General features: G+C 45.4%; 1 protein-coding gene and 1 long non-coding RNA gene across 3 annotated transcripts; one reads left to right on the top strand and one right to left on the bottom strand.

Moving 5' to 3' along the window:
• Nucleotides 1–11,153: 11,153 nt before the first annotated feature.
• LOC149353685 (uncharacterized) lies at nucleotides 11,154–13,499 on the top strand. The gene is made up of 2 exons (XR_016289595.1): nucleotides 11,154–11,458; nucleotides 13,410–13,499. It is a non-coding gene; the product is annotated as an uncharacterized LOC149353685 (long non-coding RNA).
• A 23,730-nt stretch (nucleotides 13,500–37,229) lies between these two features.
• LOC149353684 (uncharacterized) lies at nucleotides 37,230–69,924 on the bottom strand. 2 transcript variants are annotated; one of them, XM_089582726.1, is made up of 12 exons: nucleotides 69,820–69,924; nucleotides 69,098–69,191; nucleotides 67,727–67,826; nucleotides 55,371–55,445; nucleotides 55,111–55,190; nucleotides 54,420–54,529; nucleotides 53,129–53,198; nucleotides 47,655–47,740; nucleotides 46,226–46,310; nucleotides 43,694–43,742; nucleotides 43,518–43,618; nucleotides 37,230–37,864 (listed from the first exon to the last, which is right to left on the bottom strand). In XM_089582726.1, the coding sequence occupies exons 2-12, from the start codon at nucleotides 69,116–69,118 to the stop codon at nucleotides 37,757–37,759; spliced, it is 885 nt and encodes a 294-aa protein (XP_089438852.1). In that variant the 5' UTR covers nucleotides 69,119–69,191; nucleotides 69,820–69,924; the 3' UTR covers nucleotides 37,230–37,756. The 2 variants fall into 2 exon arrangements, with proteins under 2 accessions (XP_089438852.1, XP_089438853.1); XM_089582727.1 differs by lacking the exon at nucleotides 69,820–69,924 and adding an exon at nucleotides 69,514–69,736.
• Between the last annotated feature and the right edge of the window lie 2,165 nt (nucleotides 69,925–72,089).

The following is a 72,089-nucleotide window of genomic DNA, read 5'->3' as shown; positions in this document are numbered from 1 at the left end:
GAACATGGCAATTCCTCGGCCACCCTTATTGTCATGCCCCGGCGTACCGGCTATTCCTTGGCTTAAATGGCGACGTGTTTTCCAGGCTTACGTTGATGCCGCCGCAAACCCGCTACGCCGGACCACAAGAAAGCGCTTCTGCTCAACGCGCTGGGGGTAGAAGGCATCAGTATCTACTGCAACCTCATCGAGGAAGAGACGCAGGCTGGAACCGATCGGCGTGGGGACAGGTGGCTCCGAGGCCCTTCAAGTGCTAGACAAGCACATTCATGAAGAAAACGAATATTGCAGCCGCGTGGTACATTTCAAACGCAGAGTGCAGAGTCCTGCTGAGCCAACTACCGAATACATTCGAGATGTTCAACGGCTCTCCAAATCGTGCAAGTACTGCGACATCATGGTGCAAGATCAAATCTTTTGCAGCTTGCAGTCGCATCAACTTCGCCGCCGGTTCATCCAACTCAGTGAGAATTTTACTATCCAGAAGGCAATGGAGATTGCTCAGGAAGAGGTACGGACCGATAAAATAGCGCAGCAGCTAGGCGTTCCACAAGTAGACGCCGTTTAACCTCACAGCCACAGGATGACGGACGCAACAGCCCTCTCGTCCTCGGTGAGAATTTCAATATGGCGGTCTTTCCCGTCCTGTTCCAGTCCAAGATGGCGGCCAACGGACCGGTGTCGGGTAGCGTGGCGGACGCCAAGAGCGAGGAGCGACCTCCCCGTCAGGAAAGGAGGCAACCGCGGACGCCTCCGCGGCGTCGCTTCGATCGGACGGCTGTTTTCGCTGTGGCTCGCCGGATCACTGGGCTAATTTTCAAGGTTGTACTGCTGCCACAAATACTGCCAGACATGTGGGAAAAAGGGACATTTCTTCCAACTGTGCCGTTCATCAGAAGATAAGGCGGGAACCATCAACGAACTGGAAACTCAAGAAGGTACCATTACAAATACATTGACTGTCTTCAAGGTCAAAGACAGTGTCAATGCCTTGTCACTTATGCGCCTTTCCATTCAAGTTAATAATGTGACGCTGCCTGCCCTTGATGATCAACACCGGGGCAGTCGTCTCTCTCATGAATGTTCGGGACTGCGAGACATACTTTTCACATATCTGCCTGCTTCAATTGCATCTAATCATCAAGAACTATTCGGAGCAAGTGGTAAAGAACTTGGGATCTTTTTTCCACAACCATCAAGCTCCAATATAGGTCGGCTGCTGTAAACTTCTATTTCACGGGGCGCAGTTCATCACTTCTGGGGCTTGACGCTAGTAAGGCATTGAAACTCATAGTCATTGGCGAAACTCTGTCCCTCCGCCCGACGCACCGTTGGAATTCAGTCATCCCTTCACACCGGACTTGGGACTGGTAAAAGGCAGGCCACGTGCCTCAGGTGATTCGGTGAGCAGACGTGAAACCTGTGGTGTCAAAGCTGCTATCTTCTTCAAACTCCTCTTGCAGTCCCCCTGTTGTGAAAACTAGGGTGTTTCGTAGACAGCAGTACGTGAAGAAACACATGGATGTAAAGAGGAGAGCAAAACCTTCATGTATACAGATTGGGAATAGAGTAAGGGTACACCTTCCAGAGAAACATCCCAAGTACAGAGACCCTTTTACAGTACTGTCCAAGGTATCGCATAATGCATTTAAGCTGAGTGATGGAAATATTTGGAATCCTTCCAAATTAGTCCTTGTGCATGCAGAGAGCAACAATAATGGTAACCAGAACACACAGTCCGTTGACAATGCTCCTTTGTTACAGCAAAGCTCTCAGTCCTTTTCATACGAGATTCCTACCTTGGTAGCTATCCCTATTCCCGCAGTGCAATCATCTTCAGCCGAAAGGCGAGATGATCAGGTCCGCGTTCAAATTCCGAGTGATGTGCCCAGTCAAAACGCTACACTTACAGCGCCGACTGCTCAGCGCTTCATAGGATCTGAGGATTCTGTTCAGGCACCAGGTCTACATCCGTCTGTGGTGCCCAGCCAACATGAAGTTCTTCTTTCGCTTGATAGGCGTGTAACTGAACCTAATGGTTCAATACAGACACCTTCGCAACGAATGACCGATGTGCCCCGTCCCCATGCTTTCTCTGAAACACCTAACGCTCATATCTCTGAGCCTCCGTGCTCACATGCAGTCCTTCAAAAGTCATCACTCCATGCTGTGCCTGAGGGGCGCTCCACTGAACCTTCGGACTTGTTTGAATCTTGTTCTTCGTCTTCAAAGTCGTCTGAGGAGCACTTCACTGAGCTGGGAAGCTCAGATGCCAAGCCGCTATCCCCGCCCGAAGTTTTGCCTCGTGGGTGTTTAGCTGACCAGCAAAGCACAAAAGCAACTTCGCAGCTATTGCTGGCACCATTAGAGGGTACGCACCTTCATGTACCGCAGTTGCCTCGGCGGTCAAATTGGCGGTGCCAGAAACCGCGCTGCCTAAAGGATTATGTTTCATTATTATGTGTCATATGTTCATATTTCTGATGCGTTCATATTACTTGCATTTCGATGTGCCACACCAAGGGAGGTGTTGATATGTTTGTGGGCTGGCAGTCCACTGTGTTGCCACATGTTCATTCATTTTTTACCGACTGCTCTATTTTGTGCTTTTTGTTCCACAAGGGGGAGAGAGTTGGCAATCAATGTCGAAGGAATGTATATCATTATTAGATGTATAATGATGTTGCTTCCCGACCTTCTGTTAAAAAGAAAAAGAAATTATTACTATTGTATAATTTATTCCGTTAACAAATGTATAAGGTTGTTGCAATCATTTTCAAAAAAGAGGGTGATGATGTTATATCGTGGTTTCAGTTTCGATCCTGGCCGTGGCGGCCGAATTTCGATGAAGGCGAAATTCTAGAGGCCAGTGTACTGTGCGATGTCAGTGCACGATGAAGAACCCCAAGTGGTCGAAATTTCCGGAGCCCTTCACTACGGCGTCTAGACCAAAGATTACTCGCCTAACGGGGCACTGTATTAGTGGTTCTGAGTCTATTTAAGGCTCCGCGCTCTGAATCAAAGGGGTTCTCATCGCCAGTCCACGTCTGCGTCTGTCTGTCTCTCTTTTCAGGGCGCCATCCCGGCGTCCCCAACGTGCTCCGGCGTGGCATTTCTGGTGGCCACGCCGACAAAACACCATTCACTTCATTCCTTTTGTCGTCTGTGTTGCGCCACTATATAGCATTCGAACCAATGTTGATGCGTTCCTGGATGAATTTTGAAAACTCTTCCACATTGGTCCGAGTCACAGAAAACACTTCGGCACTGGAACGAATTCAACGCTATTATTGTGGCCCTAACATTTCTAGGGACTAAAACATTCTAGTTCTAAAAATGTTAAGCATGTAGATTGTCAGTTGCTGCAAGAATATAACAGAGTATTCCAAGAGGGTTCCGCACGAAAAATGGCGAATTTTATCTGAGAATGATTGTTTGTTTGTTTGTTTGTTTGTTTGTTTGTTTGTTTGTTTGTTTATTGGGGTTTAACGTCCCAAAGCGACTGAGGCTATGAGAGACGCCGTAGGGAAGGGCTCCGGAAATTTCGACCACCTGGGGTTCTTTAAGGCGGCGGTACCACGCTAGCGGCGGTCAGCAGCCGTTTTTCATCATGTTTGTGTAAGCAGTGTGGCTCATCCGTTTGCGCTAGAAAAATGATATTGAGGGCATTGTAAAGATAATTGTATCTTCTTTGCGGTGGTATGTGTCGCTAAAAGCTATTCACGTTAGTATGATAGCAGTGAGCAAAAGAGCAAGGGGCATAAAATGATATTTTTGCTCGACTTGCCTGCGTTGGACAGGATTTTTACGAAAACTACTGCTCCGAAAAGAAAACTGCTTCTGCAGCTTTTAGATGAAGTGTGACTCGAGAAGCTTACAAGCGAGTTATTGAGCTATATTGGGTAGTTATTTATAACTGGTGCCATAAATAAGTGTAAAGTTTAAAAGAATGACGCATTAATAACTCCTAGTCCAATTCATAAATCACAAACATATTTAGCAGGATTGTAGATAGTACCCATTTTGTTAATTCTTGAAAATTTCATTGAGTTACATGTTATAATTTTTTAGTTTTCATTGTTCAAATTTGGTCGTAACCTAGAAACTGCGCTTTTTTGAACAGAATTTTAGAAGCAAGTAAACGTCGTAGAGGGAACAAATTCGGCACACGAAATATTTAGGAAATATTCCAGATGCTATCAAGGCGGGATTTCGCTATGACAAACAGAACGGTAGTACTGCGCCATTCAATTGCGCCATTTTTTGTGCGCCGTAACCTCCGCAAAATACATCCAGTGCGAAAGATCATTGTTATATTCCAGGCTTTTTTTCACAGGAACTGAAGTCGCTGGTCTTAATACTACCAGTGATGTAAATTTGGGTATGATAAACGACTCATATTAGCTCGCACTCGCCCCTTTGTTGGTCGACGGAGCGGCTGCATTTGAATCTCGCGGGCGTTTTGACTCAACAATGGAGTTCCGCCGGTCAACTACAGTGGCGCTGTCAAACATTTTATATCGATACCGGAAAAGGCAGATCAGGAAAGAATTTTTCTATGATAACTCAAGAGGCAGTGCCCTACTTTTTGAAGCTAGGTCAGGGTGTCTTAGAACGCGCAGCTACAAAAAGAAATTTAACGAAGATGACACATGTGCAGTGTGTGGTAGATCTGTGGAAACAATTGAACACCTTATAATCAAATGTGATGGTATCCATCCGGATGTCGATGCAGGCACAGTCACTCTTCCTGAGGCCCTAGGGTTTAAAGATAACAATGGTCATGTAAATAGATCTGCAGTGGAAGTTAGCAAAATGCGATTGGAGGATTGGTGGCTGAAAAACAGAGGTGTGGCATAAGGTTAGAATTGTAGGAAACCGTAGGTAAAGATGATGGCGAATCTTAATGAGAATTGCCAACACAGTAAACAAAAAAAAATAGTAAAGAAAGAAAAGCTGAGCATGGTGGCAATTGCCACCACCCCGTTTCAAAGGGGGCGCTCCTATCCATCCATCCATCTATCCAAGCAAGAATTCTCCTTTTCCTCTAAAGCTCCTAATCATTCCAACAGTTCACCGCCTGTGTCTTGGCCACTCCCCCGTAGTGGGTATGTGCCATTCTACTCGAGGCCAACCAACCAACCAACTTACGAGACAGACGACTGACTTCGCTGAAGCCTGTCCTGCCTTTCGGTACAGTCATGGAGGTAAAAAAACTAGGAGGGAGTGCGCTCAGCCTCTGCAAGCCATCCTCCTCTGACGCCGCTGCCGAGGGCCCTTTTGCGCACTGACTCATGGGAAATAGGCCCTCCTCCACAGTTACCAGATTGCCAGCCAGCGGTGCTTTTTAGTGAACGTCCGTGCTCCGAAGTAGCGCAGCGCAGCGCTTTGGCGGAATGCGTACCGAGCTCGAGGTTGTCTGCAGGCTCCGCGTCTCTGTTGATTACACTCTTGAGTTTTTGGGTGCACTGTAGAAAACTGCGGGTAAACTTTTCATCAAAGGGTGCGGCCGCGACCTCGTCACTGTTCAACTGTGGTTCATAAAGAGAATGGAGAGGAATTCCTTTCGTCGTTATACACACATACGGAGCGTTTATTTCAGCGCATGCTATGAGCGGAGAACTCGAGAGTAGGCGAAGAAACGAGCCTCTAAAGAAGGGCGCAGCGGCTTCCAGAGCGCTCACGGCGGACGGACGTGTTGAACGAGCGCTCCGGCGCGCTGCGCAAGATTCTATTTCTCGGGCAGGCGGACTTCGGCCCGCCCATGGGCCCTCCGTTCTCCGCTATTCTCAAGGCACAAGTCGTGCCGAATACGCGCGCGCACATAGGCGGTTCCGACGTGAAATTCAGCAGTGAAGTATTTCTCTCTCTCTCGCTGTCGAGAGAGAGTGCCGGCGGCTTTACGTCTGCCCCTGCGCGGGGTCTCCCGGCCACTGCGCACAATCACTTACAAAAAGAAGTAAACTGTATGTATACATAGCCGCGCGCTCGTAACGTCCTGTCTCGGACTAATCGCGCGCGCGGCATACTGCACTAGCGGCCGGGGTGGGGCGCCCGGCCGCGTATACCGTCGGAGGTAGCACCCACGGAGCGTTCGTGTCACGCGTGCACTACCTGGCGAAGAGCGAGCGGGAAGTCAAGCCCGCCTGTTCGATGAACGCACAGAGGCTCACCACTGTTCTGTCACGGGTATAGAGGCTAGAATATCACGGGTGCGCGCAGTGCCGCGCGGCCACAGGAGCGCTTCGAGACTGTCCGGGATGATTCCCAGCGCCCAGCAGGCCGCGAGAATCTCGCGACGCGGCACTGCAGAAGCGGCACAGCGAAGGAGCATGTGCTCCAAGTGTCTCCACTGCGCCGCAGTCAGCGCACGCGTCGCTCGGGGATGGTGGCCGCTGCGGCGAGCGAGCAGTTTGCGCTCACTACGGAGCCGTCAGTGAACGCAAGCAGATGGTCGCCTAGTTGCTCGTACAGCGAGAGAGCGAAACCGAAACCGAAATCCAGCTAAGAACTACCACTGCCTTGTCACGTGAGGGCCTATTTCCCATGATGCTTTCCATTATATTTTTTATGACTAGGCTTCAAGATTGTGACGTCATGGTCCCTCCTAGTTTTCTTCCTCCATGGGTACAGTCAACTAGAATCAAGACCTACTAAACTACAGACCTGCACAAATGGCGGGGTCCTATGGAGCAGCGTGCGCCAACTTTCGTTAGCTTATTGGCCGTTGAGAGCGCTCGGTTGACCTGTTCATCTGCTATCATCATCATCATCATCGTTTGCCAATTTGAGCAAGATATTTAATACATTTGTTTCGTCTTCCTCTGCTATCTCAACATCAGCATTAAAAATATCCATAACAACGACTTTTTTCGTTCTGTAAGAGTATAAAAAACATCTTTCTTTTTATCCGCTTTCTTTTCGTCGGCACCACCGTGCCTAGCATAGATAAATGAATGATAATGATTACGTGGACAAACGACAAAACTGCGTTGTTTGGAATAAAATGATGGAGGAGGCCATTTTCTCAACACGTATATATTAGCGCCACGCCGCCCGTAATGTTTCTACCCTAGCGGCAAAAGGCATGAACTAGAATATGCGCGCTGGAGAAGGGCCAAGTGTGCAGGTCTGTAGTTCAGTAGGTCTTGACTAGAATATTGTACCACGGCCGCTAGATACAAAGCGCAAAGCGAGGTGCGGCCCGCCACGTCGCACCGAAACGGCGTCTTGGGCCTAGTTCCCCGTGCGCCCGCCGCGGCGCCACTGCTCGGGGACAACTGCTCGCAGGGAAACGCCGCGACAGCTGCGTCGGTGCGCCCGTTGCTCACTCCTTGAGGCGTAAACAGTGCGCTTCCTAGTTGCTCATTAAAGACTGCATTTTTAAGTAGTCATTGCAAACGCCGATTATGTCACAATCACCGCAGCAGGTAGGAAGTGTATGCCTGAACGCTGTCCATAACGGCCGCCTATACGATGCACGACCGGGCGAGCGGCTGTACCTCAGGATGTTGCATTAATGCGCCTGAAGCTTTCCATCTACTTTTAAGGCGTAAGCCTTGAAAGTAGATCGTAGTGAAATACCTAGGATTATACTTTGACAGTGCTCTTTCATGGAATGATCACTTGTCCCACGTTTGTAAAAAGCTCCGAACCGTCTCCTGTGTGCTTTACAACATCAGGTACTGCATGCCGCTTTCAATACGCAAAGTTATCGTAAACGCCCTTGGTTACAGCGTACTGCGCTATGGCATAACGATTTATGATCACTGTGCAGTTCGCTGGAAGTGCAGGATTAATTCTATCCTACGATCTTTGTTAAAAAATATCGGCTATGATTTAGGCCTTCCCTCCAATTCTGATCTCTTTAAGGTATTTTCTCTACCTGATTTTGATCGCCTTCTGATGGAAACGATCGTCCTGAAACATTATTGGCTTAGTGACTATAAGATTCCGTATGTTCCCACACGGTCTCTTCGACCGAAGGAACCTTTTTGTATTCCCTGACGATCTACAAGATATGGAAGGCGTGTAAGAGATTATTACGTTCCCTTTCACTTCAACAGGTTACCTCCAAGTGTTCGCCGGGCAAAAACGAAATATAAAATAAAAAAGACGCTGCGATACATTATTTAGAGGGTTTACGACATCATACTCATGTGCGCTACCACCTGTCAAGTAAATCCCGTGATTTCAATATTGGTTACTACTTTATTTATTGCATTGATCTGAGGTATTGTCTTGCCACTTTGGTTTTTCTTCCTTGCAATTTAATCTGATGAGGATTTTTTTTTCTACATGTAACATGAGTCTTGCGTCTATTTTGTTCTCACCACCATACTAATTTGATGTCCGTTATTTTTAATGTGCTTTTTTTGCCTGTGTGAATGTCTGCGCGGTTCCGCGCGCCTGTCGGGCTCTGCCACTCAAGCCCTATGAGGCTTTGGCAGGCCGGATTTCTGTACATTTTTTTAATATTTGGCGCAATAAAGTATTATTATTATTATTATTATTATTATTATTATTATTATTATTATTATTATTTTATGGCTCATGACTTGCCAGCGTGTCCGTCCGTCCATGCGTCCGCGGCAGCTGTCATTAATGGTTATTTGAAAAATCAGTAATGATAGTTAATGGTGTAGTAGTAGATGTACGAACAGTAATGATGATTAGTTAATGATACGCACTAAACGCGCACACTGCGCATGCGCAATCCTCAGGTGGTTTAACAACGGCGCATGTACACTGACGTCAAAAGTTTGCACAATGGTCGTATCACCCAGAGCTCTCTCAGGTGCTCTCTGAACGTTGATCGAAGAAGGATGCAGACCGCGCGCGCTCCAATGTCGCCCGCTACGAAACGCGCTCGCGATGCCGTACGGAAGCGTTCAAGAGTCGCCAAACGATCTTCAACAGTCGCCAAGCAGAGGGCACCGACAGAGGCGGTTAAAGGTGCCCTGCGACGTAGATAAAGCATGGGGTCTTTATTCTTTGTACGCAGAGTAAGGGACATTGTGAGTCCCGAACGCGCAATGAGATCACCGAAATCATAATATTTGATATTTTAATCTTCGCTAGAAATGCTTGTTTCGAGCCGATGGTGTCGCAACGCGGCGGCCATTTGCGGCAGCGGAAATGAGGAGGCATCCAGATAGGGCGCTGCCTTTCTCATTGGTTGGGCGTCCAGTTTGCATATTGTTCCTTTATACTTGCGAAATGAATCCAAAATATTATGTCCCTGAGTACTGAAAGCTTTTCGCATGCCACAAAAACTGGAAAGAAGCAGGGGAAGCGAATGAAAACTAACAAGAATACAGCTAGGGGCGACACTTTTCATTCCGCTTCAAACCTTCGTGGCAGCCAGCGCTGTTCAAAAAACCTTGGCTCAAACCAGAAAGCGCGCGCGTCGAGACCGGCCGTGACCATGCCAAGACCGCAGCGAAAAAACAAAAAGCCAGTCGACAAGAAAGGCCGGACAGGAGACCGGAGTCGAGTTTGGGGGGGGGGGGGGGGGGGGAGGGCTACTGCCCACCGCCTTCCAGTCCGACTAAAAAAGAAACTTCGGGGAGCTTCCTTTGTTGTTAGTCACCCCTGCCCTGAGTACCAATGTTGCTGAGTACGGCGTCGCGTACACGGGGGGAAGACGCCGTCAAAATGCGCGGGTGTCTACAGCCCCGACAAAGCAACAACCGCATGGACGCTTCCGCTGCGTGTGCGCCAGGCGCGGTTCTGATTGGTAGCGCCCAATCTCGGTACTGGGTGAGTGAAATGGGCGAGTGAAGTGCGTTTTCGTCTGAGCTTTTCATTTCGAATTTTCAGAGTGGAATAACTTTCGTTTGCATGCTCCGATTTCAATAATTCTTTTTGCTCTGGTCTCTGGAAAGCATGATGAATCTATTTAATGATATTAACTGGCACCGAGGAAATCATCGCGGTGCCCCTTTAAAGGCTTTCGCCTCTTCGCACTTTAGATCGTCAAAGTGCTCCCTGATTTTTATTCACTGCTCGCTACCCCATGTAGACGGTGAATGAGACGGACACGCACAGCTGGTCGCACGCAGTAAATTTCCGCTTCGTGTCACGTCGAATTTTGGCTCTTATATACACAAGTTATTGCAATTTAAAAAAAAAACGATCATTATAGCTGTAGTTGTGGAACTTCATAAGCCCACCTGCAGCCGAGAAAGCCACAAAGTACTTGACACTTTTATTGCATGGTCATACAAGAAAGGAAGGAACAGACGATTAACCTTCCTTGACCTTACTTTTTGTAGTCATTCTCTGTAAAATGAAAGGAACATGCCAGAGACCTGTCGCTTGGCGCCCACATGTTCTTTTCCCTGACAGTCCTTGGCGAGCGATATTTTCAGCGGCGCTTCTCGACGCTGTAGTTCAGAGGGAAACTCATGATATCTCACAGTTGGCTGTTTTCTGGAGTTTGTGACGGACAGTGGCACACAGCAGATGCGCGGCATCGTGCCCCATTACCGTCCCTGACCTCCACACACGCATGCACGAAAAGCCCAAAGCGTGCACGGCAGACACGAGGCAAACATTCATTCACGCGCACACGAAAAGTGCAAATCCAGCACCGCAGACGCGAGGCAAGCGTGCTCACTCACGCGCACAGCAGAAAATCCAAAGAAAGCACTGCAGACATGAGGAACGTGAGTAGTAGTAGTAGTGGTGGCCGCCGCGGTGGCTCAGCGGTTATGGTGCTCGGCTGCTGACCCAAAAGACGCGGGTTCGATCCCGGCCGCGGCGGCTAGAATTTCTTTGGAGGAGAAATTCTAGAGGCCCGTGTACTGTGCGATGTCAGTGCACGTTAAAGAACCCCAGGTGGTCGAAATTTCGGGAGCCCTTCACTACGGCGTCTCTCATAGCCTTAGTCGCTTTGGGACGTTAAACCCAATGAACCAAACCAGTAGTAGTAGTGGTTTTTATTTTGTATTGAATATGGAAGGCAAACGCGATTTTACACGACGCAAACGCGGTTTTACACGAGGCAAACGCACTCGAACACGACGAAGCAAGGAGCGCTTCGGGAGTCCACTCCCGGGACCTGTCCCCGAAAAGTGGCGCCCCCACCGAAAACAGCGGCCGCGACTGTAAACTCCGCCAGGACATGCTCACCCATTGTCGGCGGCGCGACGTGGCTGGCCGCACCTCGCTTTGCGCTTTGCATCAAGCGGCCGTGATTGTACTTTCGGTCGTTTCTTCGGCTGCTCAGCAGGCTGTCATCGGCGTTATCGGCGTATCGTGCTGTTTTGCTTGTTGGTATTTTTTTTACTGTGCTTTTGTATTTGTGTGCAGCGCTGTTTTTTATCACTTTATCTTGCCAGTTTTTTTGTGTGTAAAAGTGTCAAATGGGGAATCGTCGGAAATACCTTCAGCGCAAAAGGTCGACGATGACAAAGCTTCGTACGCGCATGGCTGATGTCAGGGCCAAACGCAGGTGAGCCATTCGGACCGCAATTTTGTTATTAGTATGTGCATTGAAGTCCCAACTGTACCTGTGTCGCGTGCGTGAGCTACCTCGTAGTGTGTGTTATCGAGTGCGGTTTTTCATGAACGCGTGTGCAAGATTACCACTGTCACGGCACTGTGACATTTCGTAAGACGAGAGCAGAAATCTGCTGCATAATTATTTATTCCTTAGCTGGGGGCCTGTAGAAGTGGCTCTAAATTGGAGAGTTGAGGGGCTTGTGCTTAGAAATAAGCGATGAGTTTTAACAGTCACAGAGGGCACTGAGGGATATTTTATGTATATGACGACTCTCGTCCTGAGCATGCGCACGTCGCGGGTTAGATCCCAGTGTGGCAGATGGAATTTTTTCTTCACTCCGCTCTGAAGTAAGTCTATAAACTGTTGGCATTTCTAAAAAATCTACTCCAGCTTATCCAGGGCGATAAAATCACCTGCTGATTCTGCATTGCGCAAAATATTTCGCGTTTGCGTTTTGCATTCCTCCTGAGCTCGTTAGGAGCTCGCAGTGCGTGGAAGCGGCAGTTTCCGTTGTGGGGGATGGACACCTTTCTATGCGAGTGGCATTTGGCAGCTTATGTGTAGATTATGATGAGGGAGGGGCAAAGCGTGATGAAAAATCGTACAAGCGAACTGCGAGCCGTAGCTACCCAGGTAGCACCGAAACATTGCGATAATGTTACATTTTTGTTACGCTCAAATGTTATTTCAATGTCCTTAATGTCCTTTTTTTCTAATGTTTTTGTAATGTTACACATAAATGTTCGAATAACCTTCCCCAAACATTCATGAAACATGTAAACAACATAAATGGAACTTTCTCGAAAATGGTGAAGCAGCCCCGCACAAGCATGCAGGCCTGCCAGTGGTGACGGCACACAACTTACAACACTTTGCAAGAACCAACAACAAGAGCGACACCTTCTCCACTACACTACAGCACAACATGCAACTCGTATTCACTCACCTCCAAACGGATATCATGCCGCCGAGCTTATATACTTGCTACTGCGGGATGTCCATGAGTGACAGTGGGGAATGGGTAATAACAAAAGTTTTGTGACAAAATAATGGGGTTCTTCATGTAATCTATGGCGAGTACTGTCTAAGAGATGTGGTTACAAGGTACTGTTAGTTGAAAAACATCTTTACTCTAAGAACAGTGAGAAAATGTCTAGAAATCCGTGCTCGAAATATATTTGCAATGTTGTTTTATAGTTGTGACTCTAACATTATAATAAAATTTATAAGATTATATTAAAACAACGTTTGTTTAGAATGTAAAGTAACGTTTCCTATGTAACTTATAACGTTATATGTTAATTTTTAATGTTAATGTAAAGTTACTATGCAACATGAAACATTACTCCAGCTTACATAACATTTTTATAACACTATTCTAATGTTCGGTGCTACCTGGGTACTGCAGATACCTTAGTACCGGTGAAAACTGTAGTTCTTAGCACTTGAAATTTTTTGCTGAGGAGGTTTAATTTTCTTCATTCATGCACCTAACACGCGCCTATGATGCTGATTATCTTCTAGTTTCGTGCTAGGAGGCCGGTGATTTCAAAGAAATATAATTGTGCTCGTGAAATTCACTGCATAACTGTGGCTAGAGAAATGCGCTAGTCAGTGCATGCTTCTGTTTCGTATTCACTGCAAGTAAATTTTTCTTCTACTTCGCTGCAAGAATAAATTGCTTGTCTGTATACTTCTTCAGTTAATCATCCCGGTTTATTGCGATCGTGAAGTACAATTTAGGGATGTCGAAGAAGCCCAACTTCTCATTTTTTATTGTGTGGAGTGTCGAAAAGGGGCCAGAGAGCAAAACTTGTGATGCTTTTGAGCACTGACATTTCCTGTCACTTCCTGAAAATAAACTCGCATATGACATTGGTATGGACTTGTTTGCTTGCAGGCAGCCACCATGATGAGCGGGGGAGTTGTGCAAGGCATCTGAACGTGCTTAGCAGATGTTGCAATAAAATGGTCCTGTTTTTATAAGGAACATGCGCTTGTCTTTTGAAAATGCACAAATGGAAGTGAATGAAGCCTTCCGCTTCTGCCTCTACCAGTGGCGAAGTGCATGTGTGGACAGTGTGATTTCACTAGCACTGTAGTGAATGCAAAGCATGCCCCCAAAATTATATGTCAATCACAGACTGCAAGAAAAAAAGAATGCACGGATAACATTCTTGAAAGGTATATGGCAACGTAGCTGGTGATATGCATGCACACAATGCAGCAAAAACAATGCCAGCATCTCTTGCCATTGTTTGCACTGCATGAAATACCAGTACCTTCCCTCAGCGTTGTGCAAACCACGGATACCGAAATCGTTAGAAATGCAATTAGTTGTCAGTCTCGGCTACAGGGTATTATGATTCAAAACTAGCTCTTGTAAATGGCGCGGTTTCCTGAAGAGCTGCTCCGCAATAGTACAGCGACATTTGCTGCGCATGGCGCTGCACGAATGCGCGCGTAGTGTCTAGATAGGGGTAGGTGAGTTGCATAAATATGGAAGTCTGCTATGGTGCGCTTGCTGCTCACACCGCTGGCACTTCCTCTATGTGCACGTGCCAACCTGCTCGCGGGTGCTCAAAAGGGGTGGTGTCCCTCGTTGTTAGTCATGGCTGGAATTCCGCTCCGGTCAAGAATGGAGAAAATTGTGCTGCGGCCGTGCGGGCAGCTTGGTGCATGCGAGTGAGAGGGGGAGCTTGCGGAGCGGGCGAGCAATGTGTGTGAGAGAGAGAGAGCGCGCTCGCCCTCTCCCGAAGTGCACGCCTCACGTGTCAGGTCTCCGGCAACGCGAGGCTGCTGGAACTTTTCACGGTCCTCCCCACTGGCTGGATCGCCTCGCGTAATGGAAATACAAGCAGGTGGGAAGGTATTCCCTCCTCTTCCCCTCTCTCTCTTCCCTTTGTTTTCCCCCTCACTCTCATCTCGCTTTCCATTTCCTTCCCCCAGCCCCAGCTCAGGTGCTTCTAGACATGATAGCAGATGCCGGGCTGGCAAGAATCTTTTTACCTTCCTTTTCATTTACAATAAAAGCCACTTACTACTACTACTACTACTCAGGATAGTTCCGTGAACACGAGGGGCCGAGAGCTTCCGGTGAAATTTCTTGGAAACCGGTATGAAGTCCTTTGGCTGCGTGGTCTGTGGATGACATTGGTGAAAACATTTCGTCTAAGAGCTATTTTTCAGCAGATTTCGAAGCCCTCTCACCAACACCATCAAGGACTTCAGGATAATTCAGCAAGGTTATGTGGGAAGCAGGTTTTACATGGTAAATTGTTTTTGACCTGGTTTACAAAGCGGGGAACATAAAATGACGTTAGTGTCGATCCGTATTCACAAATTAGAAGAAAGACTATAATTATTTTCAAAATGGTGCTTGTCTACCTGATAAACATTTACGACCAGATTTTCATTCGCGTGGTTATGAAAAAAACCTAATTGGAAGGGGCCGGAACTCTATATTTCACCAGATCTGACGAACGCTTCAGCCTCTTGCTCAGGACGGTTCCTCATGCTTGTTTATAAAAAAGCATACAGCAGCAGCATGCTTGCATTGTCTTCGCATTCCGGCCTTGAAATAGTATTTGCCACAGCGGCTGTTTTGTGCATGATCATGAAACGTAAAAAAAATCTGCCATCATTTACACAGACATCTATTTTCCTCAATATTTCATGAAATTCTAAGATATTACGGGAGTAGGCATTGCTCTGGCTGAATGTAACTTCTAAGTCAAAATGTTTGCTTGCACATGAATGAGCACACATAGTGATGGCTCTGCAAATAAAGTGTTCTTGCGTGCGCGGTAATCTCTTCAGCTTCGCATATCTGTTTAGAGGCACTTTATTTTATGCTCACATAAAGATTGTGTTTATTATTATTAGCTCAAAACGTAACAAAACCCCGTTGTATTGGCCTCGAATTTCAAGTTGATTCACTTACGACACACACTTCCCCATTGAGGTAACAGCGTTTTCATTGATAATCTGCTCCACTGAGTGCACGTGATCAATAAGCAATTTTCCCTCCTTCAAGTTGGCAGAAAAAAAAATGTTTTCACTATTTTCTGGGACACACATCTTAGGCTCTACATTTTTCTCACCTGAAAAAGAAAAAAAAACGCGACTGCGCATACAGATTTGCAGGCAGGCCAACAAGTGCAAAGAAAACTGGCTTCCTTCAAGACCTAGCCCACAACCCTAGCAGCTACTCAGCAGACCTACCCGGACAATTATGAGGCACCGGCCGGAAAGGCGCTTTTCACTGGCGCCTGGAGCGCGCTCCTGCCATGCTGCAGCCTTTCCCCCGGCCTAAGTCATTCAGCGTAAGCGTTTCCCCTCTTAGCTCTTGCCAGCTATGTCCCGCAGTCTCCAGTCGAAGTTTCACAGCCAGTGTTTCCTTTTCGTTTTTCGAACCTTGGTGGTGGTAGTGGTTAATCTGACAATAAAAAGTGAACGAAAAGAATGTTGCCGGCTGCGGCCTAAGCGCTTTCGGGATCTTTGTTATCATGCATGGATGCGTGGGCGGAAAAAAAAATTCAGCATTACTTGCAACGCATCTCTACGTCACAGACTGAAGAACAAAAGAGTTTACCTCTCCCAAGCTATTATCGGGAACGGGTGGGAGATGAAGGGGGCTAACACACTGTGATATTGCTTTCTTTTCCTCTCCGCAGCTACTGTCCCAACAACATTAGTACTTGAGCGCAATATGTTTGTACCATTCTGATACGCCTTATTCTGCCCATTTTCTCTTATTTACTGTTATCAGCTTTCTCTTAGAATTCTACATATCACTGGCAGTGTGTGAGTAAACAATAAAAACACTCGCCATGCTTCGAAATCTCGGGTTGATGTTTCACTGCAGGTGTTTTTCCTGGAATTGCGAAATAAACGTTCGCATGGCGAACGGGAATCAATAGCACACAAGCCTTATGCTACACCCGCAGCTGCGTAGCGCCACGCGCCTTTGACGGCAAAAAAGGCTGTGACAGCACACATGGCAACCGCGCCCTTTGAAACCAAGAGGTCATCTACTATTCCGCTGCATCCATTTCGACATCATCCATATTGTTTTACGAAGGCCATAGCCCATAGATAGCTTGTGGCCCTTTGTTATGGATGCCAGTGGAACCTACCCCAGCAAACCACAAACCTCCCATAGATGTCCAGATTAAGTCTGAACGTCTTAGATACTAGATACTATCAACTTCTTTCACTCTTCACAACATGGATTTAGGAAAGGATTTTCATGTGAAACACAGTTGGCACTTTTTCTACATGACCTGCATGCAAATCTTGACTGTAACATCCAGACTGACGCTGTATTTTTAGATTACGCTAAAGCATTCGATGAAGTATCCCACCGACGCTTGCTGCTAAAACTTTCCCTCTTAAATTTACACCCACATGTCTTAAGATGGTTAGAACAGTTTCTTACTAATCGTACTCAATCTGTGCTCATAAACAGTCAGTCGTCTAGCCCCCTACCCGTTACCTCAGGCGTCCCACAAGGGTCCGTCCTTGGTACTCTTCTTTTCTTAATATACATTAACGATTTACCCTTGCATGTGTCTTCCTCAATCCGCTTATTTGCTGACGACAGCGTTATTTATCGTACAGTAACTAACATCTCAGACAAAAACGCTCTTCAGACTGACCTTAACAGTGTACAAGAATGGTGCGACCAGTGGTTATTGACTCTTAACCCTAACAAATGTAAGCTCATGTCATTCACCCGAAGTCTTAGACCTTTTCGTTCTGCTTACACAATAGACAACCTACCAATAGAATCTGTGCAAACATTTAAGTACCTAGGCGTCACACTATCAACTAACCTATCCTGGAATGCGCATATTGTGAACATCATTTCATCGGCCAACAAAAAACTAGGGGTTTTCTCAAGCGCCACATACGCCATGCACCAAAAGACTTAAAATTACTAGCATATCAGTCACTGATAAGACCTAAACTTGAATACCCATCAGCCATCTGGGATCCCCATCAAAATTATCTGAAGGCTAACCTTGAACAAGTTCAAAACCGCGCTGTTAGATTCATTCATTCCGCGCATACTCATACGGCATCAGTGTATCGTCTTTAAAAGCTGAAATTAACTTGTCACTTCTTTCCCGTCGCCGGCGTATTGCTAGTCTCTGCCTTTTTCATAAATTCTTCAACAGTTCATTGCACGAAGCACCCTACATCGTACACCGCATGCACATATCCCAACGCACTGGTCATCCGCTTCAAGTCGTTCGTCCGCGCTGCCGTACCACTGCATTCTCGGCCTCGTTTTTTGCCCGAGCAGCATCCGACTGGAACGGCCTTTCCTACCAAGTCGCATCCATCTGTCCATCAAGATTCCACCAAGAGTTAACACAGCTGATGTTAGATTAAACCAAACCTCATGTTATATCTGTAGCCCCACCCCTTATGTAATACCCCTGAATAGGGTTCTTTAAGCAAATAAACTGAACTGAACTGAACTATGTACCAAAGCAAAATCTCTCAGACGTCTTATCTACCAACCATTTTTCGTGGGAAAGCTGGAGACGTACCCACGACATTATATCTGCCTTAACCTAGACTCCTCGTAGATATTACTTGTCACGTCCTGGGTATGTAAGTGAGATATATAATTTAAGAATTCCATATTTTTCAATCGTTCCATATTTCGTGTTGCCTTACTGCATTTAAAGTTGGAAATAGCTGTTGACTACAAATTGGAGGCATGACCAGCGCTGCCTGTGTTTTTGTGTTTTTTTCGTGCTCGCTTCACGGCAACATTATCCTACCTAGAAAGGAGAAAAATACGGGAAGTAGTAAAGACAAATCTGAATGCACATGCATCAGGTTTCTGACTCAACTGTACGCAGTTGGTTTGAAATGCCAGTCACTTTGGTCAGGATTCGCATTGTTATTTCATTACTATTCTTACATTCAATTTATACCTTGTGCTACAGCCTGCAAGCTATCTCAACCACACTGAAAAGGACACACTAAAAAACTTTTTTGTTATTTAGCAGACTATATAATAACCATTTTTTCTGATTAAGCATGTTTTATTCAACTTATCCAACTATTTAAAGTACAAAAATTGGCTCAGTTCAATTTTTGGGAGTTATTTTTTCTGAAAAATGTGTTAAATCTGCTAATCGCGCTAGCAATGATAACTAACTATTGGAATGTTCAACTGAGGAAAGCTTAGGCATTTGTGTAGCTGAATGTGTGACCTCATATTTCTTGAGAATAAACTTATTGAGTCCCGCTTTTTATCATCATGTCAACACTAATCATGTCCACTGTAGGCCAAAAATTTCTCCAGTTAACCCTGTGCCAGCGGCGGCCCCCTTATCCCTGCAAACTTCCGAACCTCATCTGCCCATCTGCCCTGATCCTCTCTGCTGTGCTTGCATTCTCTCTGAATCCAGCCCGTTACCCTAATGATAATTGGCTATCTTGCCTTCATGCTACATGCGCTGCCCATATGCCTGTTCTGTGCCGCGCACAGGCGGCGGCGGCGGGGAAAGCGCGGTGAATTGTCTACTCCGCCATCGCGTTGTAGTTCGTATCGTATTTTATCAATAATAGCGCAAACTGCGCATGGCGATTGCAGCTGTAAAAAAAGTAATATGCTACAATTTAAAAATTATTAACGTATTTTTTGTGCCACAGCAAGCCTGCTAAGTACAAAAAAGAGACGATACAAAATATGTGTCAGTTTCGCACATTCCGCACGAGGCTAGGTTCAGCTAAAGTGAGCTAGAAGTGGGTAGTGGGCTCACTCCTTAGCCGGCGCCATGCATTGCGGTGACGCCGTCTATGTCAACAGATTCTACTTCTCCACGCCCCCGCGAGGCGGCACCACCGCCGCCTTCACTGTAGGAGCGTGCGCTGACGCGCGTTTGAGCCGCTGCCGCCGCTGCAGCCGCTGCTGCTTGCCTTCGCGTCTTGCGCGTTGCCATGATCAGTACACCAGCCTATCTTACGCAGAAAGTTGGATACAAATACTGGATGACGTCAAGAACCAGTCAGGACCCCCTTGGAAAACTATTTGGTATTATCCGGCAGTTATCAGGTAGCAGTGACGGCCCCACTCCGAACACAGTTTTTGATAATGTCTTTCATTTAGTGGTCTTGTCAAGACAGTAAGCCAGGGGAACTGTTACCAGGGCGAGCTAGCCGCATTTCAAGATATACAGACTTGTGCTGACACGCTGTCACATCAAGAAAGCACAAATGCAGCTACGAGTGTAAATAGGTCAGCCAGTTACTGCACCGACATCTGCTGACCACAGCCAGCATACAGCTACAAGTGATTCTAGGCTGATATTTTACATTTCTGGGTACTTTGCTAGAAAATGTGTAGTGAAAACGAATTGCGAAGCCTGTACTAGCCTACTAACCATGGCACCGCAGGGAGGCTTTCAACTTGATCGGCTTACAACTTTTCGCGACAATTTCCAAATTTCAGCCACCTTTCATAACATCTCAAAGAACAGCTATATTTTACTCGCGTCCGCACGGTACTCGAATATGCCTCAGTGTGCTGGGACCCGCTCACACAAGAACCTATTTATAAAGTGGAAAAAATACAAAACAGGGCAGTCCGCTTTGTATTTGGAAATTATTCCACGACACTCAGTATCTCAGAAAGCAAAAGGAATCTTCAGTGGCTAGAACATAAAACTCGAAGAAGAAATTTGTGATCAAAATTTTTACATAACATTTTCTATTCCAAAACAAAATATTTGAAACCGCCTTTCTATGTCTCGAAGCGAATTGGGACCACAACTTAAAGCTTTATGAACTTCCTTTTAGAGGTGACGTACTCCGTTATTGATTTTTTCTGCGAACGTTTCGCGAATGGAATGCTTTGCCGCCACATATTGTTAATGTTCTACCTAATGAAGCCTTTTTTCACGCGTTGAGTGCATGAATTCTTGTTTTTTGAATGTGAAGTACCTCCCTGCGGTAATGCCGAAAGGCGATGCAGGTACCAAATAAATAAATAAATAAATGAGAGACTGCTGTATAACGTCAGGTCAGCTGTACATCTACATGAACAAACTAGAAAATATGTTCACGGAGTGTTTTTCCTCCAACAAGCTGCATTCGGACAGCATCATGGATGCATCCGGAGTTGTAAAAGAAAGGCTCTCGCAAGAAATCGGGTGCCCACAGCATGCCCCGCATATCTCGGCTAAGGTTTCTATCTAACGACACGGTTGCATTTTTTTTGTGTGTTTGTGAAAGGAATGCTGGCGGATCAAGGAAGCGAGAAAAAGATAAACATTTAAAGTTCAGCCGCTGCTCATGAACCATACACGTCCTATAAATCGTGGTTTTCATATGTTCAGAACTCCATGGTGCGGCCTCACTTCTTTCCTATTCAGTTTTCATGTCAATGTAAAAACTCCATATGCGCGAATAGGCATTTCATTTTACAGTTATTTGAGATACTTTACCTACATTGAACAAGCGCTGCTGCAAGCTTTCAAGCTATGTTGAACACAACAATTTTAGGTAGCTCTGTTCCAGAAACGGTGTGAGCAGCAAATTCACGAGCCAAAAGAAATGCGCGCAACGAAACGGCGCTGACAGCTACAGCTGCAGCCAAAGAAATATCAAGAACGTATGCATGTCCTTGCACGCTTCGTATACTTGAAGCCGTGAATAATAATCCTCAGAAAGCTGTTCTATTGGGAGCCGCAATCATTTTCATGCAGGTGTGTATTCATGTTTCTGATCTGCGTTGCGGCAGGTACGCCGGAGAGGAGCCAGAAACGCGTTTGCGGTTCGAGCACGGTAACCTAGCTGTTAGTTCATCGTGTGCTACCGGTAGCAGCATTATTTATTATTATATTCGACGTCTGTCTACCTACTCCATGCAAGTTCAACAATTGTGACTGAAGGCAGCGAAGTTTTCCAAGCCAGACTGCCGCGAGAAAGCTGCTCAACCAGCAAAGCGCTACAGTGAAGTCGCCGGTGGCGCCACCCCGTGCGTGTAACATATACTGCGTCAGGGAAAGAGCCCCAGCGAGCCCACTACCCCATTCTAGCTCACTTTAGTTCAGCCATGGCGGCAGTGGCAGAGCGCACAGCGTGTGCGATTTCTCATCGTGTTCCGTGGGAACGTTGTGTTTGAAGAACCTCGACACAAAATTAATTATTCCCTTATTATTGCTGGCGAGATTGTCCAACCGTTCTTTCCTCCATGGAGCTGAAGGCAGACAGTTTGCTTGCTTTTACTACTCGGCGAAGTGGACCCGTCAGTACGAATTCGGACTACAAGTCGCTTTCACCGGCTGGAATCGTGACCTTTCCTGGTGCGTACTCAGTCTCAGTGCACTCATTGAAGTGTATTTTATGCTATTTTTGCGTTCGTAATGAAAAAAATTCTAACGCATTTATCGGCACGTTATATTTTTACGCTCACTCGTTTGGCTGTTTTGCCAAACTCGCTGTGTATTGAAACAAAGGCTGGTGATGTATGCGACCAGCCTCTACCGAAATGTGGGCATGCTTTCGGATGGTGTGCCGAAGTGCGTGTGCAAGCACACTCCGCTCAGCACGACTGCCTTTTAGTGCTGCAAGGGCAACCTTTGACGTTTCATAGACTTGCGTCGGTAAAAGTGGCGTAAATTACTGGGTTTGTTTCTTGTGGTTGCTGTGCTATTCGCTTGTCACCTATAAAAGTGAACAATTATGCTTTCTTTTGCAGCAACCCTGACTTATTGGGCTCGGCAGAAGAGTATTGATGCCACCGCAGCTGTAAACCTGACGATTATGCTCAACGAGAAGATTCAGTGAAAGCGCCGAGCGCAATAAAACACTGACGCCCTCGGAAGTCATCTGCAGTATTTTGGGCTCCCGTGATGGCCATGTACTCGGTTACTCAACTGTATTTGAGCTAGCTGGAGTGCTTGGACATCCCGACGACTCCATAGGGAAGTCTGTGGCTGGGATGCAGTATAGGTCTCCGTTCCATCTGGAATTGTAACAGGTGCCAGCTGCATCTCGTATTGCAGCTGGTTCCAGTCGCAACTGGTTTAAGGAACAAATTTCCAGTTGCAACAACTGGAAATGTGTCCCTTAAAACAGTTGAACTCGAACCAGTTAGAAATTTTCACCTGGGTATTAATCTATGTATAGTCATATCCTCTTTATATAGACGTCTAGACTACGTAGACTGGGCGTACTTACATGTTCACAAATATCTGCTAAATGTCGAGCGTGATGTCTGCAGTACGTACTTACAACGTGAACTGGACCCCAATTTTCATGTTGTAGGTACGTAGATTTTTCGCAAACGGTACTAAAATGGATGTCTAATGGAGGTGTCTAATGTCCAGCGTAAATATCTCGCCGATGTCTATGTGACGTTTTATGGTTTACTGGGACGAAGCTTTATTTTGTAATATATTGCTTGCCGTGGCTGCCGCTGCTAGTCATTCACATATTGTTCAGGGTCGTGAGAAAAGAATAACTATAAAAAAACGTGTACAACTCTGGAAAAAAGGGAAACAAAATATAATTTCTGTAAATGTCAAAGATATAGAGACTTTCCACATTCGAAATAGTGCCTCCTAAAAAAGAATCGCCAGGCACCATGGCAGGGCCGCCAAGGGGTGCGTAGAGGTGAAAGAAGCAGTACGAGTGTGCCAAACACGTTCGAGCGCGGTCGTCATTGTCGGGGCGTTTATCCCCCCTCCGTGACTAACCGCCTCCTTCTGCCATAATGCGAGGGAGAGGAGGTCAAGGTAACGCAGAGAGGAGGACCAGACCGTCTCGGAGGAGAGCTTTTTCGCTTCCACGGACAAGTGGAGCCGCCCTTGGTGGTTGAACTAACGTCTTGTCCAAGATGGCCGCCGTGGTACCGAGATCGCACAGCACACAGGCCTCTAGAATTTCGCCTTCAAGAAATTCAGCTGCCGCGGCCGGGATCGAACACGCGTCTTTCGGGTCAGCAGCCGAGCGCCGTAACCACTGAGCCACCGCGGCGTGGCTTTATCTGAGAATGAAGAAATTATATCACGGCACTAAAAATTATTGGGCTATTCAAAGTGTTTATTTTGTTTTATTTGCATGCATTTGAGCGTCATATAATACATTACGCAGCTAGAATTTACAAAGACCACAAGCACACAGCCATCAGCACAGAGCAGTTTTCACAAGAGAATGGTGTCCCTCAAGGTGGCGTTCTTAGCTGGATGCTTTTCATTGTGGAAATAAATTCATTAAAGAGCATCCTACCTAGTTCGATATCCTATTCTGTTTATGCTGGTGATTTACAAATAAGCTACAATGGAGAATACCTAAGTAATTTGCGATGCGCTGATGACATTGCCTTGCTAAGTCACTCAGGACATGAACTGCAAAGCATGATCAATGAATTAGACAGGCAGAGAGAAACGGTGGGGCTAAAAATTAACATGCAGAAAACTAAAGTAAAGTAATGTTCAATAGCCTAGCAAGGGAACAGCAGTTCGCAGTTGGTAGCCAGGTGCTGGAAGTAGTAAGAGAATATGTCTATTTAGGGCAGGCAGTGACAGCTGATCCAGATCATGAGAGGGAAATAACTAGAACAATAAGAATGGGGTGGAGCGCATATGGCAGGTTATCTCAGATCATGAATGGCAGTTTACCAATATCCCTCAAGAGAAAAGTATACAACCGGTGTATCTTACCGGTACTCACCTATGGGGCAGAAACGTGGAGGCTAACAAAGAGGGTTCAGCTTAAGTTAAGGACAACGCAGCGAGCTATGGAAAGAAAAATGATAGGTGTAACGTTAAGAGATCGAAAGCGGGTGGAGTGGGTGAGAGAACAAACGCGCGTTAATGATATCCTAGTTGAAATCAAGGGGAAGAAGTGGGCTTGGGCAGGGCACGTAATGCGAAGGCAAACGTAGCAGGGGGCGGCAGGAAATTAGGTGGGCGGATGAGATTATGAAATTTGCGGGAATATGGTGGCCGCGGCTGGCGAAGGACAGGGTTAAAATGAGAGACATGGGAGAGGCCTTTGCCCTGCAGTGGGCGTAGTCAGGCTGATGATGATGTAATTTGTCCATCTGTGAGCGGCAAATTCAGCTAGGAGTAAACAAAGTATCAAAGTGGGCAGATGAAAATGGATTTAACACAGAAAAGACAGTGTACTCATCACAAAAAAAAAAACATGGTATTAGACCCGAACCCAACATCGCACTGAAGGGGCAGAGTATTGCTGTCCAAAAAGACCACAAATTTCTTGGCGTCGTAGTCGACGAAAAGCTTACATTCGCCACATACATTAAGCAGCTAAGAGATAAATGCATAAAGGCACTGAACCTTCTAAAGATCCTGTCACACCAGTCTTGGGGTACAGATAGAGAATGCCTTCTGAGTCTTCTAAATAGCATAGTTCTATCACGTGTAGAGTATGGCTTGGTAGTTTACGAGTCACCACGAAGAACCACCTTAAAAACACTCAATGCAATTTACCACCTAGGTCTGCGGTTGGCTACTGGTGCTTTTCGCACTAGCCCAATAGCCAGTTTGTACACTGAGGCGGACCAATGGTCGCTTGAACAATGGCGGAAATTTACAAGTATCATATACGCTATGAAGGTACTATCTCATGTTGACCACTCATGCAACGTGTTATTGCAAAACCCAACCAGTACACTGCTGTTTTCAAACCGACCATCTGAAACCCCACCTTTACCCATAAGAGTCGCCACACTTGTCCAACATGGGAACATCAATATTCTGGTGACTTCTTCTAAAGATATAATTGCTCCCTGGGAAGTGCATTCAGTTGATTGTGACACATTTTTTTGTAATGTTGACACACATGAGTCGCCAGTTGGCATAAAACAGCACTTCATGTCCCTACAAGCAAAGTATCAGAGCACAGAGTTTTACACTGATGCCTTTAACACTTCTTCAGTTTCATGTGCAGTTTACAGCTGTAAACTTTCCAAAACAAAAACAATGAATAGACACACACGCATATTTTCAGCAGAACGCAATGGTATCCTGTTGGCTGTTAGATTCATCCTGCGAAAGGAAATCCCAACCTCTGTTATTTACTCAGATTCCTTAAGTGTGGTTATGACCCTGTCCTCTGGGAAACCCTGTAAAACCCTATTATGAATTTCCTCTTAAAATGCCTTATGTCTGCATGTACATTGAACCTCAAAATTACAATATGCTGGGTACCAGGTCATTATGGCATAGATGGAAATGAGGAAGCAGATAGGCTTGCTGCGTCAGCTGTCGAACTGAGTCTTATTGATGGAAACCAACTTCCATACCAGGACCTCAGGCCACATATTAGGACTGCACTCTGCAAGGAGTGGCAGCAGAACTGTGACCAGCAAACAGAGAAACTGCACCAACCATTGGAATGTATGCCACAGAAAAACAAAATAGATTCAAAGAAGTTGCTCTCTGCAGACTGAGGATAGGAGATTATACATCACACACTCGCATCTTTTAAAGGCTACACCAGCACCCCAATACGAGAGATGTTGAGCCCACATCTCAGTTGTCCACATATTAATCACGTGCCCAAGATTGGAAACACAAAGATGACAGCACTTCCCTGAGCTATGCACATTTAAATTACCAATGCACCCTTCTTTATTTTTAGGTGGTAACGGCAAGTTTTCATTGAATAGGGTTTTTAAATTTTTAACTCATGTAGGCTTTTTAGAACAGATCTCTTATTCAAAGTAACCTCAGCCCCTCCTCATTGCTGAGGAGTAAGCTTAGCCGTAGCTGCCAGATGCCTCGCCCTTCGTGCTCAAGCAAGGACTGAGGTTTAGGCTACCTGGCTTCGTCTTTTATGTATAACACCTCTTACCACCACTTTTAGGCGCTATACACCACTTTAGACCATTCCATCTGACCTATACATCCTCTTGACACACCATAATCATGAACATGCCAGCTACTCGGCCCTATACACCCTGTCTTCATTTTAACATGTGCCATATTTAGCCCGAGCTGACCAAAAAACTCATGTCTGGCGCTCTTTGACCTTAGATTTCCTTGCGCCAAAAAAATCTAGCATCATCATCATCAGAATGATGCACAGCACAATAGGAAGCATGCAAAACCACGCGGATTGTGTCAGCAAGCAATAAATAATTTGTAATTCATTTTTACTTCTCTCATGCTGTTTTAGTTTCCGTATGGACAGACAACCGACGGCTGTGACGTAAAAGATACGTTCAGGTCACATGAGACATAGAAAAACATAAGCATGGCGAATGAGATAAACTTGCAGGCATAAGGTGGCCGCAGCCAGAACATGACGGGCTAATTGGAGAGGTATACGGGAGAGGCCTTTGTAAAGCAGTGCACGTAGTCAGGATGATGATGATGAACGGCCACACGCTAGTGCCGCAACTTGTACGCAGGAATGCGAGCGACATGCACGCAAAGCACTCAGTACACACGCCACATTCGCTCACGCCGGACACATCAGGGAAACAGCTCGGGTCCAGCAAGTAGGACCAAGTGGTTCTTACGGATGTAATTCGTGACATGACCGTAGACAATATACAAGTGCTTGGGGTAGCCGTATTTGCTGAGTTAAACCCATAAACTCATAGTTAATCCCCTTTCAACTGTCACCTCCTGCGATGCCATGCAAGCTGGTCCATGGGGATTATTCACGACGTCATGAGAATCTTGTGAGAAGGCATGCTGAGATGAGGCAGCTGCCTGATCCAGCTTTTAGCGCAAAGTTTAGCTTCATGGTACCTTCATTTTTTTTGCTTTTGCCATTACCTAGGGGGCCACAGCAGATCCTCAGCTGACCACAAAAGCACGAATGTTTATTATACGTACGTGCATATTACCGTTAAGAACATTTAAAGTTGTGATATTTTGTATACAATCGGCACAAGTCAAAGCTGTTAGAAAGCTAAAAAGCAAAGAACAATTACAAAATTTGCCTGTTAAGTGGAAATGTCATAGGACGCTTGTTTAGTCTGCCGCACACACACACAGTGCAAAAAAATTGTTTCACTGTTAACGTGTGCTCACTAGTTGCCATGAACTCTTGGTGCACAACAACTAACATTCTAGAGCATCAAGTGGCTCATCAGTTAGTGCCACTGTATTGCATTGCATAGGTTATGACATGCAGCAAACACATTTTGGCAAGCAACAACAACAACAAACGATATCAGTCACTTTGGGTAATTATCTAGCATGACGTCAATTGTCTGTTAGAGCAACCACCTACTAGGTGGTACAGGGCTACCACAGAATTACCACCCCAACTTCTTCTTCGTTTAGCTACTGTGCAAGCATCATTCGAATCACGCTCTCCTCCTGACCACTACTGTTCATTCCACTTAGCTCAGTGTGCTTAGGGCCGGTGCCGCCTAATTAGCACTTCAGGTTCTCGCCTAATTACCACCGGCTACACCTTGGCTAGTAAGCCACATGATGGGCAGCGCAGGTGCTATGGCAGGCATTGCCATCGGTGGATCTTGCATCGCTTGGGTTGGGTTGCGACCCAGGTTGCTCTCCCCGAGCAGCCTCTCACGATTAGATGGACTGCCACCTGACACGGTGGGCAGGTCAGCAGCCTGCCACAAAACAGCCTTCAGACAAACGGACAGATAGACAAACACACAAATGCAGGGAAAGACCACTATAAGTGCTAGCACACTAAAATTAACAGAGAGCTTAACATCACAAGCTTGCGCATACAGATATTCAACTCAAGCCTAACAAAAGAAATCATGAACTGTGGATGGCCTTTCATAAGATGTCTCACGAGGCACATTCAGTTTTTTACAGATGCACGAGAGGTCTGAACGTCCAGCAAACCAGTAGACGTCCTACTCTGTGAAATTATAGTGGGTGGCATAGAGAGGCTGAAATCTGCAACCAAATATTGCTTGCAGATGCTGTGTGTAATTTCTGTATTTCTTTCAAAGTGCTTGATATATAATATGATCCCCTGTCAATTGCTCTTCTTTATGCTGGTCTCATCTCTGTTTAACTAACATTGCATCAGTGATCTGACGGAACCTATAATTTGGGGTACTTCTTTCAAGCAGAAACCACTTACGAGGCCCTGTCATGCCTGCCCAAAAAAAAGAGCGTACTGAATGAACCTGAAAGGCTCTCTTAGGCATGGGCATTGAAAATTACTGATAACTGCTTCTGTTAAGCTCTTATTAACCACTTATTTGCAATAATAATATCAGATGAGTACATCATGAACACAGGACACGACCATCTGCCTGAAATTCCGCCTCCTCACGGTGTATCAATTATGGCTGTGTACAGTGAACTCTGAATGTAATAACTTGAATCAGTGGGAAGCACTCAGCACTTGATTTTCTTGTGCCCATGTGACATAGCTATTTTTTCCTCGATTAACTCTCCAGTGCTCAGGAAATAAAAATAATGGGTAAAACGTCTGAACTTGCCCTTAATATTGCAGAAATGAAAAAAAAGAAACTGGTAGAGTTAAGAGAGGAAAGTGTTGTTGTTGCACAGTTGAAAATCAGGCTAATGCAGTTCCAGACTTGTACCAAATCACATCCAATAAATCAAAGCGAAACTCGAAATCATTTCATCATCAGCTGAAGTAGCAGTACTCCTGCTGTGATTTTAGTTTGCTTTGACATTTTGAAGAAGGATAAGCTTTTGCAACGAGTAATATTGCAGCAGAGCCTCTGCATTTCTCCCAGGCATAATGAAGACTTTGATTTGAGAAACGGGGTTTGTGCAGTATGGTGAAGCTTCGATATTTCTTTGTGAGGAGAAATGAAAACTACCACCATTTCTAGAGCGCTTATTACATGTGATGAGAAGGCCATTACAGGGTTCACAAACAGGAGTATAACTAGGTGGCCACTTTAATTTTAGTAGTGATGACGATTAAACAGGTCATAATTTTGGTTAGTTCATACGTATTCAATATCAAGAAGTCGGCACAGCTGACAAAGTTAAGCGAGACAGAGGGAAGTCATGCTCAAGTAAGATGCCGTTGACTCGAAAATGCTGCTCCGTGTCCAGCCCCAAGCAAATTTCTGGATATGTGCAGTGCCGAGACGCTGAAGTCCTTGGTGCATGCTTCAAATGTGACATGCTTGAGTGAGCGAGCAAACTGCATTCATGCAGGCATTGAAAGCTTTATATTCTTGTAAGGCATAAGCTGCACTTTTGTTTGCCTTGGTTGGTTTCATAGCACATATACTTTGTATCAATGGCACTTTGATTCCTTACATGCTTCCACAGAGCACATTGTCCAATGTGTCCAGTCTGTCTCCTAGGCTGCCATACAAGCAAGCTGTATGCATGTGGGGACAAAAGAGTATTGCTGCTCTTTTATGCCGTGAAAAAATAGCATTGAATATATGCAGTCCATTGCAGGCGTAGCACGTTTCGCGACTCACAGTATTAGGAGGCTCATCCCTGCTATTCTTTTGTGTGGGAGTTTTTCTTACTCAGTTGATGCAATATATTAGTTGCTCACAGTACTGTTTAGTGTGGGCTGTCATGGTTCCAGGGATGCCCGGCTTAAAGCCATAGCTCTGCTGCCTCTCAGTGTGCTATCTTACACAAACACCAACTTTAAAATGCGGGCAATCTACACCAGTACACATTAATGTTCACTGCTTCGCACAGAAATCCACAGCTCACCGACGACGAAGCTCCCTACATAATGGAGACTTTCAACCTTTCTCACCACCCCATTGACATTGCTGTTGCCCAGGAGGTCAACCAACACATGCCCAGGTCAAGCCACTCCTTACAGTCCACCTGTGCATCCCTTCACACCCTCGAACCGTTTGTCACATACGAGAGAACTGGCTCCCTGCCCTCATTGCTCGCAGAGAAAGCCCAGCGATTATTAGATAAACATTATGCAAATGCCACCTTGGGCCCTGCCAATCCCAGATATAGAGCACTGCTTGCCATTACAGTACCAACAAATTTCTGAGTGCGCATCACCTTTGTTTATACCTGCACAGAAACGGAAGCAGAAACGGCAACAAAGTACTTAAAAGTATTTGTTTTTAGCTTACTGATGGTGGCTCAAAGTGCTATAGGAGATCAGCAACTTTGCTTTTGATTACCACTCTCTCTGCGGCTCATTTGAAAAGGTAACTAGAATGCACTGCCTTTTCCTTCATGAAAAATAAATGTTGCAGCACAAATACGTAGGAATGTGAATTGTTGATCAGTTTATGCACATGTACCCCTCATTTGCATCGTTTATGAGCACATGGGACTGCAGAAAGAGTTAAAGACAAGCATCCTCATGAAAGTTGTCGTATGCCTTCATAAATATACATTTTAATTGGGCGACATTTTCATTAAATCAAATGCCAAGCCACTGTATGATGGTAAACTATGAAATGGTTTTGTGTTGATGCACTGTCATTAATGCACTGGCTTAGAAGCCGTCACAACATAGCATTTAGATTTTTAGAGTGAAAAGCTCTACTCTCCGCATGCAAAGCTCAATGTCAAAACAACTTGACAATGACCTTCAACTAGGAGGAGGGGCGGAGGTATGGCTGTGACACCAGATCACGTGCCTCGCTCGCTGCTGCTCTCGCACCTCGAGACTGCTTCCCTTGCCTTGAGCAACACCTCCGCCACAGCTCGCGTATCACGTGTTCAGAGTGGAGAGGGACAAAATAAAATGTGGCTGTCTGGCAAAGCCTTGCTAGACGACATCATGGCTGAACAGAGAGCCAGGCCCTCGCAGCAAACGATTTGCAATCGAAGGCAAGCAAAGTCGGATCATCCGGCTGACATAGCTCAGAGACAACCTGTGTTACAGCAAAAAACCAGGCGTAGCCGAGCTTTTTGCTCGTCTTAATAAGTTCAGCCAGGTTGAACCACAGCCAATTCTTTAAAGAATACTTCTTTATAAACAGTCAAACAGAGACACCAGAAATTGGTTGGTTGGTTGGTTGGTTGGTTGGTTTATTGGGTTTAACGTCCCAAAGTGACTCAGGCTATGAGGGACGCCGTAGTGAAGGGCTCTGGAAATTTCGACCCCCTGGGGTTCTTTAATGTGCACTGACATCGCATATAGTACATGGGCCTCTAGAATTTCGCACACCAGAAATTGGCTCGAAAATTAAACCAAACGTGGCAATTCTGCTAATCATTCCATCTGCCAGTGAAACATCCCGATTCTCACAGCACCATCAAAGATGTGCCTTTAGCACATAAAATTACTAAAATTTGAATCACTGGATTAAGAGTAGAATACATGCATGTTCTAGAGGACATCCACCACATCAATGTGTGATGAACAAGACGAGACTATGACTGAGATGACAGCAGTAAATCAAAATCCATGTCTTGGAAACAGTGGGCACAAAATACAGCACACATGAAAATAGCCACCATGTACTCCTCCTTAACTGCATGCCAAACGGTATAGCCAATGATGGGGACACTGAAAATCATGTCCTTTTATAGAAAAGGGAAGAGGCTGATAATTTATTGACTGATAGATTATTCATCTACCGATTTCGATGCACCAAAGCTACACTGTGGGCTACAAGGCATGCAGTAGCAGAGAGCTGCAGTTCGGTTTCCACCACCCAAGGCTCTTCACAGTGTACCATAATCTCAGTATGGGGGCATTTTTGTAATTAATCCCCTTTGAAATGCAGCCACTCCTATTGAAGACAGAGACACCCAATGTAGACTTCAGTGTGGTGTAGAGAATCTGTGCACTACAGTTACACACAGTACTTCACTTAGAATTTGCAATAGCAATTGCTCCATAAACCTTGGTCACTCATGATGTATGGCTGTAGCTGCAAGTGCAGTTTTGAAGAGTGGTTATTCCTTTTGTTTACCAACTCTAAGCTGTCAACCTATCAGCTACGATACTCACACATGGGTCGACACAAGGATAAGAAGATGTGATAGCAACAGTTCCTAGCTTTTTAATTGACTGTCTTTACTTGCAGTCAACACCTCTAAGAAGTTTTGATGCTTTTCACATTACTGCTGACACACAATGCACACCGCAGTCAGACTAAATGCTTTGTGTAATGTGAAAATATCTTTTTTTTTTTTTCAAGACTGCCATACTGTAATGCTGTTGGGGGTCCAGTACTGTGTGCTCAAACATACTGATCTTAAGCACAAATTGCAGTGATCATCGCTGTATTTTACCATTACTTCCACTTCTGCTTTTGCATCGTGCGGCTTACGACACCGTGTCTTGCAACAGCAAACCGCATTGATCTGCAGTCTACTCGGAGTAAAAAAGGTTCACGTTCATTTGTTTTGGTACTATGCAGCTCTTGCATCCTCTATTCGTTGTAGTTCACTCAAGAGCAGTTGAGTATTACAAGTACAGCTTTGGTGCGCATCAAAATCAAATACTGGCAAGAAATTGACCTCTTTCAAGGAGAAATGAGAAATCTACTAGACATGGAGCATTTCCACTTTTAACATTTTTCTGCAAGTCACTGCTTGGCAAGTCAAAGCGAGATGCAGCATGGTTTCGACAAAGCTGTTCAAATCTTGGCCAAGGTGCATGCACCACATGCAACTTCTGTGACGTGCAGACCTAAAGCTTACTAGTTTTGCTTGAGGGTTGAGAGACTGAAATAGGTTGGGAGAGAAACAAAAAGCCTGTTGTGTAAACACATGGGCTGTGGCCAATGAACCATTCAGTGGCATCAAGGCAAAGTTTGTATCATAGCACAGAGTCTTGTGATGATCAAACAACAATGCACTTTGCACGGGTGATGCTGGTTTCCACCTAGGCATTACACCTTATCTTGCAGAACTGAAGTTCACTTATGTTTAGCAGTTCTTCAGGTATGAAGTGCTTGTAGCGTTTACCGCTAGCATTATCCTGTGACCTTTTCACTGAATCTCACCCTTTTTTGCACCATACCACTTTCAGAGCAGCTTCAGTATAAGCTCCTTTATCTTCTGCGCAATACGGCCAGTTGCTCACGTGGCTATTACGATCCGTGTGCTGGCTACAATATGATGCTGCATGGACATACAGGAGAACGAAGAATGGTGGTGATGAACAACAGTACTGCTTTTCTCCTGTGACAGCTTCTGCACCAATAAGCTTCAGTGACTATATTGCGCTTCATTTTCCAATTACATATTTCAGTAGTACCTTCACATGGTTGATGATGCTGAAAAATGATTAAAACTGGCCAACCTGCACAATGTGTCATGGTGTCACCACTCAGAAGAGATTTAACTGCAGATTCAAAATTTCAACTGAAAAGGCTGCCTTTAGGGAGACCACTGTGCGTGCCTAATGTCAGTGGTAAATCAATGCATTACACTTGTAGAACCCAATAACTGCTGAAACTGAAAGGTGTGAAGTAAATAGAAAAAATGACGGATGAATAAGAGTGGTTACGAATTAGTGTGCTAGTACTTCGGTTTCCGTTCGGTTTTGGTTTAGGTTCGAGGCTCGACTTTCAAGGTCAAACAGGCTTCAGACAAAGATCGGCGAAATCTGGAGGAGACTTTTAAGCTGTGCCTTAAGGGTATGACGCGATAGCGCTAATGGGTTAATGCCCATATATATAAATTCTATTATTCTCTACTTTGCATTCACAGATCGATGAACGTCCTCATACCTGTCCTGGTGCAGTGCTGCAGAGGTTAAGCGATGTTCCACTGCAATGCGATGGCAGGTGCTAGCACCGTCGGGGCTTGCAAGACCTGGGTTGCTCTCCCCGAGCAAGCTCTCATGACCAATCATTAACTGCACTGCCACTGGCCACGGAGGGCAATTTACTCACAATCCGGTGGACAGGTTGTGATGATGTCAAAAATGTCACTTTACCTAGGGGGGCCACCAAGGTCAAGCTCAGCCAGACAGGGGTGAAATCTGCGAGTGGGCATCTCAGTGCAAGCACACTAAAACAGCATTTTGCTGTAAAGTGAAATTTAATGCTTGTGGTCTTGTGGATGCTGCAATAATGATTCCATGGATTGGAAGAGCGGCACGTAAACTTGTTCACTTCTTTTCGCTAGATATATTGGACTACCAGTGCACTTTGGAAGTTCCGAGGCTGCAGAGTTCCTAAATACAACAGTTGAACTTGAAATTCCAGGTGTTATTCTACACACTTTAGGCATCAAGAAAAACAACAATTTTCATACTACCGAAAGGTTACACAGCATGAGGCCATAAAACCAAACGAATGCACACACTTCTTTCTTGAAGGAACTCCACAGTTTAAATGAACCAGTCAGTCCATTGCTACGTTGCAGGGGAATTTCAGAAAACTTTTTCTGCTTAAGTTAAACCGTTTGAAGGAAGCAAGAATTATATTCAAAGTGGCACTACACTGTGCAACATTGAAACTGCGTTAATATCACAGGCTCTCAGCCCTTCACAAGGAGCATGACACAGATAGCATTTGTTCTGTATGCTTTTCTTTGAAGACACTAGTTTACCTTAGGGACTGCCAATGATTATAGATACAAAAGTGAAGTACCATCACAACTCATTTCATACTTTAAGAGAGAAAGGCTCCTTGATGGCACGACAAGTAAAGCTTTGAATTTTTCTTCCACAAGCAAGACTAAAGAGTTCTTTCCAAGGTAAATTAATTTTCTTACGACAGTTAAAATCCGTAAACCTGTCTCTGGATTCGTGTTGGTGATGCTTGGTTTATGGAGGTTTTAACGTTCCAAAGCGACTCGGGCAATGAGGGACGGCGTATTGAAGGGCTCCAGAAATTTCGACCACCTGGGGTTCCTTGGCATACACTGATATTGCACAGTAATGTTGGCAATGCAAGTTCATAAAAAACTTTTCAAGTTGCACAGAATATGTGTCATATGGTGCATATACTACAAATAGACTAATGCATACCCTTCAAATTTTTAACGGAAGCATAAAAAAAAAGAAATGTAAACGATGAAACAATACCATCCATGCTATTGTGCATTACTGTTCAGCAACAGTGCTTGTATTTGTGGAAGGTTAACGTTATCATATGCACGATTCTTCTTTATAGGCTGTTAAGCAAAGAAGGTGAAGAATTGTTTCGTTTCAGATTTAAATAAAAAGTATTCCATTTCACCTCCAGAAAAAAAAATTATCGCATTTGATAACAATAGATTTGCTTTATTACCAACAAGCCATCCTTGAACAATTCACTTTATGCAATATGGCTGGTGCACTGATAGTGAGTTGCTTATCACAGAAATATAAATAACAATGGATAGCTTAAAAATGTATAGGGTAAAATTTAAAGGACTTTAAAACTTTCATTTTTGTTGCAAACTTTCTTTTCTGAAATGATGCATAAGACATTAATAATATATAAACCACCACATGACATTCAGCTACGGCCACTAAATAATTCAGTTTATCTTGTTTCATGCTGTTTCAATTTCTCAACCTAAGGATGGCTGCGATGTGCAAGGAGTGTTTGGGTCATGTGAGGCACGAAACACCCCCAATATAACAGCTCATATGCTGTTTTTGTTATTTCAAATGTTGAAGCAGGATAGCTTAAGGAGGGACCCTGGTCTTTGAAAAAAACAAATCATTAATGAAGACACATTTATGGAATCTTCCAGGAACATGCAATTTTGTGTGCTGATTCTAAATAGTCATTTAATATCATGTAAAACAGGTCCTCGTACAATTATAAAAGATGTTATGCAGGTCTTCTGGCAAAAGCATGTAAGAAATTTTTCTGCAGGGAACTTGCTGAAATGCATGCCATCAGTTTCTCTTGACATCAAGGAATGGAATAAGAGTATAATTATCATCCTACTTATCATAGAAATTGTGTTAAGGGGTTCTGAAGTCACCACTTCAGAAACGGGAAGAAAAGTTTGTATTCTTGTTTCTGGAGTGGCAACTTAAAAATCCTACAACTCAAGTTTGATGATTGGCAGGATGAAAACTTCACCCTTATTGCGTTCCTTGATGTCGAGAGAAACCAATGACACGCATTTCAGCAAGTTGCCTGTAGCAAATTTCTAGAAAGCTGTCTCCAAAAAATTACTTAACATATTGCATAAGTGCAGAAGGACACAGTTACATGAAACTGAATGACATTTTTAGAATCAGCACACAAAAATATGCGCGCTCTCTGAAGATTTCATCACTTTGGCTTCATTGATAAAATTTTTCAAAGACCAGGCTCTGCCTTGAGCATTGAATGAATTAATTAAAACTACATATCAGCAATTATATTGCAGTTTTTTTTTCATACCTTACATGACCTAATCACTCCTTACACATCACAGCCATAATGTGGCTGTAGAAGCAGAACCAAAACAGCAACGAGAAATTAAACTCTATCAATTATTTAGAAGTCATAGAGGAATACCATAGGGCAGTCGATGTATGCTAACATCAAACTAATATGAAACACTCTGAAAGATGAAGACATGAAAAAATTTGATGTCTACAGTACCTTAAATGAATTTGGGCATTGCCTTTTGCCGCCCAAAATAAAGGCATAAACTCTTTGGTCAGAAATATATAGTTTAGAATAGACAAATTTAAGCACGGAAACAAAAAGCAAATAAAAAATGCATAACACACAAGCTCTTTGGCTGAAAACACATAGTTCAACGTATATAGAGAAATTTCCACCTGCTGGGTAGCACCCAAACAAACAAAAACAAACAAACAAATGAATATAGTAGAAGATAAACTGTCCCTTAATTGCTGCCAGGCATTGGTCAATCAAACAACATGAAGCAAGGGCTGGGAAACATTAGCAGACATTTATATTTTCATATATTGTCATTAAACCCACAGCCACAGGTTAGTAAGAGTAAATTCACAAGACAGGCCATTGGCCCGTGTACCTGGCATCACGTGAAGTCCGGCTTCTGCTCCATGAGGTCTATGCTCAGACCCCACAGAGAAAGGCTGCACACATCTAATCCACTTATCACCACCTGTTCACACCTTCACCTTTGCAGGTAGTAATAAGCGGATTAGGGGTGCATGCAAGTCTTTCGCCATGCTAGATTCACCAACATCACTGTCCAAGAGAGAACCGCATGGAGCAGAAGTGGGATACAATGCGATGTAAGATCCAGAAGGCCAATAGTCAGCTGCGCGAATTCTCCTTAAGTTTCAGTGACTGTTCCACAATGACTTGTCAGAGAACCAGGTACAGCCTACTTCCAGGTACAGCCTACTTCCAGAACGCCAAGGATGGCACTTCGTGCCTTCGGTAGAATGAACACTTCCAAATGTGAGTGTTCCACAGGAAGCTCAAGGCATTCAACCTCTCATCAGCCTCTCGCTCTCTTCAAAAGTAGTGCCTTGGTTTGCCATGAAGACTCGTATCAGGAACTCTGGCATAAAGACTTGATTGATGATGTCTCCCTCCTGGAAGAGAAGAAAAAGGGAACGGAGGAAAGAACAGAGGTACAGGGGAATTTCACAAACTTCCAATTCTCTTCATGTGTAGTGTCTGCAGATTAAAGCTATACAAAAGGGTACACCTGATCTTATTGTAACCAAGTTTCACACAGCCTTACTCCCCAAGTACGAGATGGAAGCTAACTACGAATAATAAGCCATTAAAATTTTTTTTTGAGATTCCATGTAGAAGCAAAAATAAGTAGGGTTTCCGAGAGCAAAAAGAATTCCCTTTCGTATTGTTGTTGCCCAGACACGGTCACAATTATGCCAGCCACATGCTATGTCTTTATGTGCAGAAAGTAAGTCTTCACCACTGAAAAGTACCGTAAAAACCCGCGTATAATACGAGGTTTTTTCCCATAATTACCGTCCTAAATTTCCGCCTCGTACTATTTGCGGATCCGAACAAGAATTACGAAGTTGCTCGAAGTTTTGGTTTCGTTTTTGCGGCGTGGCTACGGCTTGGATTTGCTATTGGCGCGTGGCTACGGCTTGGCTTCGTTACTCTCGGCAAACGACGTCACGACGTCGTTTCTTTGTTGATCCGTTGGGTGCGCCGGGGGGCTCGCGGTGTGCCGTGTGCCTGTTGACAATGTGCGTGCTCGCATGTGAGGCACGCTTCGCGAAGTGGATATTGTTTTGGGGAGCACGATGTCCGGGTCTCGAAAACAGTACTCGACTGCTTTCAAGCAAATAGTGATTTTAGCTGCGGAGAACATCGGCAATGGTGCGGCCGGAAGGCAGTTTGCTGTCATCGAAGGAAGCATTCGTGGATGGCCACGATATAAAGAAGCCCCTTTTGCGTGCAGCGGAACGCAACGAAGCTTTCGCGGCTGCTTGATGGTTGTGTAAACAAACCGTTCAAGTACGCAGTCAAGCAGTGCTACGCAGAGTGGATGCGCTCAGGTGAGCCTGCAGTGACGCCAACCGGGCGGCCGAAGCGGGTTTAAAAAGCGTGGCATCTCGAACGCCCTCGATGGCACGGAAGATGAGTACATTTGGGATGATTTGTCGGACAAAGAAATGTCCAAAGAAAGCACTACTAAAAAAAGAAAGTGATTGAAGTGGAGTGCGTGATGCGATTGGAATAAATGTCTTCTATGAGCTTGTGTCACTCGTATTATACGCAGGTAAACTTTTTTTTTCCCATTTCGCGTCTCTGAAACTTCACCTCGTATTATATTCGGGTTCGTATTATACGCGGGTTTTTACGTAATTCCTGAGGGTACTATCATATCGTGAGCTCCATTCAAAAGCATTCGAACTCAAAAGCGCATGCACCTAATCACCCACTGCTTTCTAAGTATACGTTTTTTTTTACACCACACAATTGCAAAACCTTTTGTGTTAGAGGTTGTGCGATTTCACCACACAGCTAGGTAGCATCAAAAACAGCAAACAGCACTTGGATTTTCATGAGCAAATGAAGCTGGGTGGAGAGTATAAAAACACACCATATGCAAGGGAAAGAAAAGCTACAAAAAGCACATGAAAGCTTTTGCTATGCAGAGAGAGAAAAAGGAAAATAGCAAATGTGTAGCTCATGGGTGCCAATTGGAGGTTCAAGCTGGTGGGGACGAGAAGACAACACATTCTGCGTTGTGCCCCAATACACTTCTTCAATGCCGCTCCGCTCCAACCCCTGGCAGCCTCGAATCTAGTCAGAGGTTACCTAGAAAAGCACCTAAAGCACCATTTAGATGTGGCAGCGCATCAAGGCTGCTCTCTGTGGCTCGTGCAAAACAGAACAATCCACGTGGATGATACGGCTTCAGAGGCCTCACCATCTTTCCTTTGGCCTTTGTGGCCTTGCTTAAATGTGGGCATGAAGCATGACAGAGAGTGTTGTACAGCTTACCCAGCCGCCAGTTTTCATAAACCGCACCCCTGAATGCGAGCACAACCCGAGAGAGGACGCTACCATTAGCACGGCAGACCTTTACATACAACGCCATGTTTCTTGCATGCCATCTAAGAAAGTGCTCACACCCAGTGTCCTTCCAGACATTACAGGCAAAAAATTCTATTTCTTGGAACCTCTCTCTACAGTTCAAGGTAACAAAAAGTTACAACACTGTCACACAACATGAGATGAAGTGGAACAGTGATTGCTAGCATGTCACCAACTTTTATGAGGCAAGAAAAGCCAAGGACGACAGCATACCTTCAGCCCATCCAGCTAGCTTCATCTGCTTTCTGCACGCTTGAGTGAACTAGGATTTACGAAATTAAGCCTGTGTGCCAAGCTCACACCAACGACATCACAATCCTGGGAGAGCTCCTTCTTTTCAATCTCAGTGAGCGTGCAGAGTATGCACCTCAGATGCGGTGCAGGCCCTGATACCCAGTCATTGTTTCTCACAGATTAAATGAACCACAAGAACGAAAAAGACGGCATCAGCATTATTCCAATGGCAGGTCGCCATACACCGTTCTCCTGCACCACAGCTCCTTGCATGCTAGACAAACGGCTTGCATGCTGGATTTCCACACGGGTCACCTATAGTCAGACACAACTTAACTGCGCAGTGAAGCTCTGCCCATAGTCAGGACTGCCGCCCAGAATTTCTCTCCTTTTCTGTTTCACCTTTTTCTGGTTACCGAAACAAGAAACTGACCACAAGATGAAATTATAAGCTCAAGAATTTTGACGCCCCTGGCCTGTTCCATACCATCAAACATTTAAAATGCGATTTTCTTTACTGTTGGGATTTGTCAGCAACAGTTATACCGGATGCCACAGATAATGGCACACTGCTACCAACTGCTTTCTTTTTAAAGGAGTATAGACACCCAACTTTTGGGTGCGTGTTTTCTTGTTTGTAATGTTGGTTAAAACATTATTATACACAGGTTACCATGAGGCGTTCTAGTATGACTGCTAAATATATTATCATTGAATTTCTTTCTCGTGCTGTTGCGGTTTAAACAGCCGACCGATGACTGTGACGTCAGTGTTGTTACAGGTCGCGTGACGCACAAAAAAACTGCACTATAATGGCCACTTCTACATTCATTGTCATCCCGTCTCTAGAGGAAGGCTGGCTTCAGCACAGTAGTGAATTAAATCGATGAAGCAGCGATTATATCAATGTTTTTCCATGCCTCACGTGATGCATAAGAACATTTTAACGTCACAGCCATCGTTCGGCTGTTACAACCGGAACACCACGAAAAAACATTTGATTATAAATTATTTAGCAGTCGTTGGCAAATACCACAAGCTGATTTATGCATAGTAGTGTCTTGCACATCATTGTAGAGAATGAAACATGCCACAAAAATTAGGTGTCTGTATTCCTTAACTTGCCTCCTACCACAGTTTCTGAGACACTTTCCATACTACTATAAATTCAAGCCATAAACCGCATTCTACCACAGCCTAGCTAAACACAAATGCAATATAAACATCACATGTGAGCCTACTTTTGAAAGCTGGCATGCGACAGGCCTTGCCAAGATCTCATTTAGGGGTCACGACACCATTTTTCAAACCCAACTTGTTTATTGGCATGTTGTTCGCTATACACCTCGGAGCAACTGAATCAAATATGAGCTCATTTGGTGCAGCAAGTAATTTGTAACTGAAATTATGGAAGTTCTCCTGAACTGTGCAGTAGTCAGGCAACTCTGGCACTCTCGCAATTCGAGACGCCATAAGCCGACGGTCATGCGCTTGCTCACGACTGAACTGCATGTAGCGAGCACAGGGGAGTGGGTTGTTCATTGTTCAGGCAAGGGATGTGGACGAGTGAAGGGAGGAAGGTGAGAGAGACGGGGTCGCTATAGTGCTGAGGAGCCCACGGCAGGGGGACAAAGGCAACAAAGGCCTGTGTCCTGCCCTCTTCTCCCTAGCTTCTGCCCAGTCTCGGACACTTCGCCAGAATATGCCATGGACGGACTTCAAGTAGGCGCACGGCCTGCTCCGCATCGACCGGGCACGTGGCAGTCTTGCAGCAGACGATGGCATTGTCGATGTCACTCAGGCTGCTTCAATGTGTCCGTCGCTGCCAGGAGGAGGGGCTTAAGCCAATAACTTCAAATTGCAATATTTAGTCCAAATGCACCGGTACAGCCCTACATCTTTTTTTAACTACGCATAATAACGTCATGGCTAGCAGCTGCAACGTAAAAGCACAATTTGTTGGTAGGCCATGTCACGACTCCTATAAGGGCCACGGGCCAGGATTCTGGACATTTTAGAAAAACAAGCCGACCGTGCGTTTCGAACAAATGCGACTCCCGCTTCTCCGGTCGAGCAACAGTGGGGAGGATAAAAAAAAAAGAACTAATGAAAAGGAGGCTCGCTAACTGGGATTGTCACTGACAAAAACAAATATGTGAAAGGATGTGCTCGCTGACAAGTTTAGGTGGTCGAGCTGACCGAGTTCCTCGATCGTTGAGTGTGCGAAGAAAATGCAACGGCGCTGAGGACAAGCAGCCTCAGATAACACGGAAGGCGCAGAATGCAGAAAAATATCTTTGCGCACAGCGGAGCAAGGCCACAAAGGCATGCGAGCCAAGCAATGCGCAATGACAATAGAGAAGTGGGAGACGAACAGAGGTCTGTAAAAGACAGGGGTAAAGAAGTTTTGTTGCGCACCCAACCAGGAAGGGCAGGGAAGGGAGTGGAGAAGGTGAAAAAAAAAAGTTTCAAACAAACAAAAAACAACTGGGGAGAAGAAGGACAAAAAAACCGTGTCGAAACAACGCAAGGAGACCCAAAGAGCAAAATTGAGAGGGTTAGAGACCGGCCGCTCTCCCTCCATCAAATAGACCGGGTAACAAAAAGCAAGAAAAGAATTCTTTTCAAGGTGGGGCCATGACGTAGACATGTGACGCACCAGACACTCTCCTGCTAACATCAGAGGAAGGGCAATTTTCCCTTGCGGAGCCTACTCGAGGCGCGAGAGAGAAAAATCTCGAGGAGGGAACGGAAGGAAAGGAGCATGGCGAAGTAGCTTGACTGCGATGGCTGTAACGAAGCTATTAATGAGTCATTTCAAAAAATATTAGCGGCCGCGCCTTCCGGGGATGATGTCTCGCTACCAGAAAAGTAGAAAATATTTTCGACCACAGGGTGGTCCATGGCCCTTTAATACAAATGTTTACTGGGAAGGCTCCAAAAAATAAAATAGTAAATTGTGGGGTTTAACGTCCTGAAGCAACATATGGGCTACGGGGGTTGCCGTAGTGAAGGGCTCTGGATTAATTTAGGCCACATGAGGTTCTTTAACAAGCACTAACATCGCACAGCACACAGGCACCTTTTGTGTTTCGACTCCATCGAAATGCGGTGCCGTTGCAGCCGGGATTGAACTCAGGTCCGTAGGCTCAGTAGCCGAGCACCTTAACCACTGAGGCACCGTGGCAGGCGGCTCCATAAAATAAGTGAGTGCAGAAAGAGCTGCACTGTTTGAATGAATCCCAAGATAATGTAAGGGCTGCAAAGAGAGCTCAGAGACACCAGTAAAGGCACGAATGACCAACTTGCATTTTTGCCATTTCTGCCTGACCACAACCACTGCATGTAACGGCTCCTAGATCATAAAATATCCCATTATATGCCCAATGACTATATGCCTAGTGCTCTCACAAAAGATTAAGCACCACTCACGAAGCCTCTCTGTGCTCCAAACTCTTCCACAAAAAGTTTGATGAAAAGATTAATCTGCTTTTCAGAGAACTTGTGGATGTAGACCTGGTGGGTCAGTGCTCCTGCATAAAAATACGAAGTCATTAGAAGTTCATATTGGAAGAAGTCATGGTAATGGCAGAAGAGTGGAGCCATACTTTTTGCACTGCCACCTCTAAGGTAGACTTGCAATCTCCAGCTTGGCACCTGCGACAAAGGATGAAAGTACGGGCACATGCATACATTCTACCAATACCTCTCATCACCAGCCAGTCAGGGGTTCTCTGCAGTAAAAAAAAGCCTTTTCCAATGATCTCCAATTACAAGTATCTTGTGCTCGTCGTAGCCACCAAACAACAACAATCTAACCTAGCTTTGTTCCCTCACTCAATCTATCCTGGCCTCGACTACATTTCCCTTCCATTCTTATCCACTGTTTTGCAATTCCTGCTCTAGATTTAAGCTGAAGTATCACTGACTTGCATTTGTTCTCTAATCCATGCCTACCCCTTTTTGCCTTAGATTTCAGCTGAAGTATCATCAACTTGCATTTGTTCTTTAATCCATGCTTACCCCTTTTTTCCACTTAGCTCTTCAGCACCCGATGTCCTACATGTGGAATTTTCTTTTTCATTACATGCTGTATTTCTCAATACTATAAAATATTTACCACAATTACAACGTTTCAAGACAATGCTCATCTGAAGACATGTAGAAGGCATGCAAATTTGGTCAATCAAGTATATGGTCAATATTCTTTCTCCATGTTTCATCTATTATTTTAATATGTCTTTGACATGCGCTATCTTTCCCAGGAGAATGAAGATTCCCAGAAGAGCATCGTTAGCCCACTAACGATTTCTTGTTCAATTTCAGAACCTTCCACGTCACCTACGCCCACACTGCGTGTCTTGCTTGTAGTCAAAGAACTGAAATTTCATTTCCAATATACTTTTCTTCTTGTTTGTGAGGTAGCGTTCTTTTAAAGCGCTGCAAAGATGCGGTACCACACTCATTGCGCACTAACGCCGACTTCATTGCTCAACTTCGAAACCTTTACCGTTGCTTACGGCTTGCTGGCTTGTACCTAGACAAATAAAATTTTGTTCTTGTAAAGTTATCATTTTCCCACTAAGAGGCAAATTTTCAACACGCTCCGAAGACACGGTAGAGTCAAAGTCGCTTGGCAACCTCCACAAGCGGGGTGCGCGCTCTAAAACGTCGCAAGTCTCAGGACAGTGGTTTGTCTATGACTGATTTTATCAATGACCCGACCAGCAGTGAGTCTCAAGATACTGCCTTTTCGACGGGATTCAGTTCTAACAACAGCGACGACGGGAACCAGCTTGGAACCCTGGCTGCCAAGCTTCAATGCTCAACTATAGGGTTTCCAGTTGATATTTTATAGCAAGAATAATATTCAAGATAGATGTTTTATTTTTTTTTCACAGATAGTGGCCAATAAAATATCAAACATTTCCCATAATTCAGAAATTTCTTAACATCTTTTTTTCTTTTTGATACAGGCATGTCTTCACAAGTTTTGTTGACTTTCTGCCTAAAACCTAATTTTTTGCAAATAAAACTTTGTTACAACGTGCAATTCATTATTAAGTTTCACAAACCTAAAAACCACGTTTATTTGGCTCTGTTTTCGTGTATGGCATTAAATTTTAAATGCAATAGTTTTTTAGAAGAAAAAAAAAAGCCATTAAAAGCTACAAAGAAACAGTCATTTTTCCCAAGATAAAGAAAAGGCCGAAAAAGGGGACATAAGCGGCATAAAAAATTATGGACCTATTTCAATATCACCAGTGCTATCCAAAGGGTTAGAGAAACGTACATATGAAACTGTTCAATTTTTTTGATAAGCATAATCTAATTTCTACTGCCCAATATAGATTTAAAAAACAACAGTTTATAGAATTAGCACTACTTCAACAAAAAGAGGAGCCGTGAAGGTAGACGTCAGGAAGAACCCAGGACTGGGAGCCTTCTTTTAATTATAGAGCCAGCTCTCACGACACAGAACAGTACAAGCGCGCCGCGAGAGCCCACCGCCGCTTCGTCGTTGTCTTCGACTCAGCGCGGAGGCCGCGCGGCGGGTTAGGCACGTGGCAATATGTTTTCTCAAGCACTATTTAATGACCATGTAATCCTCATACCTCACACTGCATTGCTTAGGCTGAAGTGTACACCTGCTTGGCCTGACAGCACTACTAAGCGGTGGCTCCTGAGTCCAAGACCATGCTGCATGGTGTGTTTGGGGCGGCTGATCACAGCAGGTGTCCTCCAGCCACCCTAGCATGGTCGCAGACCCAGCAACCAACGCTCAGCGGTGCCAATGCTAATCAAAGCCATGCAATTCAAGCATTCGTGTTAAGCTTGTGGGTGGCTGCAGACTTCACACTCACACTGCAGCATGTGGCTTGGCCTGACATTATCCCTGCTCATCACTGACTGGTGGCACCAAGACCATGCTTGGGTGGCTGTCGTCAGCCGCCAAAAACACACCGCGCAGAATGGTCTAGGAACCACCGACTAGCACTCAGTGGTGCTCATGTGAGTCCAAGCCATGTACTCAAGCGTTCATGCTAAGTCCGTAGGTTGCAGCGCACAGTGCAACCCCAAAAGCAGCAGCATAACAAAAAATTGCTTAGACACAACTGTCAAATGCTTTGCGAAATTACCTCTCTTCTGGCGATCTGATCCAATATAGGTGAGATCTTATGGAACAGGTAAAGAATGTGCTTCTCCTCCAAGTCCATTACACAGCTGTTGAATGAAGGAAAAAAATAGTAAAAGCGAGACTCAGCATATCGAGCTCAAAATCAGGAAGGAAAGAGAAAGAATTGAGTGCCTTTCTGAACCCTGTAAAAAAGAATTTGCATCAAGCCCAGCCAAGCAGGAAAAAAAAACAGTAAATCCTTTACAAATGCTCATACTACACGCATGAGCCCTTGCAAATAAATTTAAAAAAAAACGTGAACGTCCAACTTTCTCAGTTCTTTAGAACCCAGGACAAATAAATAGTTGCAAGGCAAGGACAGTTGTAAGAGGGGCAATTAAATGCGAAGGTGGGAATGGTAAGCTTGGATGCACTGAAGAATCAAGTTTAACGGTTATGGAACAGTGATGCCTACTGTGGCAAAAAGACACTATATATTACAAGCTGGTGACCACTGTGGTGGGTAGTTTTTGCACAGCTTATCCACATTCACTGCTTACACACCACATAAGAATGTGAAATGCTATAGCACATAGCCCCAGTGCGTCCCAAGGTTAAGCAGATATATATGGGGAGGAAGAACTTCTCTTTAGAACAGCATACAAAACTGCCTTCAGTGGCTTGGAGCTTGTCGTGCGCTAGCGAAATATAAGGCTTTCAAAAGCAAAGCAAAGTGTGTGTGTGTGTCCTAATGACACCACATGATGTGCCCCCACATCGGAGGCTTATTTTTCTTCAAGAGAGATTTATGCAGTCTCCTGCGCATGCTTGCCCCATGTGGAGTCTCCCGTTTCACATGACCTTGCTCTATGGCAAAAGGCCTTTCCATTATGCTGCCACAGTTTTTCAGCACTCTCTCCGGAAGGATGACAGCTACCTTCTCAACATGACATTTAATATTCTGTCTCTCATCTAGTGTAACCAGAAGGCATCAAACTAAGCCTGGCCAGACAATGGCAATGCTTTGCTGGCTGTTCTGCCTTTGCTGGTATTCTCGCATAGTATCAGATCTCCCCACACACCTGTGGTCGGGCCCACTAGTCAATATAGTTTACATATTTTACTTCTCTGCCCTTCTCTCTCCCTCTCCCTCTTTCCACACAACAGAGCGGTAGGCTTGAGGATCATGGCACAGGCTGATATTTATGCCTCCTTTCGCAAATATATTCTCTTTCCCTTTGAAAGGTAGACTGCTACTTGTCACTAGTGCAGACTTGTTCCAATTGGCACACACTGCCAGCAATCAGTGTCTTAGAACACAAAGGCTTCCATTTGGCACCTAGTGAAGTACTGTTCTCCAAATTCTGTTTATAGAACAAGACAAAACTTGTGCTAGAAATGCTCACAGACTAAAAAGCACCTATAACACCATTTACCAACTACCTGCATACCTCATGTTTCGAATTTCCTGATCCATACTGGAAGCCTGAGTAGCCAAGCTGCTGACTTCCTGGTGAGATGAAGCGGCTGGCACAAGCTGTGAAAGCAAAGCAAACGTTTTGTTATTTTCTCTTAACAGCTGGAGCAAGTGTTCTTTCACGGTGCTTTGAAGACTAAAAAGCTTGAGAGCACTACAAGAATTGAAAGGCAAAATTAACACGCACTCTCATGTGTTTGTCAATACATCACAAGCTACATTTTGGACTATTTTTTGTTCTCAAATGGGCAAACCTCCAAAAGTAGGCAGAGCTTTATCATTCCAGTGTTTATAGTTTTCAAGCTCTCAGCACAACCCACTACAGTAGAATCTCGATGACACGGATTTATAAAGTGCCCTGGCAGAGTGCACTGTGTGTAATGGGCAGAAATTTGAATGCTACGAACGACCTCCACCCCAGTGCAGATGATACGAACACGCAGGCGTGTGACCGCACCCTCGAGCACCATGTATTTGCTTCTGGTAGATCGCCGACGCTGGTATCACCAGCCCTGCAGTGTGCATCGCGAGTAGTGATCACCGGCGCTGCGATCTCCAGTGTCACTTTGGGCTGGTCGCACACAGTCAATGTCACGAATCGGTGGTAGCGCGTGACCCTACATAAAGCAGTCAGCCGTAAACAGATCTGCAAAAATTCTGCATATAATGTTGTTTGTTTTGGACAATATATTTTTCATAGCCCCACGAGACTCGTATGATCAAGATTCTACTTTATAAACCTTAAATAAAAACTTAAACATGATACTATTTTATAGACGCAAGAAAGCCGAGAGCACCAAAACCAAGGAAAGCATAGTAGATGCTTCTAGCTTTCTTTTACAATATGTGGACTTACTAAATGGGAAATTAACAGTCTATTTAATGGCTGCAACATATAACTGATTATAAAAGCAGAAAAAAAACAAACACATGCTGCCGCATGCAACCCACAACCTCCAAATTTCTGTACGGTGCTCTACCAACCGACCTATGGCGGCGGCAGCTGTCCAATCTTCTATTTTCAGGGGCATCTATGTTGCCTGTAATCTAATCCTGAGAGTATTCATGAATGCCAGAATCGTCTCTGGCGGCGGACGTAGTTCGTCCTATATCGTCCGGCACTCTACTACCAACCGAGTGGGGCCACCATGTTGGCTCAGTGCTTACGAGTTACAGTGCTTGGCTGCTGACCCAAAAGACCCAGGCTCGATCCCGGCCATGGCAGTCGCATTTCGATCGAGGTGATATGCTAGAGGCCAGTGTACTGTGCGATTTCAGTGCATATTAAAGAACACCAGGCAGTCGAAAATTATCCAGAGCCCTCCACTACGGCGTCCCTCATAGCCTGAGTAACTTTGGGACACTAAACCCCATAAACCATAAATCAAACCACCTACCAACAGAGCTATGCCAGCAGCTGTCCTACCTTCGATTTTCTGGGGTACTTAGTCGCATGTCCTGTGTTACCCTGAGAGTCATGAGGAACATGACTGAATGGTGAGGATTGAAGCTATACAACAAACCTCTTATGCTACCTGCGGCATCAAGGCTGCCTGAACCAAGGCCCTTCATTATGGCATAGACATGAAGCACCAAACTGACAGCACCGACAACACCAAAACCAAGCAAAGCATAGGGGATGCTTCTATCTTTTTTTTTATATAGATGTTGGTACTCAATGGAAAATTAATAGCTTAAATATTTCATGACTGGAAGCTAACTGATTAGAAACAGAAGGGAAAAACAACCACATGTCACCAGTGGGATCCAAAACCACAACCGAATTTAAGAAGCTCCTTATTTGGTTACCCTTGTTTCCTCAATAGCTTAACGATGGCCTCCATTTTGGTAGCCTTGAGGCCACAGGTAACACAAGAGGGTTCTCACACAGCTTCCACCCTCACCGTTCAATCCTGTTCCAAGTTACATTCGCGGTACTACAGGACACACTACGTCCACCGTCATAGACAAGGCTGGTGCTGATGAACCGTCTCAAGGTTGAGTTAAAAGCAACATAAGTGCCTATGAAACCAGAAGATTGGACTGCCGCCACAGTAACTAAGTTGGCAGAGCACTGCATGCGACATTCGGAGGTCGTGGGTTCGGACCCCACTGGCAGCATGTGGCTGTTTTTAGTGCGAAAGCACTCGTACGAACGCCAGAGCTGAGCAAATATCTTCCTTGTGCATCTTGCTTGTGCATCGCTCCAACTGTCAAGCCAATGTTGAGCAAAGACTTTCCAGCAAGACTTTGATTTGAGCTAGTTGGTTGTAGCATGACATGGTTTACGCAAAAAGCATACTGGCGCTGAAAGACTGAGACAACACACACAAAACAGGACTGGCACTAACCTTCAACTAAGTTTATTCATGGAAAAAAAGACCACTTAATAACCACGCCAGTAGGCAAAAAGATAAAAGCAAAACAGTTATAAGGGGTGATTTAACAAAGGCAGCCGTGCCAAAAGGGCCAAAACAATGATTATAATGCTCACAAAGACCCACTAAGAAAACTAATCTCTTCATCTGACAGTGGCACAGATGGCTTGCTTATGCGGATATGGCCCCTCTGCTTGATGAAATACGCTTCTATTATTTCACGCTCCGCGGAAAACCAGTGGGCAGGGGGGTTGTGGGCTCCTCCCGAAGGGGGCAAGCCATGCAGGCTAGCGACTTGGTGGCCGGTGAGCCTTTTTTCGGACCACAGACAACAACTCCCGCTGCGTCTGCCAAAGGTGCGGATGGACCTACCCCAGCCTCACTGTGTGTGAGCTGAGCAGGTGCCGTAGACAGGTGTGGTGTGCCACACCCATGCACTACATCAGCAAAGTTTGTGTGAGGGGTGAAAGTGCATTGTGTCATTGTATAATGCCTTCTTGTGTCTTTAAATGTTATGTTCTCTTATGTATTTATAGCAATTATTTCCTTTCCTTTCCCCCAGGCAGGACACGACCTTGAATAAGCAGCGTGAGCACCTTTGCAGTTTGCGCAGCTTGGCGCAGCATCGCACTCATCGGATTGGCAGTCATTTGAGGCACATTTGGCACAGGTATCACGACCACGGCAGCTTTGGAAACCATGGCCAAAATTCTGGCATTTGAAGCAGCATCCAGGGTTAGGTATAAATGGTCGGATGGAGATTTTTGCGTACTCTACTTCAATCGACTCTGGCAGGGTGCAGGAGGCAAAGGTAAGGACCAGGTGTTTCATTGTAACTTCTTTGTTTTCTTTGCGGATGGTAATTCTGTGTACATTAGTCACATTCTAAGGAGACAGCCCCTCAAGCATCTCTTCCTTTTTAAGGTGCAAAAAGTCAGTCCGAGATCACATCGCATGCTGTGTTCAATGATTTGTTTAGTGTGACGGAGACAGGAACAATGCGAACGTGGGCCTCAATTCTGGCCTGCCGTCTGCATCGCCCTGTTTGCCAAACACCGCTCCACTGGTTGCTGCTGCTTCACCGACTCCGACCGTACTACCACGTTACCGCTACCGGAATCCTGCGGATTGGTGCACCCCGGATGACCGCCCAATCTGCTTCACCTGTTCACGTGTCGGCCACATTTCCCGTCACTGCCGCAGCCGTTGGTTTTCACCACCTCACCTCCGTTCCACTTACGATCGTCGTGCAGACTACGGACCTAGTTCCAATTATGATCGCCGTGCCGGCTCCGAACCACGCCAGACCTCTTCTCGTGCTGAGTCTCCGCACGCTTTCGACACTTCGGCCCCGCGAAGGTCCAGTCGCTCGCCTTCCCCTCAGATCCGCCGCTCTCGTTCGCCGCAATTTCGACGCCCGTCCACTCCACCCTTACCTGACACCCTCTGGCCCGGATGCTTCGTTGACCGGGACTCATTCTCTCATCTTTCTCATCGTGGCGGCCAGCACTGCACCATCTTCTACATATTGTTCGATCCTTCACTCAAGACCATCGCCATTTCGCCGTCTGTTCGTCACCGATCGGGACGATCGCTCGGAGGCCCCGGGTAGTGTGACGAAGACGAAGCTGGCGGTGGCGCGGGACGGAGCGCCCGTGCTAGGCCAGCGGCCATTAAATCATCTCATAGCCATGGTTCACCACGTCTCATTCTTCGGCTGGCCGCCGCGTAACAATATCACCAAAGTTTTCAATGTTCAGAAGCTTTGATATTTAAGCTATGTCGAGCAGTTCGAGCAGGAGGTCAGCACTAGCCAATTTTGTCAATTTGTAATAAGGGCCCAAAGAATCTGAGAACTTTTGACATAAGTAACGGGGATATTTGTCTGGCTGGCTTTTCTGCTTCTTTACTGTGAACGATGTGGTATTTTGGAAAAGTTGTTTTCTTTTTGTTGAAAAACTGAGAGGTGGCATCGGTCTGCCCTCTTTTCAGAGGGCGATCATTTGAAAGCAGGGAGGCAGCCATAAAAAATTGTTCTTCGGCCATGGTGCCAGCCACCCACCATGGAGCCCCACTAGGGGACGGGACAGGAAGTAGAAAAATAAGTCGTGCCCACATCAGCTGTACACCATGGCTATAACCAAATATAGGGCAACTCAGGGTAGTTACACCACACAAGGTTAACCCTAGCCGCCTATGGGAAGTGAAAAAATCGCGAAGGAAGGAGGAGACAGGAAAGTTCTGAGAAAGATGATAGGAGAGTGAAAGGTGGAGGGGAGGACAGGAAAAGGCGACAGCTGATCTCCCCCTGTCAGGTCAGGCCGGAGGTGCAGTCTGCGGGAAGCTGGGGCCAAAGTGGTATGTTGCCTCTGCCGAAGGGCCTTAAAGGTTCAAATGATCGGCATCAGCTCAACCACTAGGATCCCCTTTTCTCCTATGAAAAAATAGTGTAAAAGAAACACGAGGCACAGAAAGGGAATGACGCAGTCTGCGTCATTCCCTTTCCGTCCTTCATGTTTCCTTTGAGCTATTTTTTCATCATGAATACTATCCAACTTGCACAACTTTCAGCTCCCCTTTTCCCCCGATATGGCTGAACCCTACACAGCTAAGTGTGGGTGCTCGGGTCCATGGTGACGCACTGCTCACCATCATCCCCCTGCGGAGATGTCCCGGCGGATGCTCAGGAACCCATGGTGTCACAATTCATCGACATCTGCATGTTGCAGACGTCTCTGTGGGGAGGGAGGGACCCGAAAAAGTAGTTCATGGCTTTGACATTTCCGCCATCTAGTTGCTATGGTGTCGACTGTGGCATCATCCTTTACGTCGCCATGCTTTTGCACGTCACACATCGGTTTAAACGGAGTTAAACCCTGGCTAATTTTTTCTTTTTCTTTCTTAAATAATTATTAATACCCCATTTAGCAATGCCACATATCAAAAAGAAGCTAAAAACATCCCTACGGTTTCGGTGGTGCAAGCTTCCTACATCTGTATGGGCCTCTCATTTTTCTACCCTTGTCTGCTCAAATGCTTTGCAGAAGTAGAAGGAATCAGGCCTACTCACGTTTTCACCTGCACTGTTTTCCACGTCTGAACTGCTGAGATGCTGCTTTTCTGCCTCCCTACTATCTGGCCTGCATAGAAAATGGAACGGCACCGTGTGAGCCCCAAGAGCTGAATACAACAGAAATGCAAATATGCCAAAAAGAATCAGCATACCGTATTTACTCACATAATGAATGCACCACTGATTTGACTTTCAAAATATACATTTTTGCCAATACATACGTACTACACCACACGAGTGCACCCCACCTCAAAAATTTTCACAAACTTTTTGGCAAAAGAAAGTTAGTCTGTGTGTCCATTATGTGAGTGAATACAGTAATGCAACGGCAGCAAAATATTTTAGGCTTTCCAAAATGGACAGAAATGAAGGCACTAGCTATGAAACCTGAGAAAAAATTCCATATTCCCTAGGTTAGTCACAAGGCCATACAGCGTTACTTTACACAGAAGCAGATACTGCAACCAGTGAATGACATTGAATCCAGTAAGCTGTACATGTTTTTCATTGCAAGAACTGAATCCTTTTGAATACTGTATGTTGCATGCATTTTTCATCGTCACTGCTTCTTCCAACACGACATTCTGGCCCCGCCAGCCTATGGTTACTGCTCACATTTGCCATTATATAGAGAAACATGAAAGGTGCCCAAGCCAACAACACGGAAGGCCACCATCAGTAATTATAACTGCTGTGAACACATCACAATACACAACGTGCCTTCAAATCAATAAATTTTTTTAGGGTGATGACTGTCAGATACTACTTTGCTCTAATGATCCATTCCCTGTATGCCAGACAGAGCACCTTATTCAACTGCAATAATCAGTCCTTTATGCACTTAGGTACCCTATTTCCACTATACAGCATGCAGTCTGCAGGGCTCAATTTTGCTTGAAAAAAAAAATTATTTTCCCCTAGACTGTCCGCACCTGGTACATAGAATCGCGTAGGGCTGTACGCTTAGAGGATGCCGGTGAAGAAGTAAATGCTGTATAGTCCGCACCCATAGACAGTCCACAAAGCCCAAAATTTTAGCTTTTAAACATGTATAACTCACGGACAATATACTGGAATCCGCGGTAGGTTTCATACAAAAACCGGGAAATGATGCTAAAAGCTTCTTTTGATCCTGCGTTATCAGTTGGCAAAAAACAGATCTATTTTCAACCAAAGCACCGCAATTGTTTCCCATACACTCTGGCCTAAGGTCATCTTCGACATTATCATTACATAAAAGCAGCAATACCAAAGATAAAAACAAGTAACAAGGAAAACTAACACGTACAGCAGTTTCAGGGCGGCCTTATCTTCCGGCGTCTTTGGCCTAGGCCCAGCAGCAGGCTTGAAGTGACTACTGATTGCTCGCTGACTGCTGTTCTCAGATTTCCGGGTGTTCTGAAATTCAGCAGAAAAAGCAAGTACCATAAACAGCAGACACCAGAAACCAGCAGCTATTAGGGCTGCTTGGAACTGTGCAGTCACCTCTGGGCACTGCATGAATGCTAGCACTGGTAGGGTGACAAGCACCAAAAAGCGCAATCAGTGCAAGACTGCTACAGATCTGCGAATCAACAGCCTGACTGAGTTTGAATAAAATCATGCCAGGCTGAATCCAGACAATTCAGTGAGCCCATGAGATTTAGTACACTGGAATTAATTTTGAAATAGATTTTGGTGAAGCCAGGTAATCCACTGATCCCATGGCTTCGCAACACGCACCGATTCTAGGCAATGCCAATTTAAACAAAGCCAAACTGAGTAATTCCTCAAATGGCGACTTCTGGCATGGATAAGCTCCAAGGCAAGACACAAAAATGTTCTACAGTTCATGAGCACATCAAGTGCACAGCACAAGCAGTTACCCTTGCCTGGCATCAACAGCTTAGCTACAAGGAGTTCAGAGGAACCTGTGGCTCTTAACCCCCACTGAACATTATGACTGACATCCTATCTATGAATACAAATATGAAACCTACCTTCGCCAATTCAATTTTTTTCAGGCGTCGCTTGCTCAGAGTTCGTGTTGATTTAACAACAGACTTTTCAGACATTCCACCTGGGCAAAAAGAAAGTATTGAATTATGATCAAAACGAAATGTAAATCCCAATGTCCTCAAAAAATGCGTAAAGGATAAAGAACTGTCAGTCTAGGCAACACAAACGGCTAGCCATACCGTAGCCCTAAACTTACAGACTAACTAATCAATATGTTTGGCTTCTTCTGCATATCACTTACAGTCTGGCCGTGGCCGCAACGCATACGAGTGCGTCTTGGGCTGTGTTTGCACATTGACGCCGACCTTGATGTTACCTGCAGGAGAATGACAGAAAAAACTAAGCAATGATTCAGAAAGACACAAAATGAAAGTACTAAATTTATGTAAAGTGCTATGAATGTAAATCCAAAATTACTGTCATATAAATGGCATGAAAAGTTCTGTAAAACGTTGGAGATGAAAGAACACAACGCCACACATCTTTGCATTTTTGTCCGACCTCCCAAGGCATGTGTGGCCACATTTGACAAGTTTTCCATTACACACCTCTGTTTCACTGGCCGAATGAAGTACCACTAAGTTAATGACAATTCAATCTTCTAAATGCATTGGTGTGTTTCCTCATGAGTGGCTTCTTGGCAAAGTACAGATATGCATCCTATCTATTGCCAAAGCTGAACGCACAGTTTGCCAGAAGGGGCCTCAAGAAATGCACAGCTATAAGCTTCATCTATTTTAGTCAGTCTATCCCATCTTGACTGTCATTGCACTTCAACAGTTCTGATGTACAGACAGCTGAAACCACATGATCAACCAACGGTGAGAGTGGTTTTGGAAGAGTTGAGTGCCTTTTCAATATTTTGATAGCAAATTCCCTGAGAACATTGCAAACAAACAGCAACTGCGGCGAGGGGTAAAAGCCCACTTTGGTCCTGGCTGCATGTGAATGTTGAAGTCCATTTGTTCACTCATTACCCCGGCAATATAACCCCGAAAGTATACACAGCTGGAGATCTTTAGTGAAGGCATGAATAAAGGCAGCACAGTTGCATCCAGTTGCATCTGCGAAGGCAGATGTCTCAAGAGGCTGTACGAAAGACATTACAGTGAAACCTCAATAACTTGACGTTAATTTGATAACTGGGAGTGCCGAAGTGGTCCCGGCCAACATTCATGTAAGGCGTTGGACACTTGCTAATTTGGACATGCTCCCAACCACAGGCAGCATCTCTGAGTGACATTGCAAGTGATGGTGCTAATACCAAACATCATTCCAAAATACTAAATCAGAGAGTTGCCCACACATCTCTTATGTCAGGCAATGGTAGGAATGATGACATTCGGGGGGCCTCGACGGTCAAAAATTGTGTGCCCACATAGTTTCAGTTTCTCTTTTCCGAGTTTCCGAAGGAAATGGCGCAGTAATTCTCTGTCATTTCGGTGGACACCTGAACCACACCGTACAGGAATACAGGAATTAGGAGTGAAAGAAGAAAGAGAAAGAGGGGCCGTAATCAATAAAATGAAAATTGTATTTGAGGAAAGGAAATTACGCAGTGACTGTCTCACACTCGCTCCTCGCACATGCGCAGTTGGGGCTCTCTGGGGCTCTGCGAAATCGCTCACACCTAGTGTAGTGTTGCTTCCACAACAAAAGTGTCTTTCTGCCCTCTAGTTTCAAAAGGGCTTCAACCCGTGCACGCTCGTGAGCTCTTGTGGACAGGTATTTTAGAACAATACCGCAGCAAGTCATATCTTCAAAGCACATTGGTATTTTTTCATAGAATAGAGCAGAAATAAGGAGCAAGGCTGGTTCTCTGCTGCTTTCTGCTGTAGGTAGGAGAGTTTGGACTCAAAAATGTCTTCTTTAAGCTGTCCGAGCTCTTCCTTGTACCTATCGACAGTTTGTTTAAGCACAGGATTTGGTTTCTGAGGTGTCTCTCTCCTTCCACTTCCCTTAGCTCATTCAGTGCTGATGTAACCTGACGTTTGCCCTGCACTTTACCTGGACACTTTTTATCGTGCTTCTCGTTTTGAAAACTTGGCAGTGTGCTATATAAGGGCATCTTTTTTAGTCAAATGCAGGTTCATGATCGTCGGAGATGGCAGCAAGTTTGAGGTGGTTCTAGTTAAAACATTCACTGGCTCTTTAGAACCGGTTCTTTTGTTTATGCTTGCCATGCTCCGCTCTCAGATTGCCTTCAGCTGCAAGTACTGAGGGCAGTCATCAAAAACGGAACATACCGTATTTTTGTCAGCCATCGTGGGAACCGATTATGCATTTGTATGTTGACCGAATTTTATTGGTGTCACATATACAGTCAAACCCATTTATAGCAATACCAGTTAGAACTGGTTATTTTGGCAGTTAGAACCTCCAAGATAATACTGGTTAGAACCTCCAAAATAACACCAATACAAAAATCTGAAAATAAATCTGACCCTTTCAACTTTAAACCTATATCACTAACTAGCACAGTACGTTTATCTACAGGTAAATAACATTTTAACGCCTTGTCACTACAGCTCACATAAGGGCCTTTATGCTATTACTCAACTAACTGAAATGACACTACATATTCACAAGCACTGATAATCATTCAAAAACTAAATTAATCATTCAAAAACTAAATTGATGTCTTTTACTAACCGAATGTCTCGAATTCAAACAGCATACTCCTTAAATAATAGCTCACTCGAGCTAGTCACCACGTATAAGTACTTAGGACTTCACCTTCATTCCGACTTAGCATGGAACCACCATATTAACCTTATGCTTGCATCTGCTAATCGGTCATTAGGTCTCTTAAAACATAACCTAAAGCATGCTCCTCCTCACCTCCATGCTCATGCCTATACCACTCTAATTCGACCTAAAATTGAATATGCCTCGGCTATTTGGGACCCTTACCAATCTTACCTAATAAATAACATTGAATCATTGCAGAACCGCGCCGTTCGTTTTATTTACTCCGATTATTCACGTAAGACCAGCATCACAGCCTTAAAGAAACGCGCAGGTCTCCAGGATTTATGTCACCGCCGTAAAATTGCACGACTATCACTTTTTCATAAACTTTATCATCATCCATCACTTCATAACGACTTTTTTTCTTTGCCTCCTTCGATTTTTGACCGCCGCGATCATCCCTTTAAAGTTAGACGTTTCACGTGCAGAACATTTATCTATGCGCATTCATTCTTACCACGCACAATATCTGACTGGAACACTCTGCCTTCTCATATCGCAACCACCACTGATCCTGATAAATATTTTAAACTTGTATCTTCAATAACTACGGCTTAACTCTTCGCATACATTGTTATTTTATTTGTTCATGGCTTCTTTTTTTTTTTTTTTGCAGGGTTTGTTACTAAAAAGATTCATTGTACTAGTGTTCTGTTTGTATAATTTTAATACTGCAGTAATCTTCGTTCTTTGCCGCGCTGCCATTCTTTTGATTCTTTAGCTTACTTATGTTACTTATGTTTTTGATTGATTCTTTTGCTTACTTATGTCATCCAAAGTGTCTTATTTGTGCTTTTGTTGTTTGTTTTATATTTGTGGTTTTGTTTTATTCTGTTAAATTGCCTGTGCCCCCCCCCCCCCTATGTAATACCCTCTCGAGGGCCGTTAGGGGTATTCTGTATAAATAAATAAATAAATAAATAAATAAACAGAAACAAATTGACCTTATATTTTTAAACTTCTCGAAAGCATTTGATCGCGTCTCACATACTAAACTTATTGCAAAACTTGACTAATTCTAGGAACTGGCTCTACTCAAAACTGGATTAAAGACTATCTTAGTAATCGAATGAGTTATATCATGATTTCAGTTTCGAGACCAAAGATTACTCGCCTCAGGGGGTGCTGTATTAGCAGCGCTGAGTCTATTTAAGGCAGCGCACTCTGAATAAAAGAAGCTCTCAACGTCGGTCCACGTCTGCGCCCGTGTCTCTCTCTCGTCAGGCAGCCGTCCCGGCGTGCTCCAACGTGCTTGGCGACGAGGATGGGATACGAACCCATGCGGGCAAAGCTGCATGGGTTCGTATCTCCAGCAAGGCTTTTACATAGTCGACAACCTCGCTCCTCCACTGACATAACTGATCTTCAACTATCTTCTTAAATTATGCTCAAAAATAAATTATGCTAACATTGAGAAAACGAAATACATATGGTTTGTACTGCTAAACAAGCCTAGGAAATCTGCCATAGAAATTTTGTTTGATGGCAAAGGAATAGCTCAGGTCAATGCCCAAAAATTTTTAGGTGTGTGGTTTGAGGAAAGCTTATCATGGAATTCTCATGTGAACAGCCTCATAGCTGACCTTAGTAAAACAATTGGCTGCCTCGTTAAGATTTGTGCACTCATTCCTCAATGGTTACGAACTGTTCTTTATTACTCACTCTTTTATTCCAAGCTTTCCTACTGTGCTTTAGTCTGGGGTACCACTACAAGCCATCATTACACAAGATTAATTAGCCTGCAAAAAAAAGTGTTAAAAATATTTGAGCAATATCACGGCTGACTGGAATTACTGCATACAAAATGGCTTTTCCTGAAATAAAAAAATGTTAAAGGCCAATCATATTTATTATTTCGAATTGCTTCAGTACATAAAGAAGGCGAAGCTGTACAGTGTACAAAACTCCAATGCAGCTCCTGCATACACACTCCGTAGGGAAATTTTACGGCCACCTAAAATAAGAACGAATTATGGACGACAACTAATTGAATATCAAACAGCTAACCTTCTGAATAAAATACAAAAATTAACAGATCTGAGTGCTAATGTCTCCAAGAACACGCTTAGAGCTCTGCTGCTGGAAAATACTTGGAATTCAATTAATCTTCCATGTTTCCGTTCGGAGTTTGTATTTTTTTGGGAGTGCATCATCATTTTGAATCTTGCAATTGTGTGTTGCAATTATGATGTCGCTATTATGTTGTTGCTAAACTTGCAATAAATATGTTCAGAATTGTGTACATTTCCATCTTTGTACTAAGTATTTTGCGTTGGCATGTACGGTTTTTATTGTTTGCTGCACCCGCTTTTTTTTTCATTACATAATTTATTTACCTTTTTTTTTCCCCTCAGTGCTGTGACATTTTCTTATTCCCCCCCCCCCCCCCCTGAAGATTTTGGTGAGAAACTTTCCGCATAAATCTATGTTAAATGACTGTTTGTGCCAAACTGTATGCGGAGCAAGAGCCATTGTCAGGCGCCCCATCGAGGGGCGCGCCACTGAATCTCCTGACTCGTTTGAATCTTGTTCTTCGTCTTCAAAGTCGTCTGAGGAGCACTTCAGTGAGCTGGGAAGCTCAGATGCCAAGCCGCTATCTCCGCCCCCAGTTTTGCCTGGTGGGTGCTTAGCTGAGCAGCAAAGCATAAAAGCAACTTTGAGGCATTGCTGGCAACATGGCACCATTAGAGGGTACGCACCTTCATGCACCGCAGTTGCCTCAGCGGTCAAAAAGGCGGCGCCAGAAACCGCACCGCCTAAAGGATTATGTTCTATTTTTATGTGTCATATGTTCATATTTCTCATGTGTTCATATTAATTGCATTTTCATGTTCCACACCTAGACTGGTGTTCAGACATGTTTGTCAGCTGGCAGTCCACTGTGTTGCCACATGTTCATTTTTTTTTTGTTTTACCAAGTGCTCTGTTTTGTGCTTTTTGTTCCACAAGGGGGGAGAGAGTTGGCAATTACAATGTCAAAGGAATGTGTATCATTATTAGATGGATTGTGTTAACAAATGTGTAAGGTTGCTGCTTCCATAATTTTTTTCAAAAAGAGGGGGATGATGTTATATAGTGGTTTCAGTTTCAAGACCAAAGATTACTCGCATAAGGGGGCGCTGTATTAGCAGCGCTGAGTCTATTTAAGGCGCCACGCTCTGAATAAAAGGGGCTCTCATCGTTGGTCCATGTCTGCATCCGTGTCTCTCTCTTCAGGCCACCGTCCCGGCGTGCCCCAACGTGCTCTGGCATGGCATACGTAGTGGCCAAGCCGACACAACAGCATACAATTTGTTGAAATGAACAATGAGAAATCAGCAACAACTAACAATGGGAGTACCCCAAGGAAGTGTCCTAGCCTCATTATTATTCCTAATATTTATAAATGACCTACCAGCTCGTGTTTCACACAATATTAAACTTTTTACAGAAGACTACGTACTACACCAGGAAATTAACTCTACTGATGACTACATAATTTTAAACAATACATTAACAGCAGTGTCCCAGTAGTACCAGGAGTGGCAGATGAATATCAATTTAAATAATTCTGTTCTTTTATCTATCTTTTATCGGTTCTTTTATCGCAGAAATGTGTTGATATCTGTACCAAGACAAGACTCTCGTCAGGCCCACCAAGACAATTACGGGATTTAGTTGCCGGAGGCATACATCGCGTGGCAATATAGTATGTGCCCTACTTGACTCTCCCACTGTCTCTTTGGATCGCTGCTTTTCTGAAAGCAATGTGAAGAGCTTCAAACTTCTTCAGCCGCGTCCAGCAAAGAAGAAGTATTTGAGCCGTGTTGAGTTTGTTGCTTTCACTGGAGAACTCCAAGGCTATTACTGTATTGAAGACTTCAAGGAAGAGGGTATCTCATGGTACGAGATGTGGAGAAGCAAAACTGGGGACTCGTCAGAAAGAACTGTTGTGTCCCCTTATTGCTTTTGTGTGTGTGCGCCCCTAACGACCACTCGCATCCTCCTCCTAACGACCACGACAGTTGCCCCTCGCCTAACGACCACGACAGTTGCCCCTCGTCGCACGCTGTCGCCGGATGCCCCCCCACGGTGCGCCCCCGCACCCTCCTCCTGTTCTGGGAAGCCACTCCCTCCCGTGGACGCTTCTCCGCTCCCCCCTTTCTTCGGGCGGCCAGTTCGGCTCCTGCCTCGGTCGACGCTGGTCGCACCCTCATCGGCTCTAAATAAACGAAGTCTTAAAGTACCGTGTGCGTCTTTCGCTGCATTCAACACAGCGACCGGACACGACAGTGGCGACGAGAAAGTGGATTCGACCCGCGCTACGCAACGCTATTGACAAGCCATGGCTACGCGAGGGTTTCCCAATCAGATACCAGAATTCAACGGCTCATCGTGGTCATCGTGGGTTGGACGCCTTCAGTTCTACTTTGAAGCTAACAACATCACAGACCCAGCCTTGAAGAGGGCCAACCTGCTGACGCTGTGCGGGGAGCAGACCTACGATACTGTCTGCGCCCTTATTCAGCCAAGCACACCAGCGGCAGTGTCTTACGACGACATCGTAAAAGCGCTGCAAAAGCACTACGACCCAAGGCCATCCGAGGTCTACAGCCGGGCTCGCTTCCAACGACAAGATCAACTGGGAGGAGAAACTGTGAGCGCCTACGTAGCCGCGCTCAAGAAGCTCGCTGCCGACTGCAATTTTGGAACGCTGTCGACAACAGCTACCGGGCAGGAGGGAGACGCAGCTTCTTCTGCTAACACCACCATGCTTCCCTTGGACGTGATGTTACGCGACAGATTTGTGTGCGGACTGAGTGACGAGTCACTGCAGCAGCGCCTGTTCGCTGAGAAGGACCTCACATTCAGCAAAGCTTACGACATCGCCGTTCGAGCGGAGAGCGCCGGTCACCAGCAGAGAGGGATTCGCCGGAACACCGAGCCGGTACACCAGACAAGCAACTAGGTGCGCAAGCCTTCTGTTGTTGTAAAATCGGTCAAAAAGGCACAACGCTGCTGGCGGTGTGACGACCAACACAACCCCCAGGGATGTCGATTCCAGTCAGCCACGTGTAATTTTTGCCACAAGCGAGGGCATATCGAAAGAGCATGCATTACGAAACGGAGACTTGCCAAGATAAAGTCACCTTCCCAGCCTAATCACAGCGTCAACGCCTCAGAGAATACGCCGCTATCTGATCTCCATGGAACAACATCAGCAACACCATCTGTGTTGTACGACCTGAACACCATGAATCTCGGCACGCGACCGAAGATTTTTACAGAAGTAAGCGTACATCACCAGCTGATTAAGTTCGAGGTGGACTCCGGCGCAGCCTGTACTCTGATCAGTGAGGACACGTTCCGAACTTCATGGCCATCTGACGCACCCGCCCTGCAACAAGACGACACGCACCTGCGAACGTGGTCAGGACAGAATCTGCCACTATTGGGCTCTGCCAACGTGCAGGTTAACTACAACGGCCAGACCCATACGCTACCTCTGCTTGTTGTGAAGGGCACAGGATCAAGCCTTCTAGGGAGAAACTGGTTTTCTCCACTAGGCGTGATGATATGCGGCATACACCAGACGCCGAGCCAGAACATGGTTGAGCAACTGCAAGAGAAATACGAAAGAGTATTCTCGGAAGAGATTCCAGGAAACGAAGGGCCCCCGGTCACACTGGAGTTGTTGGACAACGCGCAACCCAAATTTCTGAAGGCCAGGCCGGTGCCGTTTGCTCTCCGAGATTCAGTTGAAAAAGAGTTGGACAAACTGGAGCAGCAAGGTGTCATCGAGCCGACGCAGCATTCCATCAAACTCTCAGCGTACGACTACGCTCTGGTCTACCGCAATGGGAGTAAACATCAAAACGCCGATGCGCTAAGCCGTCTGCCACTAGACGCAACTGTTGACGAACCATTTCCACCAGGAGACGTTCTGATGTTCGAAGCACTGCCAGAACCTCCGCTTACAGCAGGCACAGTTGCAGCATCTACGCAGAAGTGCGCAGCTCTCCGGCTAGTTTACACAGCTGTTCAACAAGGCAACGTGCATAAACTCAAAGGGGACAACTTCGACGCTTACCGCAGGCGAGCTACAGAGTTGAGCACCCATCGCGGCTGCATCATATTTGGGTCCCGAGTTGTGATGCCGAGAGAACTACGCGCACAAGCTATGTCTCTCATCCACGCCGGACATCGGGGCATCGTTGCAATGAAAAAGTGTGCCAGAAGCTACATGTGGTGGCCTGGCATTGACAACGACATCGAAACAGTGGTGCGAGAATGCAAGCCTTGCCAGAGCAGCCGGAGCGCCCCGCCGAAAGCTCCTGTCCCAGAATGGGAAAAGCCAGACACACCATGGCACACACTGCACATTGATTTTGCAGGACCAATTGAGGGCTGCACTTTCCTTGTGGTCGTAGATGCCTACACAAAGTGGCTTGAGATAAGGCAAATGGGACAGACGACTTCGGCAGCAGTCATTGACAACCTCCGATCACTATTTGCAACGTTCGGCCTGCCGCGCAAGGTAGTGTCGGACAACGGAACACCGTTTGTGTCTGCGGAGATCCTCAAGTTTTATCGCGACAACGGGATCTCATCAGTTACATCGGCCCCCTACCACCCAGCGACAAACGGACAAGCCGAGCGCTACGTAGCCGAGCTAAAACGCGCCCTTGAAAGAGATCAGACAGGCTCGCTGCAGCGCCGCCTTGCGCGCTTTCTCTTCAAGCAGCACACGACGGTTCAGAGCACAACAGGCGAGACCCCCTCGAAAATGATGTTCGAGCGTGAAATGCGAACCCAGCTCACAGCCATCCTCCCCGAGCCAAAGGCAGAGACGTTCCGGGAAGAAAAAGCAATTCCGCGCTGCGGCACGCTTAATGAGGGGCAGCGCGTCCTCGCCCGACAGTTTCTGAAAAAGCCACGCTGGGAGGAAGCTACAATTGTCAGACGCATAGGCCTGCGCTCTTGGCTCGTCAACATACATGGCACAGTAGCACGCCGACATCTCAACCAGCTGCGTAGATTTACGACGCCGTCTGAGAGCTGTCCGCCAGCGGAGAGAACACGTGCACCATTTTCCCACATAGCCTGGCACCTCTTCCCGGAAGAAGAGACTTCGCCCAGGACAGACCTAGGAGACACAGCGAACAACAGCCAGCCTACAAGTGTTTCTCCCCCGAGCGCACAAAGCCAGCGCGCCTCCACGCGTGAGCGCCGACCCCCTGCACGATACCAGGCAACTTTCTAAGGGGGAAGGAAGTGTTGTGTCCCCTTATTGCTTTTGTGTGTGTGCGCCCCTAACGACCACTCGCATCCTCCTCCTAACGACCACGACAGTTGCCCCTCGCCTAACGACCACGACAGTTGCCCCTCGTCGCACGCTGTCACCGGATGCCCCCCCACGGTGCGCCCCCGCACCCTCCTCCTGTTCTGGGAAGCCACTCCCTCCCGTGGACGCTTCTCCGCTCCCCCCTTTCTTCGGGCGGCCAGTTCGGCTCCTGCCTCGGTCGACGCTGGTCGCACCCTCATCGGCTCTAAATAAACGAAGTCTTAAAGTACCGTGTGCGTCTTTCGCTGCATTCAACACAGCGACCGGACACGACAAGAACATAAGAACTACTGCTTGAGGCCAAGGCATTCTTCCCCTCTGTTGCAAAAGCCATTGAGGTGGCTCTGGCCTTGCCAGTTACCACTTGCACTGTCGAACGCTCCTTCAGTACAATGAGAGTGAAAACCTGGTTACGCTCATTAATGACAAATGACAGGCTGGATGGCCTTTGTATGATGAGTGTGCATCGAGAGTGTGTAATAAAGCAAGAGGATTACTATCACTCGTGTCATCGTGCAATTTGCCCAGAAAAACCCGAGATGCCTGCAGCTGCTATTCAAGGAAGACTGATGGACTGCAGTTACATGCTGATGAACATATTAGCTGCATTCGATTCAGAGCTGGTTCACGGCACCAATCCTGAAAAATTGCCGTTGCTGCAAGCACGGCACAGAACCAGTTCCGTGGTGCAGGTGCAGCGTGTCAGCAGCGCCACACCTCATAGGTGCGACAATTTTCAATTGAGCGCGTGCAGGCAGGCCTTGTCATCTGCTCGCCGAGGTGTTCAGTTCTCACGTGCATTTTTTGTGTGCGGTCGCTTTTGTACCTAACAAGACTTGAGTCAGCCATAAAGTTGGCCATGATCAACCATTGTTGTGGAGTAGTTCTACTCTTCCATCCGTAAATATGACAAAACCAACTCCATGCTGTCTTTTGCCGGAACTCACTGTTTGGATTGACCGCAGTCAAATTCTGGAGTACTATAAAAGCGTGGCTGCAAACTACTTCAATTTCGAATTCACGAGGCTCTGCAGACTCTCTAGAGAGACGTAAGAACTTTCACAGTGCTTCAAGGCCCTTGCATATTTTTTCACGCCTAGGGGAGGCTGCCCACAAATCACCGTCGAGAAATCGCCTCGATCATTTATCTCGTGATAAGCAGTGATTAAAAAAAGACCTGCAGTCCTTGGGCAGCACTAGACGACTTCCTCGCTGCTTAGCGCAAGCCCCGATGTCCCCGTAGCAGCATCAGAACCTGGCAGCAGCGAACCAGCAGCATCTACCTGCATGCTTAGTGCAGCAGGCAAAGGCATCGACGCCGACAAAACATGCTCGGATTCGCCCTGACCGTAGTTTGCCAATAGCCCACAAACCATTTTGCGTCACCTAATAAAAAAAAAATTGTGAACTCGCACGCACATGGATGGCCTGTCGCAACATGGCAGCTATAACACAAAATGCAGAAAGCTACCTGCTGTCACGCAGATTTCAGTGCCATTTTCTCGCAAAATGACATCAGACCCATTGACAACGGCGAAGACCTCCCACAATTCGCCTTCAATATATACGAGCATGTTAGCATCGTCTGCTGCAAGCCGTCTGCATGTGCACAACTTTTATGCACCTCTTTGGTGACTGGTGTCCTAGTTCTTTGCACCACAGCGGCACCACGGCTGCACCCAAATGAATCGTGGATGGTAGTGCAGAGGATGCTGTGAATCGAGGGCTTTGGTGCAGTGCACCATGAACCAGTGCAGGTGCTGTAGAGAACCACAGCTGAATCAAATGCAGCTATTGTTTTGTGTGCTGGTCATCAGTTCACATGAGTCAAGAACCCACACGCAGCGAGACTGACCCTTCTTCTTCATGAAGTGATAGTAACTTTTTGCATTTTGCGTATTAAGTATAATTTTTTGTTTATAAATAAAAACCAATGCATGTTCTCCAAACCTAGCACTAATTTGCTGTTTCTAATTTTTGCTTGAAGTGCATAGTTTAGACCACAAATAGTGCCTTTTAGGTGCTAACCTACCACCTCCCCCAGCACAGGCCATTGGAGCACACATACTGCTTGGTCTTCAATGCGGTCCTACACGAACATCAATGCTGCTTTCGCTTTTGCCACGGCAATCATAAAGAAATCTTTTCATCGTCAAAAAAATGACGGTCAACATGGCTTTCCCATGGAAAATTGCATGACTGGGGTTGGATTTAAATCTGCCCAACATTAAAGGCTCAGTTCAAGTGCATGCTGCTATGCAGCACCCCCCATTCACAGACGACAGCTGTCACTGGCGCTCTGACAGAGCTACTGCCCACACAACAGATACCTCCATCCTGACTGAAATACTTCTTGCACCAATATGGACCAAAATGGACAAGCGTGCGCGTAAATGTCCTCCATCTTCTGCCCACTACTTTCATGGTACTAAATTTCTAAAAACGGATAGTACCAAACCTACACAGCAATCAATGAGTTCAGGTGAGCTGCAAGAAAGCTCACATAGTGGAACGTGGCTCACCAACTGTTAAGTCGTCCTTAACGCATTCCAAAACTCCAGGTTCTCCAGAAGAAATGTCAGGCGGTCTCTCTTCAACATTTGACAGCTCAGCATCCTCAGCCTGGAGACAAATGAAACAAACAACAATCAATACCTGGTTGGCTTCTCATGTGTAAAGAGATTACAGTGCAAGGAGTGCCACAAAGAGTTGCTCAAACCACAGTGCAACCAGACAATGGTGGTGGCAAAAAAACATGAAGGTTACATAGGCACTGGCTACCAAACTGCTTTATTAGCAACAATCCAAGCATCCAAACGTATATATATATATCACATCAGCATTCCAAGCACAAAAAGAGAGCAGAAGACAAAAGGTCAACAGCAGCAGAACACCGATCTCATAGACAGAAAGTAATAAATTAGAAAACACACAAAAAGAAAGCAGAAGACGAAAGGCCAACAGCAGCAGAACACCGATCTCATATACAGAAAGTAATAAATTAGAAAACAAACTCAAGAACAGAAGCAAAACCAACCACAGCACTCAGTGTTATTGCCAAGTTTTTTCACAGAACGGAGGGAGTTTTGTCAACATCCGGTTTCATTGTGCCTCCTGGTTGCACTGTGCTTTGAATATTGAATGAAGCTGCACCACCCTGCTATAAAAAAACATGGTTCTGGAAAGGGTTAGTTTGCCAAGTTAACCAAACAGTGGAATAAAATTATGTAGCACAGTTTATGTAGCACTTGTTTTTTCCGCAGAGAAAAATGCAGTAATATAGGCACATGTTCTGTGCTGTGCACTCGCATCTGTTACACGCGGCAGCAAAAAAGTAAGCTCACTGGCCCATGCTTATAGGCACGAGTGTGTGAGCACACCAAACTCTCTTCTAATAGCATGCTGTACCCCCAATCAATGAAGCAGCATGGTGAAGCCATTGTAGGCCATGGACAAAGCTCTCCAATTGCATCACACAGAAGCTTCGTGGCCGGTACGAGAGTACCAAGAGATATTTGTTCACAAGGCTTTCTCCATCGTGGTGTAGCTACGTCACAAATTCATGAAAAATTTGTAAACAGGAGTTCCGCTACAGCAATCAAGAGCTTGAGATAATGGGGCAGAACACTAGAGGAAAGCAAAGGAGTCAAGTCTGCCCATGGACTTCCTTGTATTTCTGTCCCATTACCTGACGTTACAGTTCTAAAATGTACCACCTGGTTCAGAAGCAGCTAATTCAGTCTACTGCCTCCGTTAGGTACGAAGACCACTTATTCATTTCAACAGCTTCTATAGTCATTAAAGCTCTGTTCTTTCAATGTAGGCCACACGTTTTTATCAGGCGAAAGATGAAGTGCATGCACGTTTGAACATGCTCGCAATGCAAAACGAACCTTGCAGCGTTGAGAAGACATCCAGCCGTCACTTGGTTGTACGAAGTGGATACGCGACAAGATGGCGTCCGAGGGCTCGCTCTGCAGTCAGATGCTGCGTGTACGCCATGTAAACGAACCACCTTAATAAATTTCTGTTTTGGAGAAAATTGCCAACAATAGCGAAAAGGAAAACAGCGAGGCACTGCGGGCATAAACGTGTGAAGAACAGACTGCCAACTTTGTTGTCAAGAACGCCGTGACAAGACCTAGTACAGACGCCTGCACGCCTGTCTACAGCGTTTGAGCGGTATGCTGCGAAACAATCTGAAATCTTAACTCAGCTCATCTATTACTGATGCAGTGCAATTGCCAGGACAAACTGTGTGTCTATGCTGCTTCGCTCCAGCGCAAACATTGTCTCTAGAACCGTATACCTGCTTAAGCGTGCTGACGACTGTACCACACCGAGATAAAGTGACTCTTGTGCAGAGCAACAGGAGGCAGAAGGTTTTGAGAAGACCACGTTTTTTGCGCGGCTAAAGACACAGCGCTAGAAAATGAAAGCCTATTTTTTATCGCAAGAATATTTTTGCAGGCTATCTAGTGCATGTTTATACTAGGGAGGTTACTGTGGTTACAGCACAAAAAGAGACAGACGACAGAAGAAAAGAATTACACCGCACACAAGCGCTGTGCCCCACTGAATTCGTTCCTTCTGTCGTCTGTGTCGCGCCACTAACCTGCAAGGATTTTGAAAACAGCAATTGTATATGCACGACGCCGTTACAGTTACGTCGTGTCAAAGCTGGTCTGGGCGCGCGCGCGCTCTTTCCTACTACGGTTGCCAGGTCCTAAACTCGAAAAAGAGCCACAAAAATTTCGAAAGTAGCCAAAAAGTAGCCAATGTGTTGTCGAAGCCACCCTACCAAAAAAGTGCCAAAGTTGCAGAAAAGCGGCGCCAGAAGCATAAAAGTCGCAAGAAATTGATAATTCCTGCAGGATGCAGGTTAACAGTGGATGCGAATAACTTTTAAGTATAATAGCATCGCTAATCAAATGAAAGGAAATACTTGAACATCGCGGGACAGGAGCACAGAAGCGTGCGAGGAATTTCTTAAAGGGACAGTGAGGAGAGCTCTATTGATATTTTTTTTAAAGCAAAATCCGATAGTTCAGCATTTCATGGCTTTGTTGCCACTTGGCCGGCAGCGAAAGATGCATTTATTTCTAAGAAATTTGGATTCGAAGTTAAAAAAGTTTTTCCCGCCGCTCTGATTCAAACTTGGGATTCTCTTATGACGACACAGGACTAAGTGACGTAAAACATGACGCGCACATGACGTAACGCAGACTCCGTGATTTCTGACGGCCAGCAGTGCGGCCTAAAGTTAGTGCGGCCTAGCAGCAGCCGAAAAGAAAGCTATCGCCGGCCGCACGTTGAAGGCATATCTATCGGCTATTGCGGCCGTCGCTACCGTCGCTTCGTTTACGTTTGCACCGGCGTTTTGCCAGCGTTACGATGGATCCCGTTCTCGAAGTCGTCAACGAAGTTCTCGCAAATAGACACCTTTAGCATACCGTGTACCTTGTTACCGTTAGCGGAATACCTGGAGCCCGGCTACCGCAGGTGAGCAGGCGCTGATTGGTCCCGATGCTGCAGGCCCTCGCGTAGCTACCGCGTACGTGGCGCCATCTGGCGACGTCAAGGAGATTTGCGCATGCATTGACGTGGCCTCCGCGATACGCGCCGCCGGAGCAGATCGCGGCTGCCACGGCATTGGCTGCGCCTCAGTGATTCGTAGTTTCTCGTGTCCCAGTGTCGCTGGAACTATTGGTTCTAAGAAAAAGGAACAGTAGCGCAATCAAGACGAACACAAGAGAGGACCACACAGGACTAGCGCTAAACTTCATCTAACTTTATTCACTAACAGCGCAGCAAATATAAGGAAAAAACCAGGATACGTGCCGACAGATACCAGTTTCTAGCAACACTGTTTTGTCCTATGATGTCATCCCGCTTGTACTTGCGAGTTTGGCCTGTGGCGGCGATACCTGTATTTTGGTTCTTGCTCTTTTCTACGTTACAAGAGCTTTGTTGTCAGTATGAGTGGTGTTTTGTAATCAGGAGCTGGTATTCTGTCGATACAAGCCAACTTCAATTTTTCCTCATCCTCAGTGTTCCTTTAAGGAAGTGAAAGTGTGGGAAATGTAACCAGAAAAGTTTTTCTAATGCACTGCCTTAACAATATGAATTCCCGTATAAATATGGCATGTGTGGCATCGTTGTTTGCAGGAAATGTCTTCACTGCACTGTAATCAAAGGCACGATTTCACGAGCCTATATTTCTTTTTCCATTTTTCTCCTGTGATTTTTTTTTCAGCTCTATTGCAAAAACGGACTGATCGGCACGTGCAGTTCAAATGTATTGAAGGCATAGAAAGCACAGCCTTGGCCGAAGTTTTTCAGGTCACGTTGGTTGCTTTTCCGCCACTTATGGTTCCCCTGAAACTCTATATCGCTGTACGATACGAAGATCCTTCATCATCACGTTTCGAAACTTTATGGTCTTCCCCGTTCCCCACTAATCGTCTAAAAAAAATCATGACCTGAAAAATTTTAACCACGACTGTAATTCTCAGTCTCAGCGGGCTGGCATGTGCGGCCGATTAACACGCTTTGAACGACTAGTCAACTGAGGAAACAAGGTATATCAGCTAAGTAGCAAGTCACTTCCCTATTTATCCGAGGCGCATTCAGTGAATGGAGATAGGGCATTTCTTATTGCTAGTTCTAGCTAGATATCAGCATTGCATAGCGGAACTGGAGTTTCGGAGGCTCGGCTGGGAGAGCAAGTCCCGAGCATTAAGTGAACACAGGAGCGAGAAGTATAGGACATGATCACAGGTAGATTTTCAACAAACTGTCTAAAGTGCGTTGGAGAAAGCGTTTTCTGCACCACTTTGCCTATGTGACACTGGTGACGTCACCACTGGATGACGTCACAGATAA

This window comes from Amblyomma mixtum, chromosome 3, assembly GCF_055824585.1.
Source record: "Amblyomma mixtum isolate Tamu chromosome 3, ASM5582458v1, whole genome shotgun sequence".
Taxonomy (NCBI): Eukaryota; Metazoa; Arthropoda; class Arachnida; order Ixodida; family Ixodidae; genus Amblyomma; species Amblyomma mixtum.
The sequence above is the reverse complement of the archived record's forward strand: the minus strand, read 5'-3'. Positions and strand labels throughout refer to the sequence as shown.

What these genes read in the sequence shown, in the direction of transcription:
- LOC149353684 (XM_089582726.1), bottom strand. Translation starts at nt 69,118, where the DNA reads ATGTCTTCTCAACGCTGCAAG. An exon ending in AAAACAGTGCAGGTGAAAAC is followed by an intron (nt 47,741 to 53,128) that starts GTGAGTAGGCCT and finishes TTGCTTTCACAG; the next exon opens with CTTGTGCCAGCCGCTTCATC. An exon ending in TTGGAGCACAGAGAGGCTTC is followed by an intron (nt 37,865 to 43,517) that starts GTGAGTGGTGCT and finishes CTTCTCTTCCAG; the next exon opens with GAGGGAGACATCATCAATCA.